Source organism: Ambystoma mexicanum, chromosome 7p, assembly GCF_040938575.1.
Source record: "Ambystoma mexicanum isolate Mex_15411 chromosome 7p, UKY_AmexF1_1, whole genome shotgun sequence".
Taxonomy (NCBI): domain Eukaryota; kingdom Metazoa; phylum Chordata; class Amphibia; order Caudata; family Ambystomatidae; genus Ambystoma; species Ambystoma mexicanum.
In genome coordinates, this window is record NC_090939.1 from 694,797,392 (window position 1) to 694,869,480 (window position 72,089).

General features: G+C 46.7%; 1 protein-coding gene across 1 annotated transcript; it reads right to left on the reverse strand.

Annotated features, from left to right (window-relative positions):
* Window positions 1-22,110: 22,110 nt before the first annotated feature.
* LOC138526262 (zinc finger protein 654-like) lies at window positions 22,111-40,636 on the reverse strand. Its single transcript, XM_069636775.1, has 3 exons — window positions 40,500-40,636; window positions 22,757-26,012; window positions 22,111-22,336 (listed from the first exon to the last, which is right to left on the reverse strand). The coding sequence occupies exons 1-3, from the start codon at window positions 40,518-40,520 to the stop codon at window positions 22,326-22,328; spliced, it is 3,288 nt and encodes a 1,095-aa protein (XP_069492876.1). The 5' UTR covers window positions 40,521-40,636; the 3' UTR covers window positions 22,111-22,325.
* Between the last annotated feature and the right edge of the window lie 31,453 nt (window positions 40,637-72,089).

Below are 72,089 nucleotides of genomic sequence, written 5' to 3' on the forward strand. Positions count from 1 at the left end.
CTGTCTTCAGCAGTGGTTCAGGAAACATTCGTCGAGAAGGGGACGATAATATAAATATGACCGTAGGTCGGGCAATATAACAATGTTGCAATTTGGTAAGAGCTCTGCATAAGGCGACCAGCTAGCTGGGCGGAAAAAAATAATCTGACGGACCTCGATGTGTGAGGGATTTTGGGTACACTACAGTCACATTAGGGATAGTGTTACAGGCACGCCCATGTCGACGTCCCCTTTCAGTACGCAAAAGACAAGATGCAATACTCCGCAGTTACCACTAGATGTCAGACTATATGCACAGCATGTGATTCTAAGCAGATTAACAAGCATCAGAAATGTTTTAATTCATTCCTTCAGAAAGGAATGAGTGACAGACTCTATGGAGGAATCAGCCACCATATTGATATTAAAACCAGGGAAAGACCCCCAGGACTGCGCCTCTTACAGGTCGATTGCGCTCATGAATATTGACGCAAGTATACATGCAAAAATATTGGCGAATAGGTTAGCAGAGGTGATACCACAATTGATCAAAGCCGTCCAAACAGGTTTCATTCAGGGGAGATCCACATTTGATAACATTAGACAACGGGCACTGGACTTTGTCGAGGTGGCCAACAACGTTGCACTCTAAAATGGCTCTTTTAGCGCTAGATGTCACTAAAGCGTTTGACAAGGTAGATTGGGCTTTTAGGCAATCCATGCACCAAGCATTTAATTTCGGGATGACGTTCCAACAAATTATTCTAGCAAATGATAAAACACCCAAGACAAGAGTATGGGGAACAGGGGGCACACTCAGCCAATATCACTAACATGTGGCATAAGGCAAAGGTGCCCCCTTTCTACACTAATCTTCGCATTAGTGATGGGGCCCTTTGCCAAGTGGATTAGAGACAATCCTCTCATTGGAGGAATCAGAGTGGTAAACAGGCAATATAAATGATCGCTTTACATGGATGAGGTCATGCTGACACTTACAAATCCTTAAACCTCATTACAGGAAACCTTTGTGGAACGTGAGTTATACCAGGGGACAGCAGGGTTTGTTATTCATTATTGTAAACCGGCAGCCTTGGGGGTGGCCTTAACAGAAATGCACCTTTGCTCACTACAAGCCATGTGTCCACTAAACTGGGACAGGGAAGCAGTGGATTACTTGGGAGTGCGGATTCTAGGATGCCCACAAGCAACCAACCCACCAAATTCCCCTTGTGTCCAAGTCGCTAGAGAGATTTAAAATGCTGGAACAAACAGATTTTGCTAATGGGCCGAATTAACGCGATCAAAATAAACCTACTCCTGCGATATCTTACTGTATGGCACTCCCGGTTATGATCCCACAACCAACGTTTGCACGCCTCCAACAGAGTGTGTTCCAGTTCATTTGGAAGGGCAAAAAAAAGCATCCCCTGGGTGGTGACGATAGGGGCTGCTTGTATGGGAGTTCCGGACTGACAGGGTTACAACAGTGCAGCACATAATAAAATAGAACATGATCCCCCTCCTGCCCCCAAAATGGGTAGTCCTGGAACAAACTGGGACATTGCCCCCATGTCTTGTAGCACACATAACATCTTCAGCCTGAAACCATGCACTAAAAACACACTACTATAAGGCACCGGATAGTCCAGCCTCAGGTGAAGCAAGCAGCAACCAGAGAACCAAATTCCCTGGAACTCACAATAAGGGCATGGGTAGCGAAAGGTAGTATTTCCAGGCTATACAAGATCTTATGGACGGAGACACAGATGCATAGGCCTACATACATATGCAAATGGGAGACAGATCTAGGTCAAGCAATCAATGACCGGACTTGGACTGATATTTGGATGAGAAAATATACCTCCTCCAGAGAAGGCACAGAGAATGCATGTATAAACTTACATACAGATGGTACTATCCCCCTAAAAGGCTACACAAAATCAAACATAACACAGATCCCCATTACTGGTGCAAATGTGGTCTGCAGGAATCTTATTTTCATATGTGGTGGGCTTGCCCGGTTATTAACACCTACTAGGCGGGGATCCTAGCTGTCAGAGACATAACAGGGATTACATTGCTGATGGATACATCCGTTATTCTACTAGGAACTCCTGTCGAAGACATAGATGGAAGATCGGGGGTAACTGGTGGCAGCGAGAATTACGACTGCCAGATTCTGGAAAACAGAAGAAGGCCTGCTCTTAGCAATGTGGTAGGCAAAAGCATGGGACATTTTGGTAGCAGAGAAAGTGACTGCTGCGATGGAGGGCCTGCTCCATAGGTTTACAGAGACCTGGTCCCCAATACTCAATTATGACCAAATCTGTCCAGCACAGACTCAAACCACGATTTATACAACACTTCTTACGCTCCTAAAAGACAAACAAGCTTAAATGATAAGGGGGAACAAATGCAAATAATATGGATCTTGGAGGGACTTCCTGTCCTGAGCTGGTATTGACGCTTTCTTTGTTGATTTACGCCCATGTATGTTTCAACTGCAGCCGACCTTGTATAAATAAAGTTGGTAAAACATTTTGTTCCCATGCTTTGACTACAAATACCAGTGACCCTTCTTCCAGCCTGTTGGTTTCAGGTAAGGCAGAGTTTCATCCGAACACAGTCATCAAGGAAGGAGGACACACCGTTTTCAAATGTGATGACTTATTTAAAAACAGTAAGAACTGTGACTGGTAAGAGACCTACGCAGAGCGCTACTCCAATGGAGGGAGGAGAATCATTGGTATGCACAGGCGAGCCTCTGTGGACATGTCCTGGAGGGGCAGAGCTACACGAAGCCAGCGGTGGCATAGCTGAAACAGACCCGCTAGCTGGAGGGTATGAGGCAAGTGGCTCCGGTCAGGCGGGAATGAAGACAGAAAGCAGTCTTCACTAGTGGCATGACCACTAAAGAACAGTGGTGGGCTTGGCGCCCAGCAACCGAGGCCAAGGGAAAGAAAGGAGCCTGAGTTTCCAAGCTCCACAAAGTGTCAGTACTGATGAAATAAGCAATAAAAAAAAAGCAAACGCTTCAAACGTGAAGGGCCCAGTGAGGGCTGAAGAAGTTGGGGGCATAGAGACTGCCAAAGCCATCCACGGTACCAGAGGCTGGGAAAAGGGCACAAGACCAAGGTAAAGCAGAGCGAGATACGAGTTCTGCATATCACAGCTGGAGAAGCCACCAACAGTATAAAAGTCTGAAAGAATGGAACGGATATGCGGCCCAAGTAAAACCAAGGGGACAGATACAAACACTGTATATCAAGGCTGGGGAAGCCGCCAACAGCATAAGAATCTAAGATAATCAAATGGGCACATATCCTGTGAAAAAGAGTGAAAGGGATACAGGTGTTTGTTACCAAGGCTGGGAAAGCTGACATAATATGTATTTATTTTATTTATATAGCGCGCCTGGCCCAAAGGCATCTGGTTCATAAGATACGAGATTCGTTGGACTGAGAACCAATGACTCCCACCAAAGAGCTATAGGACTTTGGGGTGTCCCAGTGTCACAAAGGTGGGATACAGAGAAGTATGTGCAACGCAATCCTGTAGGGATGTATCCAGTGTTAAAAAGCTGAAAGGGGGAGGTGAACATAGTATAGAAGAGATTTATCATTTTTACCGACAAACTCTATACTAAGACTAAACTGTGTAAAGACATTCTAAAGAAACTGACTGATAAATCTTTGATAATCTGGGCGTGGCAGAAGCCCATTACGAGGCTATTGTGCAAGCTTCCTTTTCTTTTAGTTAGATGGTAGGGGCCAGTTGGTAAGGAAAAAGTTACTTACCTGTAACTGTTGTTCTCCGGCATGGGTCTGGCATGGATTCACATGCTCATGAATATTCCCCGTCATCAGGCCGGGAATCCTCAGTAAAGAAAAAATCAGTATCAGTTTCGTTTCTGATCTGTCTTTCTCAGTAGTAACCAATCACTGGTCTCTGGGTCATACTGCCCCCAGCCAATGACTGTCCTCTCCCTAAGCTTCGCCTCTGGCAGCCATACTCAGATTTGGTAGCACGCAAAGTGGCAGTATGACCAAGTGAAGAGCCGCAGAGGGGTAGGAGGGAGGGTTCGCATGTGAATCCATGCCAGAACCATGCTGGAGAACATGGGTCTGGCATGGATGTTCCATGGGACCCCATGCTGTTCCTTCTCCAGCATGGGGTCTGGCATGGATTCATATGCTCATGAATATAAGAATACATAGCAGTACACACATGCACAACTAACGGGAGGTGGCAAAGGCTCAACATTAAGCATTACATGAACAACTCAACATTAAGCAATTCTTACCTCACCAGGCTCACCTTAGGCGAACAGGTTGCGGAGCACTGCTTGGCCGACCCTGGACTCCTCCCTGGAATCCCGCTCGACACAGTAGAATCTCGTGAAGGTGTGCGTCGACCTCCACGTAGCAGCCCTGCAGAAGTCCAGCAGGGGCACACCAGACAAGAACCCCGTGGTAGCAGCGATAGCTCTGGTCGAATGGGCTCTCGGACGGCCAGGCAACGGCCGGTTTGCCAACCAATGACAGTGCATGATGCAGCCAGGGAGCCACCTGGAAATGGAAGCCTTCGAGAGAGCCTTCCCTTGGGTCACAGGTCCAAAGTTCACAAATAGCTGTGTTTTCCGAAAACTCTTCGTGCGGTCCACGTAGAACTTCAGTGCTCTAGCCACATCCAGCGAGTGCAAAGTCCTCTCGGCCGGCGACAAAGGTGACGGGAAGAAAACAGGTAACACCAAGGGCACGTTGAGGTGGAAGTCCGACGGCACCTTGGGCATAAAGGAGGGGTGCGTCCTCAGCACTACCCTCGTGTCGTGAAAAGTCAAGTATGGAGGCTTGCAGGATAGGGCCTGGATCTCTCCCACTCGTGGTGCTGAGGTGATGGCCACAAGAAAAACAGTCTTCCATGACAGGAACTTCAACGGTGCCGAATGCAGGGGCTCGAATGGCACCCCCATGAGCCTGGTCAGCACCACGTTGAGCTCCCACGCCGGGGCAGGGGCCTTCACCGGTGGGAACGATCGGAACAGTCCCTTCATAAATTCCTTCACCAGGCGATGGGACCAGAAGGACGCCCGTCCTGTGGTTCTGGTGTATCGGGAGATCGCAGCCAGATGCATCTTGATGGAGGCGTGAGCCAGTCCAGCATTGGCCAGCGACAGTAGGTACGGCAGCACTTGAGGGGGCCTTAATCCATAGAGGGTTAATCTTCTGTGCACGACACCAGACAGAGAACCTCTTCCACTTATGTCCGTAGCACTTGAGAGTGGAAGACGCCCTGGCCTTTGCAAGAACCTCTCTGCACTCAGCCGGGATATCGTACCCGCCAAACTCTAATGCTGCCAGGCCTGCAAGTTCAGCAACTCCGGGCCGTGATGAAGTATGGCACCTCCTTCTCTGGAGAGAAGATCCGCGTGTGTCGGCAGCTTGACTAGTGTGGACGCTGACAAGAACCAGATCTGCCTCGGCCACGCCGGTGCGACGAGGATCATCCTGCACCGGGACCTCTGTAGCTGGTTGACGAGTCGGAGCAGCAACGGCAACGGAGGGAACGCATATAGGAACAGGCCATTCCAGGGGAACGAGAAAGCATTGTCCATGCTCCTCGGCTGGGGAAACCTGCTGGCGAACCTCTGGCACTTGGAGTTCATCGCCGACGCGAACAGGTCGATCTGCGGTTTCCCCCCCCCCCATCGTCGGAAGAGTCGATCCACTTGATCCTGACGTAGTTCCCACTTGTGGCACGAGCGCAGCTCCCTGCTGAGTGAGTCGGCGATGGTGTTCTTTAGCTCTGCCAGATGAAAGGGCACCAGAAACATCCCTTGGGCGACGGCCCAATGCCACAGATTCTGCGCTTCCTTGGAGAGGGCTGGAGATCTGGTTCCTCCCTGTTTCCGGATGTAGAACATTGTGGTGGTGGTGTTGGTGGTGGTGAAGATTCTCACCACCTTGCCCTTGAGGGACGGGAGAAAAGACCTGACGGCCCAGAACACTGCACGGAGCTCCAGGATATTGATGTGGAGCGGCTTCCCCTCCGGGAGCCAAAGGCCTCTTGCGTGAAGTTCTCCGGTGTGTGCTCCCCACCCTTCCAGGGAGGCATCTGTCACCACTCTCTGGTGAAATGGGGTCTGAAAGTCTGTGCCCGCTGTCAGATGAGCGTTGGTGCCCCACCACCGGATCGCTCGTCGGAAGTTCTCGTTGAGCGGGATCCTGTCCTCGAAGCTGCCCGTCGCTTGGATCCAGCGGGCGTCGAGGAACTCTTGCAGAGGGCGCATCCGAAGCCTGCACAGGCGCACGAGATATATGCAGGAGGACATCATCGCGAGGAGGGACTTGATGGACCACACCCTGGCCACGTCCGTGGCCAGCAGACGCTGCACCTTGCCCAGGATTGCCTTTCGTCCTTTCCTCCGACGGCGAGGCCAGACGCGCCACTGTGTCGAGCTTGGCTCCCAGAAACAGTGCGACTTGCGACGGGAACAGGTGGGATTTGGGAAAGTTGATGGAAATCCCAGGTCCGTGAGCAGCTGGACGGTCTTTGCTGTGTGATCTACAGCGAGCTCCCTTGTCCTTGCTCGGATGAGCCAGTCATCCAGGTACGGGCAGACGTGGATCTCCTGCAGGCGCAGCTGCGACACCACCGGTGCGAGGCACTTGGTGAACACCCTGAGTGCCGACTTCAATCCGAACGGGAGGGCCTTGAACTGGTAGTGCCGTCTTTGGACCATGAACCTGAGGAACTTTCGGTGTCCTTTTAGAATGGGGATGTGGAAGTACGCATCCTCCAAATCCAACGACGACAGGAAATCGCCCTCCTCCAGCTGTCCCAGCACGTGCTGGAGGGTGACAATCCGGAACTTCTGTGCCTTGATGTACTTGTTCAGTCGTCGCAGGTCCAGGATGGGGCGCAACCTCCTGTCTTCTTTTTCATGAGGAAGTACCTTGAGTATACTCCGGAGCCCCAGAGCCTTTTCGGGACGAGCTCGATGGCACCTTTTTTGAGCATCACCCTTACCTCCAATAGCAGTTTAGGGACGTGATTTTCCTTCCTGGCCACGGGTGGAATGCAGGGGCACTTTTTTAGAAATTCGAGGGCGTGCCCCTGGGCCAGGGCGTCCAGCACCCAACGGTCGGTGGAGATGGACTCCCACACGCTGATTAACTTCGCCAGCCGGCCTCCCACCGGGGTGCTCCGGTGGGGGCCCGACACTGCTGTCGGTTCAATCTTGCTTGGAGGATGCCTTGCAGCATGGGCCTCCCTGGCGACGATGGCGGGGTCCACCCGTCTTGCCTCGTCCTCTATAGGAGCAGGCCGCTTGGCGGTACATAGAGGAGCCAGCGCCGAATCCCTTGGAGGCACCCCGCTTGCCTCCAGTGCTCCGAAAGGACGGCCTTCGTTGCTGGAAAACGCCTAGGGCCTTAGCCATCTCTGTGTCCGCCTTGATGGCTTGGAGGGACTCATCCACTGTTTTCCCAAGCAGATTGTTCCCGTCGAACGGCATGTCCAAAACCTTGGCTTGTACGTCCTGGTGGAAATCCGTCGCCTTGAGCCACCCTCGTCGTCTAAGGCAAACGCTGTGGCCTAGCTGGCGGAAACCGGTGTCGGGAATGTCCGTTACCACCGTAATGGCGTGGTCCGATGCCACTTCGCCTTCTTACAAGATCTCCAGGGCCTCGGCCCTCTTGTCGTCCGGTAGGAAGTCCAACAGGGGGCGATCTTGTACCATAACTCCCTGTCGTAGCGGGCCACGATCGCGAGGGCGTTGGCTGTCTTAATCGTTGTTGCCGCCGACAAGATAACTCGTCGTCCCATTGCGTCCAGCTTCTTTCCTTTGCCGTCCGGCGGGGAAGTTGACGTTGAGGCTGATGCCCCCACCCCCCGCTTTCTTCTTGGGCGCCGCTGAGACGACCGAGTCAGGGGTCAGTTGCGCCCTAAAGCACAAAGGGGCCGCGTCGGGGACCCGGTCCTTCTTCTCGTACTGATCCTTCTTGGCAGGCGTCGTAGACTGGTTCTTGAGAAGGGCGAGACCCTTGCAGAGGCATGGCGAGGACCGTTTTCCTCTTGGCCTCGCGCCGTTGGTAAAGGAAACCTTCCTTCTTCTCTTCGGGGCAGAACTGAAAAAGCTCAGATGCCCTGGAAATCATTGCATGGAAAGATCCGATCTCGTCGGGTGGGGAGGCCCGGGCTGGGGGCGATGGGAGCTCCGTCCCGTCGTCACCGTCGTCGGTACCCATCGTGGCCATGGCCGTGTCCGTTCCCGTGCCATCCCCAGGGACGGGGAACGTGGGCAAATGTTGAGTCGGCCGTGAAGGCTGAAAAGGCGGCGCTGGATGGATCAGTCTTCTCTTGTTTAGGGGGCTTCCTGCCGGGCCTGGCTCTGGTTCCTCTGTCGAGCCTGGTTCCGGATCTTCCGTCGGTGGTAAGGGTAATCGCGTCCTTATCTCCGAACATAAGGATTGTATTGCCAACAAAATGGCCGCCGAGTTACCCTTCGGCTCGGGAAGCGACGGGTGACTAGGACCCTCGCTGGTGCCGCCGTCGCTCTCGTCGTCGGGATCCCTCCCGTGGGAACGGGCCTCTTCGACGCCCTTGTCGAGGCCCTCTAACACTTCTACCAGCTCCTCCTCGGATGCTGTGTCCGTGTCCACAATGGCCACTGCCCCCCCTCTTTTTCCGCCGGGGTCTTAACGGGGGTCTTTTCAACGGGTATGAAAAATGCTTCCCTCCGCGGAGGCAGGGAGACTCTGGGCCCTGAGGTCGCCTCCACTAGTGTAGCCTCCACAGGCTGCCCCAGGGCCGCCGCGACTTTGATAGAGGCCTTGGTCGGGTGAATCAAGGCCTTTACCACCTTGTGTGGGTCTGTGGCCTTCACTTGGGGGGAGGGTCACCGCCTCGCTCCCCCTCGGCCGGATCCTTCGAGCTCGACCGGGGGCTCTCCAGAAGCTTCACCGGGTTCTTGGCCTTCCTCTAACCTGAGTCAGAGCGTTGGCTCGTGGTTGATGGCGCTGGAGAGGGTGCGCACAGCCTGGCAGCCGAGGAGCCCGACTGTTCAGCGCTCCCGGTGCCTGCTGACTCCGGTGCTTTCCCTTCGGTTGGGCCCCCGTCGCCGGGGCACCCTCACAGGACTTAGAAGACTGCTCAGACTTCTTCTTCTTCTCACCTGACGTGCTATTTCCTTCCAGCCAGTTGGAGAAATGAAGGCGTCGGTCCCTGATGGTCCATTCAGACATGTTCCTGCAAAACGCACAGTCTTTCTCCACGTGCATTTTGTCCTCATGAAGGCAGTAGAGACATTTCGAGTGCTCGTCCTCCTTGAACACATTCTGCAGTTGGCATCCAGGGCAAACCCTGAACAGCTTTCCGGGCGTCGAGCTTCCTTTCTCATGGGCCATGTTCGGGTAGGCCACAGAAACTTCTGGACTCCTCCAAGAAGCATAACTCGACAAAATCTTCACCCTTTACGGGGCGTAGAAAAATCTGACACGGATCCCTGCTACTCGGATGTAGAGACGGTGGAGCTTGAGGCTCTTTTTGACTGAAAAATTAGAAATTCTCCTTGAAAAAGCGCGAAAACGCAGAAAAAGCTCGAGAGCTAAACACGAGGACTCCCAACACTTAAGCGTGTGGTAAAAATCTGAGGATGGCTGCCAGAGGCGGGGCTTAGGGAGAGGGCAGTCATTGGCTGGGGGCAGTATGATCCAGGGATCAGTGATTGGTTACTACTGAGAAAGACAGATCAGAAACGAAACTGATACTGATTTTTTCTTTACCAAGGATTCCCGGCCTCACGACGGAGAATATTCATGAGCATGTGAATCCATGCCAGACCCCATGTTGGAGAACTAGGAATTTGGACTCAGGACTACTTTGGGACTTTGACGAGCACCTTTCGTTTTTGGTTTAGAAGGTAGGGAATGTCCCTTACAGAGATAGGGCCAGATAGGCATTTCTCCTTTTATTTGAATAAACAAATCTGCTCCATGAGCCATTGTAGTCAGAGTTCATCTTCTGGTTCACCACAGCAGACAATAACCAACAGAATAGGGTAGCATAGCAGAAATATAGAACAGTGTAGCATACTAGACTAAGCATAAAAGCACTGAAAGAGTAGTTTGCCCAAAATACGATATTAGGGTGGGTGCTGGGAGGGGGGTGTCTAGGAGAGGAGGGCCTGAGACCCTGCACTCATAGGGCTACAAATATGTAGGAACCAGGAACAGTTTGTGGCACTTTCATCCCACATGCCAACACAGTAACCTCATCAATAAGACAGAGAGAAGGCTACAACCCCACCCACCAAATGAAAATGGGGACCTGGAGAAAAACAGGGCAGACCTAAATGGAACAAAATGCCACCCTTGACAGGACACTGCACTATGCACTGCCTAAAATCCAAAGTCTGGGAAGCAAGTGTGCATAGATCTAACCTGCTCCTTTGCACTTGCTTTTTAGTACTTCGGGTGTATGCTGCAAAGCACAGATGATACATTCAAAACAAGGTTTTGCAAAGTATAATGCATATGTGAGGCACACACACACACATTGTTTTGTTTCACCTAAAACAAACTGAGTTTGGCTGATCAACAGGATAATGCATATCCACTTGGTGCTAACCTGAATCTAGTCTTTAAATTGCAGATTTTATACTGAAAATAGGAGGCAATGAATGACCATTAACAGACATATAGAAGAGACTTGCTGTCTTTTACAGAGTTTGGCCAGGAATGTCCCCTTTCTAAAACGTGAAATGTTCTCGAAATATATGTATACATTTTTTGTGTTTTTGATTAATATGAGGGAGAAAATCCTCACCCTTGGCACCTCTTCCTTTGCACTTGTCCATGACCATCTTACCCATGCACCTCTTAATCATCCTCCACGCTGCTCACATGCACCAAACTTTACTGCTCCAGGCAGGAAGTGCGTTTCTTGTCATGTATTGTGTTTTTTAATTACATTTTAAAGACTGCTTATGTTAGTTTTCTTCATTTTTTGCTCACATTTTCAGTAGGTTAATTTAATCTTTGTTTTCAGTGTTCCTTTATTTTTGCAGTTATTTTTACTGTCACAAAATCTCCGTTGGAAAAAAAAAAAGAATCAAGCAACAAAATATTCTGAAAAACTGTTCTAACAATAGATAACATTTTTATTCAACATGTTTATATACAGTAGAAAATATTTTTTAACATTACTTTATGGTTGATTTATTGCAGTTCAGTGGCTCAGTTTTAATTTGTACTCTACGAAACCTGGAGTAAAATCGTTTGTCATTCAACAAGGAATCACTTTTTCTGATGAATTTAAAGCAATTTTAAAGCCTTTTAAATCCAGAAATTAATATACAGAAAATGAGTGCCACAATTCCAAATAAATAAAACATTAACAACCATCTCATTTTGTATTCATATCACCAGTGATATCAGAAATAAAAGCAACAAGTGCAAATGAACCTTTGGTGCAATTAAATTCAATGAAGTTCCAAAACTGAGGTTACAACGCAGTATGGTCAAGCACCAAATTGATTATGGGGCTTTTAGGCAAGAAAATGTGTAGGTTTGCTTTTCATAAATGTTTGCAGAAGAAATATATATACGACCTTTGACAATGTATTAATTAATAAGTAACTTGCAGAGCGATCACTTTTTTAAAGTGTATAATCAGTCTTCGAAATATGCAGTGAAATATACCTAGAACATAGAATCTTCAGGCAGGTCAATCAGACACCACAAAACTGTTAAACTAGTTGTGATTGCCGATTCTTGCAACACCTTTTAAAGATAAACAGCCAAACATAGTACAACATAATGAACAATTTTTTTTAACCGCATGTGCTAACAGGCATTTTGCATGCTCACGCTGTGGGACCGTTTCACAAGAGATTCAGAGGGCAAAAAGTCAGGGTTAAGTGCATTTAGAAAATAAAAGAAAGGGACTGCACACAAGATATTGGGGTGATGCTCGAGAGCCATATAGCCATGGCAAACCACTGGCATGTAAACATGGTCAAGGTAGTGACACATGCCTAGCACTGTTTACTGAGTGGTGGATTCCTTCCTTCAAAATAGTTATGGCAGCGTTTATCAAGAAAGAATACTCATAGAAGACAAATTAATAGTTCTGTATCTCATTAATGCAACAATTTCATTAAAGGTTCCTTTTTTCGCACATCCAACATAGGGAAAACGAATCCAAATACTGTAATTTACCGGTCTTCATTCGCCAGAGCCGGTCTTTCTCTGCGGGTGCGGTATATGGGCAAAACAACAAGACCAACAAAAGCCTGACATATGCAACAAGAATGTAAAACCTTCTTCAGCAAGACATTGAAGTTTATAGACATACTGTAGCACAACTACATTCTATGATTCGGAAAAACATTTCTGTCCACCCAACAAAATCCTAACAAACTTTTAAAAGAACAGGAAAGGCAATGGGCGCTTATGAACTTGGGATCTGCTTGGTTTGAAAAAGAATCTTCCATGGGACATAGGTTTTAAGCAATTATGGTCTAATATGCTTTGTTTATTTACTCCTAATTCAGCAAGCATTTATGTATAAAGGCCTTTGTTCGAGCACTTCTTTTATTTCTATTGGATTTGTTGGTATTTAAAGTCACCTGACAACGCATGTCCACAATCACCAGGAAATGTCTGGTGCCAAGGAACCCTCCAGTTCACCCCTGATAACTTATTCCTAAAGTCTTTCGACCACGCAGCAGTTGCTGGGTGCTTGTATTCTGTAGACACTGTTTCTTTTGTAGTCCTACTATAGGAAGGAATTCTTCCAGAAAAGTTAAAATATGGGGACGCATGGACACTGAATTTGCACAACAGCAATATTCCCGTGCAGCTGCAATTCAATTAAACATATAGGTAACTATTACATCATTGAGTGCTGTTTCGATAAAACACTGCTTAAACTATTTTTAAAGCATTAAGATGGAACCCAACCCTGAGAAGGCTCAGTGATTAGGGGACGTCATTACCATGACCTAATTTACAAGCCTGTGTAAAGTGTCTTTAGCATCTTCCAGCAAATTACTTCCTGATTCGCAGCACAGCCTTTCATGCAGGTGGTGGTCCCGAGGTGCTCACCCCAATCCAGAGGCAAATGCTAAGGGGCTAGTCAATGCAAAATGTATTTTCACGTTTCTTTTTGAGGCTTAGAAATACTGCCAAAGGTCTGTGCAAACCCATGCCATCATATACGCAAGTCAGGAAACGCCTTTGTGAACACGGCCCAATCTTGCAAACCAATCGAGACTGTGTTCAAGCGTAACTTAGTGAATGCTTTTTGAGGCCATAGTGCTTAAGGCTACATTTTTAAAGAACCACACCTTAAGTATATGTAGCCAGGACCATATTAAATGAAATAGGTACAAACATTATGTTTAGGACATACATTAATAAATAATTCAATGTTGCTTGCAAAACCTTAGACAATTTTTCAAATTGGACGTTTAATATATATATATATATATTTATTTGTAAGTGACATAGCCGATCACTGTATAAAACTGAATCCCAAAGCAAAATATAATGTCATACAGCACACGCCAACCAATGCAAAGAACATTTTTGTTGAAAATCACGTTAGCATCGGGGACTGCTGAAATTGCCAGAAATGCCATGCAAACATTTCGTTTTTCACCATTGGCAAAGATGCTAAATTTTGTGCATCACTGTGGCCACGTAGGGAAGTTATCATGTAAATAAATGTGCCAGTGAACAAAGACTAATAATAAGTACTGTATTTCTGTGATGGTCAAACTCACCAAAAGAAATAGAGTTAAGACAGGAGGCGAGCATTACTACATTCCCCTCCAAGAGTTGTCGTTTACAAAAGAAGTCACCTGATCAAGTCCGTCCAATCAGTGTCCCTCCCCCTCCTTTGTTACTGTTAAAACAGCAGAGTAGTACCTTTCCTAGTCGCCTTTATGGTATTGTACATTTTATCTGTATAGGAATGCTTTTTTTATTTGCTTGGCTCAAGACCCATGCTCCGGGGTCTTGCGTTAATTTCATAGTCCAGGGGGGAGGAGGGGACTCACAGTTAGTAACTGATATTGTCTACTCACAGGTGCAGCACAGCTCATCATTCACCTGTGCTAAGAGGCTGCTGCCAATTTCTAGGCCACACAGGCCTTTGAAGGCAATTTGCCAAACACCCACTACGTGGTGCGCTCGTATGAGTACTCTTCCTCACGCTTCCACTCCGGCATTAGGAGAAGTGCTCAAAGGTACTGGAACCTGGTGCAGCAGGAGGGTTTTAAAGGTAGACTGTCCGGGTCACAGATTCCACACACCAAGAGCATGGACTATTGAAGTGGAGTATGGCTTTCCAGTGATCTGTACTTAAAGCTTTGAAATTTTAATCAGAGCAGAAAGCACATAAAAGTGACTCAGCACTTACTGCCCAGCTTACTTATTGCCCAGCCCTTAACTCGGACTTATCCACTTTCAAGCTGCTGGGCTTTGATTAAAAAATTATGACACAGTAGCCAAATAATGGAGGGGCAGTGACACGTTGCAGCCCACATTCCATATCCTAAGAAGCACTGTTATCCAAAGAGGGTGATATCACATACTGCGTAGTCTGACCCCGAAGAAGAAGGTGGTAAGAAGAGGAACAGTCTGAGCAGGGCTTAAATCTGGCAGCTAGTTTCAAGAAATTTCTTCTATGTGGTCCACAATTAAGAAGGCTGTGGGAAAAAGTAGAATACCAATAAAACACCAGGTGTTAACATTGTGCCAACGGATAAAAGATATTTGGTGTTGGGCACTTTCAATCGGCTCAAATAAGCTTTTCTCCAAGATAAAGTCGATATCCCTAAATTCAGACCAAACCCTTTGCCCAGAAAAGGTTCAGTTAGGTCAAGGTGACTAATCTGTCTTGAGCCGGCTGCACAAAAGCAGAGTTGCTTGACCGACCACTGCAAAGGTCTGGCACACCACAAGAGAGCCTGCTCAGTCAATCAAATCAAGGGAGATGGAGGGAAAGACGAGTCATGTTCGACCAGGAGAGTCTCATTCACCCAAGGTCATTAGCCTGGAATCCATCGCCCAGAGTGGAGTAATCTCTTAAAAAGTGGCTAATAAAAGCTGTGAAAAAAGTGGTGTAGGGCCACCTCAGGGCAGAATGCTCTTGACCAGAAATGGGGGGCAATTTTACCTGAAGGCTAAACAGATTCCAAGATGCTCCTGTTCCCAGGTAAGAACATAAAGGACCCCAAAAAAGGGATCAGCTAGGTATTGGGCTCTTGCCAGGACAAATTACGAGAACTCTAGCAAATTTCCTAGAACCAGAGGAAAGGGTTGGACACTGGAATGTTCAAAGGATTGTATGCTTGGCATGGAACGCTAATTACGACATCACTTCAAAGAGGCCGAAAGGCTATTTGAGAAGGATCGATGACAAACCGAGCATGATGTTGACATGTCAGAGCAGGCTATTGGCAAAGAGACACCTACTTATGACCCATTTGCAAAAGAGATGGGTAAATTTGATGGCAATTACACTGTGCTAGAGAAAGTGCTGGCCTCAAGAGGGTGTTTCCCTACTGGTTTTCTGTGGGACCAGACGAGGCAGGGGCCACTGTTGCAGGTGATATCATCTGAACAGGAGGTCCCAAGAAGGAGGAGGAGCCTTCTAGTATTAACAGGAACAAATAGGACATTTTATTCCGGCAGGGGAGCGCTGCTGGGTACATCAAGTCAACCAGCTCAGTACTCGGGTGGACACCCTTAGTGCAGTTTCACCACCACCTGCAGGGTTAAAGGAGGACAAAGGTAATTTGGGAAAATTAGCTATCAGGCGATGTCTGGACAAAACAGGCAGCAAGGGGGGGGTTCATCTAGAATTCATTCCTACTTGCCTTCAGTCCATGGACCGCCCGTCTTCCTGTACTTTTTTTTCTGGAGCATCTGCGCATAATGGACAAAGAACTGATCAAACTGACCCAAATGGGGCGCAACACTCCTGCGATCCGTCATCCTGATTCATCAGCAATCTCGTCCTAGTGAGGAGAAGTTCAAAGTAAACTCAGCTATAAATCTCAAAATTGTTAACTGTGTTTTATCATTTAAAACTTGAAGGCATCCACAGGCTCCCAATTTTTGGTCTCCACCGTTTTCTCCAGTTTCAGTTGATAAACCTGTGGTAGCTGCTATCAGATTGTATGATAATCTGCCTGGATGACATGATCTCAATGTCTCAGAACAAGCATGTGAAGATGACGGTCAAGGTTCTTTGGAAATTGGACATCCTGTTAAATTGCAAAAAGAACCAAACCCCCCCCTCCCAAAACAGACCTATTCCCTGAAGACGGAGGCTGAAGAATGTCCAACCTTGCTGCAGCGTATGTTACAGTCAACCGATAAGCCTGTCAGAACTAGCAAGAGTGGAACTGTAATGATGGCTAGAACACATGACTATCTGCGATGACACAGTCTTGCTTATCAGCGCCAGATCTGGTGATAAAGTTGATGCGTGCAGAGAAGGCTGTGCAGCTTGTGTGCTTCGACCACAGCAGACAAATTGTGTTCAGGACTCATAGAAAAGCATAAACTGCTTGGTGGGGTTACAGGTCATTTGATCGAAAATAAATGGTCGACAGGACAAATGGTCAACGCAATTTGGTCGAAAGGCAAATGGTCGAATATTTTTTTTTGTATTTTCACATTTTGCTAAAAAACCCTTTTTTTCCTAAACGAAAACATGAAAAATATATATATAAATAAAATAAAAATTCGTCCATTGGTCTTTCGACCAAATTGCGTCGACCATTTGTCTGTCGACCAAATGACTGGACAGCGCTTGGTGGTATTATCAGCCTTTTTTCACAGTGTGTTCCCCTGCCAAGCAAATGCTGCATACTGCCAAAGAGGGACAACAGACCCCATTACAAGCCTGGCAGTCCAGGAATAAGGGTGCCAGTCGCAGGGTACCGGCACACTTTCCAGACCACTAGAAAACAAGTATGCGTGTATGGCCGTTGCTCCCGGAAGTTCTGACATGCCAAGGGCACCAGCCCCTGCAGGCATGGTTTTCACGGAAGCACTGGCACCGTTTGTAACAGTGCCAGTGCTTCTGTGTCCCCATTCCCATGGAGTACTTGGAGACTCCACGGGAATAAGGATTTACACTTTCGGCCACCTGATATCCCAGTCCACCAGAACTTGTAATGTCCCGGTGGCACCAGGATATCAGGGGGAGGAACGGTGTTGAGAGTTCAGCAGCAACCTACTGGTAACATCGGCAGGTAACCGCCAAACTCATAATGAGGCACAAGGTGTCCAAAGAATGCAACAACAATAAGCTGGATGGCAAACATATAAGCTTTTGCCGAACTAGCAAACTACTTCTGGCATTACTGCCAGGACAATTAAATCTTGGTCTTGATGGAATATCTTTCAGGACACTACAACCTTTCAGTAGATTGGAACAGGTGTTACCTCAGGGATAACTACTGGAAGCTAGTTGAGAGCCTCTTTGAGGCTGTGTATCGTTGCTCGGTCTGGTTCAAACGGATCAGTTTGCCTCATCTCAGTACATAACTGGTATACTTCTTTAGCTTGAAGTGCCACCCACTGGTAGGTTTGTATACCTTTCTGCAGTCTTGGCCTGAATGGACTAATTGTGCTTTTCCTTGATCATCTGTATCCTAGAAGAGACGTGAAGTAAAAAGCAAAGCTGGTCATAGTCTACGTTTTGGGCAACATAAGCATGGTTTCCAGTTTTTCTTGAACTATCTTTGGATTTTCCAATCTGATTTCAGTACAATCCTCATCTTCTGAAATAGTGGAGACCCACATCCTTTGGTAGTAGACAAGTCATTGCCACTGACAGCCTGGGAGATTACAGACCAGTACTTGCTTGACAGTCCCAGGTCTTTCGGGGCAAAGCTGCAAGGCTCATCCAGTCACTTGGACAGTCTGGCATCGCTGATGTGTGGAAAAAGACATGCGTCCCGTTATAGCTCCTTCGGCATTGGTACAGATTTTTCTTGACTGCCTTATGGAGGCCAGGCGGGCTTATAGGACAGTGAACAAATCGCTCGACCATTGCAATAGGCCAGTAAACAGTGGATGGCATCCTCCTGGGGAAAAATAGCCTGTAGTCTACTGTATGCTTAAGCGCATCTGCATTGCTACCCCTCAACTGGCTTGCTACTCAGTGCTATGTATTTTATCATCTTTTTGACTTTGCTCCAGTCTTGGCCCGATAATGAGGACCTTACCAGAATGGCATAGTCCTGTAAACTGATGACTGTCATCCACTGTTATGCCGTAGGGTAACAGACACAATAATGATCGATTTAGGGGCCTAGGATACTCCGGATGTGTTCATCTTCCACATATTGATGCACACGAAATGTAACTCTAGAGTGGCTTCATATAGGAGTTTCCCGTGTATGGTTTGCTGGATGAAGGCTTGTATGAAATCAAGACACAATGTACCTGCTCAGCAGCTGTAAAGGCCTAGCCAAAAGGAAACTTTATAATGCAGCTAATTTCCCAAATTTTGCATTTTGGGTGCACTGAGCTCTAGCACAAGCGGGTATCACTACATCTCATTTTAGCACTCATTCTGCAGGAGGAGTCATGGCATCCAAAGTCTTTCAAATAGGAGTGTGGCTAGAAGATATGAAGACGGACGATTGGTCCGGTAAATAGAGACGGGAAAGATATTCCAGAATAACTTATAAGAAAGTCTTGATTCTATTAAATATTCTAAAGTGAGCATTACTTTTCCAAAGTAAAACGACTGATGTTCTATATGTTAAGTATTGCATATTTGGTCAATAGGGCTATGGTTGCCTTAAAAGCATATCAATGAACACTGGGTAGTAGGTGATGATGCACTCAATTGCAATGTGGTTGACCATTTACGGTCCAACATCCTAGTTGTATGTGCATGTTGTTGCCCCTTGAAGGGAAGGAAGCCAATAGAATGATGGGAAGATTAGTAGTTCTTAACTAGTGCAACAATTACATTAAAGGACGAGGACAAATATGCGATGGAAGTCCAGGGAGAGAAGAGTGTGTTTGGACAGACTTGATCAGATTTGTTTTGCTTCTAAACTCCAGTTCCCCCAGGAAAAAGTACTTTCCTTGTGGCGTTAAGTCCATGTTTTAAGGGCTGGAACAGGGTGTCAAGGCCCGGCAGCCTAAGTTAGCGGCCAGAGCAAAGCACTTGGAACAGGGGTTTAAGGTAATTAGCACCCCAGATTACCAGAGCAGTGACCTAGAGTGCTCAAAAAAGTATTTTCAGTCATTGAAAGTGACGCCTCGCGTGTCCCCTTCAATGACTGACAATACTGTCTTAAGATGGCTGCTATGGAAAGGGATGGTGGGGCTCCGTATGGCGCCATTCTACCTTTTCCATAGCTGCCATAGAATCTGGGAATATACAGCGGCGGCCTGTGCCGCTGCGACACGCGGGTAAGTGGGGTTGGGAAATGGCTTAGAACACAGGCTGAGATTGCAGGTTACAGCCTGTGTTCCTAGCCACCCGATTGGCTGGCTCGCCTCGCCAGGGTGCTAATGATAATTTGTTAGTCAACTGACTCTTAGGCGCTGCTTGAGCTTCTGAATATAAAAGAAGTCAAGCATAATGCTCATCTGAATCATTAATAGAATCAAGACTTTTGGATAAGTTATTTTCGAAATATTCATTGTTAACTCCATCAGGTTCCAAAATTCCTAGGCCTTGGGAACAAGAAAATTGAGTAAGGAAACATGCACCAATTCAAGTATAATATATTTAACCATTTGACTGAGAAGACCAATTCTCTACTATGGAAATTATGACTATATATTCACAGGTCCCTAACGACAGTCAAGAGTTGCCATCTATATTTTGATATCTGCAAAATATTTTTCCAATGTTAAATAAAAACATAGCATTAAAAAGTACCATCATTTGAAGACTAAAAGTACATGTGGAATAAATGATCATGAAGGTGGCAAATGTGGTTTGCTATAAATAAATCTCTTTGGATAAAAATACTGTCTGGCCTTATGTGAACACAGCTATTTGCAACAAATGAATGTTTTAAGGATCAAAAGCCAAACAATGGCTTTTTATTAGGAACAGAACCTATGATGCCCGGGTGATTAGATGGCCTATTTAGTTGATCTCTTTTTTCTTGCTTCTTCTAAAGTTTTGTATGTAATATTAAGTAGAATTTCGGGGTTTGAAGTAAATGAAATGTTAGATTTGTGATGTGACCTGTTTATATAAGCTTTGTTTCAATATGGATTTCGAATCATCTAAAATGCCAAAGTAACAGATTAAAATTGTTCTTTTTACCACATACTGTTTGAAAACCTTTTGCACTTTAGTTAAATACCATCGGGAAATGAAAACTGCCCATCATAAATCAAATTGGTTAATGAACCCAACCAATAACCCCCTTTCCACAGAATGTCATTAGTGCATTAACTAGGAAAAAGAAGCAAAAGCCTAAACGTTCTTTGGTCATGTTACTGCAATTGTAGTTCATATTTAGATGTGCATAAAACACAAATGTTGACACATCTGTGACCATTTCTCAATGCTAACATATTGTAACAAAATAAGCTGCTTTATTAATTTCGAATTAGCAAATTTAAAAATCAAAATCACCATTAGTGTGGAAGGAAGATCTTAAAGAGCAGAGTGCAGTAGCAATGTTACTGAAGTATTTAAAGTCTCAAATATTTTTGTTAGCAACATTTTATCTTTCCCCAATAGGATGTTTCTAATTGTTCAAACCACTAAGAAACCATATGATACAGGACTTAGGACAGCTACACTGAGTAACATTTCAGTTAGTAAATACAGTTGGGGTGCAAAGTAAATGCTGTATTTCTGCGTATGTGTATGGTTCAGAGTCAGCGTGTTCACAAACCTTTTAAGGGTTTTTTGATCTTTCCAACATTTGCCACAGTTCTAAAACTGATCAAACTAACAGCTCACGTACACCTTCTGCATCTGCAAATGTATACAAGTGTCTACTGATATAAAACTGTACTTGGCCTAATGTATTTTCAATTTTGTCTACAAAACAAAACTGCATGTGTGCTTGATCAAGGAAGCTTGCATCATTTGACCTTCAAGAATGTACATGTGCATTTAGTTTCTTCATGTTCATCTTGGGGTAAACAGTTTAAGGCAAGCACATACTTTTTTTTTACTGAATTTAAGCCAGTTATTGTCTATACTTCCTGCAGCTTCCCTTTTCAACAACTGGCAATTAGTTTTGCCATGATCCACTTTTTTGCTTTGTGTAATTTGCATGTTGTATATAGATTTCTAGCCAAAAAGGATAGCAAGATTGGCATATGTATCATATTTTCTACGTTCAAGTACGATTGGAGATTTTTTTTTCTTTAACCTTTTGAATCTGTTACAACATACAATACCAAACCACGCAAACATTAAATATGTGAAATGCATGCTGTAGGCAAAAGTGGTTTTCATGTCGTGCAGTGCCGCACAGTCACCACTTTTGCTAGCAGCAGGACAATATTGCATCTGATGGGATATAGTGTACCTCTTTCTGACTTTAGGCAGGGAAAATGCTTCTAAACGCACATCTTTGAGAGATCCACGTGAACATGAGCTTTAATATATGTTACAGTTTGGCAGGAAACTGGCATCAGCCCTTATTACTTATTTGACCATTTTAATTCTATTAAGGATACCGGGAAGCGGAAGACTAAAGGTGAAACTGTTTTCCCTTGAAATCCTATGTCAATTTACAGTAAGGACGGGTATCCTTTAAGCATGCACCTAACGAGAGTAGTTGACCTTCAACCCAATTTAGGAGATTAAAAAAATAATATTGTACACTTGGTTTAGTCAGGCCTGGTGAGCCTTTCCTTACTGGGTACTTTCTGGAACCCTTGTTTCTTGCACTATCTGTTCAATGAGCAAAAACTTGAATACTTATTTTTCTCTTTTCGGCAGTGTGAGCGTGTACACTGTAAATATTGGGGACATTGGCAGATTTCATTTAAGTGAGCAATATGTTCTGGCTTCAATTTATTTGAGAAGAAAATGCATCTTCCATAAGAACCTTGAGTTTACTCCACGCACTGGACAAAGGAACAGGCTTACTCAACTGTATATATAAGGCTGTGTTATCTTTATGGACTTAAAACACTTCACATTTACCATGTTGCTAAAGGTCTTTCTTCAAAAAGCTTTAAGTTTTTGTGTGGGCACATCATTTTCGTACAACAGTTTTGCAATTAAGGCCAACTTTGAACAAGCAACATAATGAATCTTCCTGTAGTGCTGGAGTAGACAAGAACATGATACATAGACCCTCTTGCAAGCTTCTACCAGGCACCTGTAGGAGACAGAAAGCAAGTCACATTTGTTAGTTGTCATTTGGCCCCCAAGGCAATGCATTTCATCAATATACATAGACTTAACAATGAGAAATTATACTAGTGTGACTTTCCCCGATTTTCTGTTCTGAAAACCACTCCAGTTTAGCTCTTGGTTGACCTTCTATGAGAATGTCACTGGCCATCAATGTTTCAACAGGTTCCACTCACAGCGTTACTTCTTGCTTGCGCGTTTTGACACAATCTTTCCTGGCCTTCCAGGTTACTGGAATAATTTTCGGTGATTGACGATAGGTTGAACTGTTTTATTACTACTCTACGGTATGTAAACATTCAGTAGCTCATTCCCCTTCTGTACCCAATACACACTTTCTTACCTTTGCAACCATACCCTACCCCATATGCATTGTGCAACTTACTTTCTTCATCTGAATCGAATCCAAATAGCGACTGGCACTTCTGTGCAAGATGCTCTTGAAGTGCATCAGCGTTGCAGTAGGTGGCTAGGCAATTTCTGCATCTTAATCTTTCTGACACTTCTTTAATAACAGGATCTATGACAGATGGAGTGTTGGAATTGCCACTCAAAACCTTCCTGCGTTTTGGCATGGAGAGGTGTATTTCATCCAGATATGCAGAAGCTAATGGTCGAATATATGATGGGCCTACAGTGGAACAATATGGAGTGCTGTGCTGCAGTTTTTGTTTGACCGGTGCTGCAGCCAGTGGAGAGATGTTGTCCTTTCCCTCAGTGTCGGTTTGTAGCACTAATCCTCTTTCTGGACTTGGGGCCACAGTTTCATTTACTGGAGACGCATCTAAGGGAATTAAGACCGTCTTCTCTGGTTCCACATGACCATTATAAAGATGCTCTCTACTAACGCTACAACTTTCCGAAAGCGGCTGTAGAACAGTGGTCATTTGCTCCACCAAGCTTGCAACTGATGCACTGGCATTTTCACTTCTATTCTGGACAACCATGATGGGCTTCTTCTCAAAAGTCTGGGTATATGTTTTTGGTTCCGAAGAATCTTTTGTTTTCCACGCTGGAGGGGGTAGATCTACTCTGTCATTTTGTTGCATGAGAAACGTTTGATCCTGTGACAGACAAAGGGATGCAGAGTTATTGGTGTTCAAATGCACAGAAGGAGGTGGCACATTGTGATGCAACTGTGGCTCCAAGACTATTGAAGATGGTTTTGAAAAAGACTTCAAAGGTGCTCCACCACTTACGTCGGCACAAGTTTCCGGAGGATTAGTGGGGTAATGTTGAGCCTCATGGTGGTACAGTCTAGAACGCTCGTCAAATAGCTGACAGCACCCAGGGTAACTGCACATGGCTTGAAAAGTGGAATGGCATGATGAATGCTCCAGGAGTTCACTGGCAAACTTGAATTTTTGATCACAGTTAACATGCAGACAGAAATGAAAATGGGGGTACACATGTTTCTTTAGATGGTCAAAAAAATGCTGCACATTCAAAAACTTTCTATGACAGAAACGGCACTTTCCTTTATTAAATGCCATGATATGCTGCTTTACCTTAAAGTCTTCAGGGTGTGCAATCCTTGCATGTTTGTTTAGCGAGCTCATCGTATTAAATGCTCGAATACACCCGTGCCCAGGACAGCTGAAGTTGCAGGGTTTGTCCACGGTTTCATTCTCATTTATGGAGGGCAACAGTAGCTGAGGATCCAAGTTGGAGTGGGCATTTTTTGTGTGCTTGTGTAGACATACTATGCTCTTAAATAGTCGAACGCATCCCTCAATAGGACAACGGAAGGAGCCAGGATTATATATCACACTGCTTTTGCTTAGGGACTCCATTTGTTGCTGTAAATCCAAGTTGTTGGGGTGAGCATTCTGTGCATGCTTATATAGAGATGCTCTCCTTCTGAAGACACGGTTACATCCCTGACTAGGACACTGGAAGGAGGCAAGCTTAGTGTCAGTACCACTCTCGCTTGGTGGCATGTCTTGCTGCTGTAGATCAAACTTATCAGAGTGAACTTTTTCTGTATGTTTATTCAGAGATAGTGTACTCTTGAAGACACGCATGCATCCCTGGCTTAGACACCGGATGTTGACAGGTTTATCCTCGACAGCATCACCATTAATTGGCGAGAAGAGTTGCTGTTGCAGATCCAGTTCATTGGGATGAGCATTGATCATATGCTTATAGAAAGAACCTATCCTCTTAAAGACACGTGCACATCCCTGGCCAGGACACTTTAAAGCCAGTGGCTTATCCATAGCGTCCTCCCCTTTAGGGAAGCAAATGTTCTGCTGTATGGCAAGGTCTTCAGGGTGAGCGATCATGGCATGCCTATTTAATGAGCCCAGCCATTTAAAGACACGAATACAGCCCGAGCCAGGACACTTGAACTTAGCATGCTTAGACAGAGCATAGGTCTCTTTTAGGGACCCCAGGCGTTGCTGCGCACTGAGGTCAGCAGGATGAGAGATACTAATATGCTCACTAAGGGAGCCTAATGCTTTAAAAAAAAGACCACATCCCTCAGCAGGACACCTTAATTTCTTGAGTCTCTCAATAGGTCCCAACTTTATGGGTGAACACAAAGAACCATTTATTTTGTGAGGGATTGGGATATCAGTATTCAGGTTTTCCTTGCATTCGGGCAAACAATTGACAACAAGAGGCTCAGGCTCAGTGAGCCGATTTAAACAGGGACTGAGATTGCCATTTTCAATAAATGTACTACGTTCGGATACGTGATTTAAGGCCACAGTACCTGAAGCTGTGTTGGTTTCCTCCATTAGGTTAACAACGGATAGCAAAGTTAGATCAGTTTCAATTTCCTTCATAGTGCTACAGTCCTTAGCGACATCAATACTTCCATTTTCGACAGAGTTTGAAGTGTCAAACACGTCAAGTTCTTTTGTGTCTGTTTTAACATGCTCAGCAACAGCGAGTTTCAGTCGTTTCAGTTTCTTGATATGATTCTTTAAATGTTTCACCATAATTACTCGTTTTCTAAATTTCCTGCCGCATATAACACAGGTAAAACAACCCGTTTTCTGATGGGAATGTGCATGTCTCATAATATGGCCTCCAAGAAACTCTTTGTTGCACACCAGACAACGATGTCTTTGCAGGCTTTGGTCTCCTTTATAAGTTCCAAGCACTACACGTTTTTTCTTGGCAAGTGCTTCTCTTCTGGTCCTGGACAATGAGACATATCTGTGTTCTCTTTCCCCATTACTTCCGTCAGCAAAAGAAACTTTATCGCCACTCAATGGTTGCTGTTGCTTTGGACAAGTAACTACAGAATGTGATTCTATAGAGTTGTCTTCTAAAAGTGCAGCACAATTTTGCTTGATCATGGAAACATTCCAAAATTCTGGATCAAACATCAGTCCCCTTTTCAAGATGGGAAGCAACTCAAAGCGCACACGACTCTCGACAGAACTAGCATGCTCATTGTAGTCTTCATCTGGGCACTCGTACAGACGTTCTACGGCGCAGTAAGTCGTCATTGAACGCTCAAGGAAGAATACAGAAAGCACACAGATGCGGCAAATCTCCAGGTCGGTAGGCATGAGATGAGCAATAGTTTTGTAAATCAAAGCTTTAGTATATTGGTCATCTCGGAGGTCCAGTTGTAAAGCACAGCCACAAATCTCAACAGCAAGTTGAATGCCAGCTTCACCCACCTGTAAACAAAAACAAAAAATGAGTGGATATTTCTCCAAACACCACACGTCCGTAAATCTCAACGCACTATTATTTCACGTTGAGTGGTACAACATGGTTTGCAGGCTCCATTAATGACTAGGGTCAATTAAGCAATAACTGTACTCCAACACCAAATTTTATGTGTATAACAACATAGTTCAGAAAAAATGACTGAAACGGACCCGAGAAAGGTGCAGGCGGTAAGTAGGTATTGCTTAATCACTGAAAATGTAAACAGGTTAAGTGGAAAGAAAACGATCACGCGAGAAGAGGATTTGATTCCGTATACTCTATTTGGGAGATGGAAACAGAAAGTACCTGTACTTGGGATCTAAGGATTGGAGCGTGGTTGGGATTTAGAACGATAATCACTGGAGGGGGTATGTGGGAAACTATGGCTGCATACAATGACTTTAAAAACTCAATATATTTAAAAACTCGCTTTTAATAAAAGGCCTGTCTGTTATGTATATTCAATATATAGAAATATTAATGGATGTGGTGTTCCAGTCTAGGTATATGTCTATATCACTCTTCAACAAAGGTAGCAGGCACCCCTCTCTCAGAAGAACAAGGCATGATAACCTGTTCAGCGCCTGCTACCTTTGTTGAATTCTTTGAAGGAACTTGGGGTTGGTCACCCTAGGTTACCTGGGGGCAACCAGACGTGGACTCCCTGCTCACTGTGCTTATTGAGGCTCTGCTTCACCTCACTGATGATGCCCAACAAGGCTGAAACACGTGTATAGGGTTGCTGGTGGTACTCTTGTTTAGAGAGGAATTGCCATAGCATTTCGGTGCTGGACTGCCCATTTGGGCGGGACAAAGACTGATATGCAAATGGATATTTCCCATCTGTGAAAGGTACAGTGAGCAAAAAGCAGATGGCTGCGAACTCTCAATGTGGTTAACAGCCACTGAACAGGTTATCATGCCTTGTTCTTCCGAGAGAGGGCGCCTGCTACCTTTGTTGAAGCCTATATCACTCTTACATGCTCCAGTCGGAAATACACTGCACATCATGTTTAGATTTGTTTGGACACATGGTGTAAAATATAACTTAACAGAATATTCTGCAGCATATATTTTCATCTCTCTCCTCCAGACAGCAAGGTCGCTCTGTGGCGTTTTGCATTTTCAAAGGGTATGTACATTCAGAGTTCCTCAAAAATCTTTGCTTATTTCAGGTCATTCCAGAGTTAGGCCACGCTTTGTTTCTCTTGCCACTGTGAAAGTAAAGGAAAAGCCACTCCGACTTCGCCCATTGCTAACATTCCAGATAAACAAATTAGGCTGTGGGACCCAAGGTAGCACAAATAGGCTTTGTCCAAAATAACCCTGAACTTGCTGGATATAATCTGAACAGCTGTCACATTTGCTTTTTTTTTTACAATTTCACTTTTAAAGTATTCAACTCGTCCGTCTACATCACCCACAACACTTGGATTCCTGACCTCAGGCTTTTCAAATCTGAACGTTCACCAATCCCCACTCGTACAACAGGTGTCAGGCAAGCACTGATGTAGTAACCATGTGGAAGACTGCACAACCCTTGTCCTCTTCGTATTGGGTAACCCACCTATTGGTATAGGCCTGTACTACACAAGTTGGTAGTGTGACTGAGCAGACAGGGTTATCTCAAGAAGGGTAAATGTAAGCGGTAGCAATAAAATCCACCAATACAAGTAGCCAAGTAACACTTACACGCAAGGTTTTTAGTTAAAATAATTATTTAACAGTCATTTTTAAATAAGCATTCTTTAAAAGGGGCAATCTACGCAACAATCAAATACACTACAAAATACTTTCTCCGAATCTCCACAAAGTATGTAGGTACTCTTTAGAGATGTTTCATACACACTTCCTACACCCAGAGGTGACTTAACTAGGACAGTAATTGCATTTTTATATCACTTGTACATTTTTAGATTCTGAGATTTTGTAGAAAGGAAAGGTTAGTGGAAGGAAAAAAGGTTAAACAATTCTCAGAGCATGTGAGCACTTTAAATCTTCCAATGAAGTCTAGATAACCTTTCCCAGCAATATTAATTGATCTGGGTTTCCATCACTCCTTCAAGTCCTGCACTCTGGTGAGATGGCTTGAGTTGGGGTCGTCCTGCTTTTGGAGGGTCCTGGGGAGACTCCTGGAGCTTCTGGCAGGATTACAGACGTTGCACTACACTATGGATTTTCTCAACCCCTGGCACTCTGTTCCTGCAGCAGCAAAGAAGTATAGCCAGTCGGGGAAGGTCTTCCAGTAAAGTTAGTCTCAGGGTTAGTTGATCCCACTAACCCAAGGGAAGAAGTCGTCCCTTTCGGAGCTTCTCATGTTGATTAGAAAAAGGAGTTTCAGCAGAGCAGCAGGGCTTCACCGGGCAGTTCAACGGTCCAGGAGGACGATGCAAGCTTCATTCACAGTTTCTTGGTCGGATTGTTCTTCCCAGTGGTCGACTGTCTCAAGTCCCAACACCCTCGCCTTTTAAGCAGGTTTCTCCCATTCATGCACATCCTAGCTGTCAATAAAACAGCAGGGTGGCTGTCCTGCAAGGACAACCAGCCAGCCAATCAGGACTGGGTGCATTCAGGTTTCCCTGTAGACAAAGGAAAGGGGAGTTTTAGGCACCTCACTCACTTCCTGCCCTTGCAGACACACTGGAGCCAGAGGCAGGTTTCAGTACTGAAGCCCGCCATAGGCAAAACGAACAAAGGGCTAATACCTTAACCCCAAGAAAGACATCAAACAAGAAATGGCAAAAAAAAGAAGATCTGGACATTTTGACATAATGGTCACCCCATGGGTGATAAACCGCACCGGAGGATTCAGCCTGCGGTAGAAAAAAACAATGGTAGGAAAATTAAACCACTGCCACCAGCCATTTAAAGTAGTGAGGGTAACAAAAAATGTTACATGAGTAGGTAGGAAAAAGGGCTACTAAGTAACACCACCCCCCCCCCAGCACTCCACATAAAATGGGGTGTGCTGGACCTACAAAGAGAAAAAGGTAAGTAAAGTCAATTTCACTTTACTATTCTTGGAAACAGTAGTTCTCACAAGAGAAGTTATTTAAACCTTAAGAAAATATCTAAAAAGGACTCCAAAAACAAAGGAAACAATCCAAATCAGGTCAAAACACAAGAGTGAGAAAAAGGGCTCACTCACTCCAGGGTTAAAATTTTAAAAAGTCCTAAAGTCCAGCAAAAAAGAGTTGGGGGTCTCGAAGGTTCAAGGGAATTAGCACAGAAATGAGACTTCTCACTAACGGGCGCAATAAGTAAAAAAAGATAGTTCTCTGACCTTTCTGTTCTTCTCTTCATTTCCTATCTGAATGTAGGATTACATTTAAGCCACACTCCCTTTACAATTTACTGTGCAAAAAAAGGTGCTCATTAATGCAACAATTCCAACTGCGCTTGTTGCAACCCAATTTTGCAACGCTACCACCCATCATTACTTCATAAACATTCTAAAATCTCAGTCTGGGCAACGCCCTCTCAATACCAATGCCATTACACCCAACTCTTTCACCATGACATTTTTCACTTAACTTGCACATAGGGAGAAAACCTTGGGCAATAGATTTTTTTTTAATTACATCACAAGTCCATCTGTGCAAGTCCTTTACTTATGTTTGAGCTGAAGACTGCCTCCTTCCTCCTCTCCTATCAATTCACTTTCTGATATTGTGGAACTTTGCAACTTGAGTACTGGGTACTGTCCTTGCAACTTCTATACACGTGCAACTAATAGCGATTTTCTAATCAAAATCACCAACTGGCAGAAATTGCATAGTGGTAGACACAACCATAATTTGCATTGAAACTCAGTGGTCAGATAAGAGGAACCGGGAAAGGACAACAGAAAATTGAGGGATTAAGCAAAAGCAAGCACAATGGCCCTTGCTGAGGGCAAGGAAGGGGATGAAACGGAGGCAAGGGGTGGAGGGCACAGTTAGTGTGTTTGTTAAAGCACTACCCATATGCTTCTCTCACTAAAACCCATGGGAAGAGGGTAAAGGGCATTGGGAGATGTGGCACAGAGGTTGATTCGTGTTTTTTTATCTAATCCAGCTAAAAATCTCTATTTTTCATATTTTAAACAAACATGCATGTATTTAATATTGAATTCAATAACAATGCATTGCAATATTTATTTTATTTCCACAACCAATTTCAGATTTAGGTTTCGTTGGTCACCCTATTCAACAAACAGACCACTGTAACCACATTTCTTTTATTTTTTGATCATGTTGAACAGGTTACACTGGTGATCCGTTTTTGTTTACCAATTGGAAATCCATGCATATAATTTGGGGGTTCGGTAGAGTACACGATAAACTGCAGCATCACAGTTTAAGCAATGTACACTGTATTCCTGGACCACATGAGTGACACAGTGGCCAGGCTTTCCACAGAGACAGATGGATAGTAAATATTAGGCTACTGCAGATTTGATGGTGGCTAGGGGGCTGCAGTAAGGCAAGATAGATCACTGGATAAATGGCAGCACACATTACATCCGAGTAATTATCTCTTGTTTGGTAACTTTGCAATCCTTGCATTAAAGTGACCCCTCCCACCCCCACTGGAGTCCCATGTGACCAGTCTTGACCATGACTGAAGATTTCTCAAGGCAGGTTGAAGATGCTCCTAATGATGGATTTGGAGGCGGGGGGGAATGACTGAAGAACTTTCTCTCCAAGGTTGTTTCTTCTCTCGGAGGTCTTCGGTTTCCTTCGCTGGTTACTTGGAAATTGATTGGTTTATGCTCCTGGAATCCACAAAATCCTGGAGCGGGAACAATCTTTGTGAAAAAGGGGATTTCTAAGGTGTTGGTTTAGCCAGGACTGACAGGGATATAGCTAGTCTTTCTTTTACTCAATTCATCTTCTGTTCAGTGATGGATAGGGCCTTACCCACCAAACAGAAGGTTGAGAATCTTTTCCTGTATCTTTTGCAAACAGTGTGCCATGAAGCCATGCCTCAAGACAGGTATATATGGCCACTGCTACACCTCTAGCTGAGGTATGTACATGGTGTGCTGGCGATTCAAAAAGATGCTGAGCAACAACTCTCTCATCCACAAGACCCACTTTAAAATGTTTAATTTTATCTAGAGGCATGTGTTGCTCAAAGTCTGAAAGCTCTTTCCAGAGCTTAAGATGCACAGCTGCCAATGTTGGTTCAGTCTTTGCTTGCCTGAGCTGAAATGCCAAATTTGATAAACCTTTTGCTGTGTAATTGCGCTGTCGAAGATGGTCTTGCAAATCAAGATGGAGGAGGCCAAGTAGTGAGGGGCACATCTTCAGAGGCTATTAGACAGTACCTTGTGTCAATTGTTCTTCTGGAACACACATTAACCGTACAAGTTACTCTCTTACCTGGTAACGTTCTTTCGATGGGATTGTCCGACGACGTATTCCATATCTATGACAGTAATCACCACAGTTGTGCTGCTTTGGAAAATCTTTCGGCGTCTGCGTCCTGCGTTGATGACGTCGATACGCCGCCCTCGAGGACCTCCTCCGACGGCTGACTTCACTGGATGTTATAAGTAGGACGCACGATGCCCGTAGCCTCAGTTGTGGTTTTTTCCCAGAACGTGTGGCACCAGTCTTCTGCCAGTCTGACCACACAAAGCCTTGCGGAAACATAAGCTGCAATCGCATAAGAAATTCTGTAGCGGGGAAGGCAGGGAGGGAGCGATATGGAATACGTCGTTGGACCATACCATCGAAAGAACGTTACCAGGTAAGAGAGTAACTTGTTCTTCGAGGGGGATTGGGTCCTCCGACGTATTCCATATCCATGACAGACTCCCAAAGCAGTACCAATGCAAGGAGGTGGGAAAGAATTTAGAAAACAGAAATTTAGAATGCCCAATCAAATTGCAGAGTAAATGACCGCCTTGCCAAAGGCCAGACCCTGCCCCCGGATGGAATCGAGGGAGTACTGACGTACAAAAGTATGTACCGAAGCCCAGGTGGCTGCATCACAGATGTTACGAATAGGAACGCCCCTCTGTAGGGCAGTAGAGGCAGCCATACCCCTGGTAGAATGGGCCTGTAAGCCGACCGGCGGGTCCTTACCAGCCAAGTGGTAACACTCCGAGATAGCCAAAATAATCCAGCAAGACAAAGTCTGTTTCCTCACAGCTTGTCCCAAACGCTTTCACTGTAACCAATGAAGAGTTGATCGCCCACTCTGACCCAGGACATGTGGGAAATATAAAAGCTTAAAGCTCTCCTAGGATCAAGCCTATGGAGCCTCTCCTCTTCCTAACCAGGATGTGGAGGAGGATAGAACGCCGGAAGAGCAACCTTCTGGCCTAAATTAAATTCCGACACCACCTTCGGAAGAAAGGAAGGACGAACTCTAAGGACAACCCTGTCCTTATGAAACACAGTGAAGGGTGGCTTAACTGAAAGTGCCTGTAACTCACTCACTCTGCGAGCGGAAGTGACCGCAACCAAGAGTTAACAGTCTCAAAGGGCATTAAAGCAAAGGCTCAAACGGAGCACCCATCAGAAACTTGAGAACAAGGTTTAAATCCCAACCAGGCACCTGGAAAGGTGACGAGGGAACACATTAGTGAGCCCTTTCAGAAACTGAGAAATTAAAGGAATTTTAAAATAGGAACACTCTTCAGACGAGCGCTTAAATATGGACAGCGCCGCCAGGTAACCTTTAATGGTACCCACTTGAAGGCCCCTGTGGGCCAAAGAAAGCAAAAAAGACAGAACCATGGGAATGTCACATGCAAAAGGATCCACATTCTTAAAGGAATGGTTCGCCCAAAAAATGTTATTGCCCAAAAAGATGGGCAATAATAAAACAAATATACACGCACTTTTTTTTTTTAAGTTCCTATGTAAAATTTTGATCAATTCAAGCTCAAAAATTGAAAAAGCAAGCAAAGGGCGCATCCATTTTGTGAAATGGATACCCGCCTGTGCTGGTTTTTGCGGCACTAATGAAGGAAAAGCCAGCCAGCTGTAGTAAACAAAAGCTACCACTGGGTGGCTTTTCCTTCATTGGTGCCGGGACTAGGAGGACGCGGACCGGAGACTACAGGCAGAAAAGCTGCAGCTGCATCTCGGTAAGTGCTATTTATTTATTTTTTAAAATAAGCACTAGCTGCGGTTTTTTTTCTAAGTTTTCTGGGCTGGAGAGATGGTGCTCTGCCTGCTCAGAGAGTCCGCTTTGTCGTTTTCATCTCCGGCCAGATGAACTGCTGAGATCGAAACTTCCTGCTGGATTGCCCAGAACCAGAGCTGCATCGCCTCCCTGCACAGAGGAAGTGACCTTGCCCCCCCCCCACCTTTTTGTTGAGGTAGTGCATGGTCACTGTGTTGTCCGTCAGGATCAGGACATTCTTCCCTCGCACAGTCGGCAGAAAAGCCTTCAGGGCTAGCCTGATGGCCCTCAGCTCCAACAGATTGATATGGAGTCTGGGCTCCGACGGAGACCAACGACCGCTGTCAACTTGTTGGCATGAGCTCCCCATCCCGTGAGGGATGCGTCCGTCACGATCGTCACCTCCGGCCAGGGTAGCCAAAATGGAGCCCCCTTCATCAGATTGTCTTCGATGGCCCACCACAGAAGGCCCTGGGTGACCAAGGACGGCACCTGAACAGGGTCCGACATCCTGCCGGAGGACTGAGACCACTGGAGCTTGAGTGCCCATTGCAAAGATCTCATCCGCAACCTGGCCTCTGGCACCAGAAGAATGCAGGATGCCATGAGGCTGAGCAGTCTCAACAACTCGACCGCTGGGAGACTCTGGGCAAGTTGAAACTTGTGCACCATCTGCTGAATGTGATGAGCCCTCACCTGGGGAGGGGAAAACTGCCCCAGGGACGTGTTGAGCACTGCTCCGATGTACTGGAGCCTCCGAGTTGGTGTCAAATGGGACTTTGAAGTTGAGAGAGAAGCCCAGCTTGTGGAGGGAGTGGCAGGTGATGGACAGATGATCCCGGACTTGCTCGGGAGAGCGCACCCTGATCAACCAATCGTCCAGGTAGGGGTAGACGTGAATCCCCACTTTCCTGAGGTGCGCTGCCACCACTACCATGAGCTTGGTGAAAACCCTTGGGGCGGAGGTGAATCCGAATGGCAGGACCCGGAACTGAAAGTGCGAGTCGCCAACCGCGAACCTCAGGTACTTCTTGTGCTTTGGATGTATCGGCACATGAAAATAAGCGTCCTTTGGCACCATCTTGAAGTTGTCCTTACTGAGGAGTTTGTTCAAACCGAGCAAGTCCATGATGGGTCTCAATCCCCCGTCTTTTTTGGAAATCAAAAAAAAAGGGGAATACCATCCCTTGTTCCTCTCCGCTACAGGCACCAGTTCTATGGTGCCTTTCTCCAGCAGGGATTGAATTTCCTGCGCAAGGAGTGGATCCAGACTCTTCAAAGAGAAATTCCCCGGTGGATTGTATTGAGGCCTGCGACAGTAGCCGTGGGTTATGATCTCCAGAACCCACACATCTGAAGTAATGGCACGCCACTCTGCAAGATGCTGCGCCAGCCTTCCCCCAACCGGCGAACAATGGGACATGGCTTCATGACTGAGCTGAAGCGGCTGAGGCGTTGCCTGAGGGCAAAGAGGCAACAGCCCGAGCGGCCTTGGCACCTCGAGTACCTTGCTTTCCACCTCTGGCACTCCTACGGTGGCCTCTTTGACTGGCAGCTCCTCTCGCATTACCAAAGGATGAGTAATAACAAAAGGAACCTCCATTGCTGTCCCCTAGGACGAAAAGGCAGAGGTTGTCGAACTGCAGCGCCCAACGACTTCGCTGCAGCTTTTGAGGTTTGCAACTTCTCAAGGCTCTCGTCAGCCTTGCTACCAAAAAGATGTTCCCTGTCAAAGGGCATGTTGAGGAGCCGGAACTGCACATCAGGAGCAAACCCCGACTTCCGCAACCACGCAAACCTGCGTATCACGGTGCTCGCCGACATGGACCGGCTGACGTAATCTGCCATGTCCAAACCGACTGAACGGCCTCACACATGGCATCCTTGTCATCCTGAACCATGGCAAGGAAACCATCCCGTTCATCCCCTTCGGGAATATGTTCAGCCGCTAAGGAAACAGTTCCACAGAGTGTGCGTGAAACGTGACAAGGCACATACGGAGTTGGCCGCCTGAAGCGCCATACCCCCTGAAGAAAACACTTTCTTCGCCCTGCCGTCAAAACGCTTGTCGTCCCTATCAAGAGGGATGGTAGGATACGACGCCTGCTTTGCCAGGGCCATAGCCGCCTGCACCACCAAACTCTCCGGAGTGGGGTGCTTGGACAAGTAGCAGGGGTCGCTACTGGCTGGGCGGTATTTTCACGGCAAAGACTTGCCCACTGCCGGGACACTATCCGGAGCAGTCCAAGCCGCTGCCACCCTCTGTAGAGCCATATGAAACGGCAGTACCGGGTCAGTTGGTGGACCAAGGTCGAGGATATCCGTAAGGTCATCCTGAAGAAACTCCCCTGGGGGAGCAGACCATCCCAAGTACTCGGTGACCCTAGACATAAGACGCCAGTACGATGAGTCGGCATGAGTGCCAGGCTCAGGCCTACAAAACTCCACCTCCGGAGAGGTGTCCCGCCCACTAGCTTCATGCAGGGACTGCCTCAGATCCTCAAATTGGCTATGGCCCGAGAGAATCTCGTCAGGCACCGTATTAGGAACCATGTCATCATCAGAGCCTTCATCCACCTCTCAAATAAACTCAAGATGGTGGTAAGAAGGAACAGAATGTGAACCAAAGCCATGCTTGACCTTGGCCAGAGCCTTTCTAGGGGGTTCCACTGAGCCTCGGGGTAGCCCCGTCGACACAGCCTCGAAAGGCGTCGAGTGAATTGGCGTCGACGCCGAATGCGGCGCCGACAGCATCGATGGCGTCGACACAGGCCTCGAGGCCGCAGCCCCGAGCATGTCCTTTGACAGCCGGGGCGCCGATGACTTCTTTGGAGGCGGGGCCTCGAAAGAGTCCGTCGACAACCTCTGCGCCACCGGCGTCGACGTCTTCCTCGAAGACATTACAGGTTCACACGGTATCAAGCGCGTCGAGGACCAGGACCTGGACCGGGCATGACGAGAACGATTCCCCTTGTCTGAGCGAGACCTCTCCCGCGAATCGGGTCGACCACCCGAGCCCGAAGGGGTGCGAGCAGTGTCTCTCGACCGATCACGGCCGACCCCACTCGGAGGCGCAGACGGACCGGTGCCCTGCAATTCGAGAATCGCTAACATTTTCTTCCCGAAGGAAGCCCATTCCTCCGGCGTCGCCTGCTTGCTAGGGTAAGCTACTCGCCGACAAGCGGGGTCCTCGGAAGAGGACGGGGAAGGCGACCGATTTATGGCGCTTCAGGGAGTGCCTCGAAGAGGCAGGAGTGGCGGACCGACTCCGGGACCGAGACCCACTGGCCTTCAGATGACGACGCGGAGAGTCGCCTTTCGAATCATCCGTCGAAAGACCCGCAGACCTCGACTTCCGTGGCTTAGACACCTTACCTACTGATAACTTCTTGCACTCCCGCAATGCTTTAGACGTGAGCGACTGGCAGTCGACACAGTCATCCGTGTAATGGGCCTCCCCGAGGCACCAGAGGCAGGCGTCGTGCGAGTCCGTAACCGACATCTTGGACCCACAGTCCCCGCACTTCTTAAAGCCCGGAAACGGTGTGGAAGACGAGGTAGACATCTTCACGAAGAAAGACTTCACAAAACAAAACCGGTTCAAAGAACCGAGAAAGAACTCCAAAGAGTCGAGGCGTGCCGAGATCTCCGAAGCGAACACGTTCGCGGAAAAAAACAGAACTGAGTCTACGGGTGTCGTGCATCCTACTTATAACATCCAGTGACGTTGGCCGTTGGAGGAGGTCCTCGAGGGCGGCGTATCGACGTCATCGACGCAGGACACAGACGCCGAAAGATTTTCCGAAGCAGCACAGCTGTGGTGATTACTGTCATAGATATGGAATACGTCGGAGGACCCAATCCCCTCGAATGTGGCTTTTGACAAAGTCTTCTGGCTTCTGATCAAGTAGCCTTTTGACGCCTGAGACTCAAGCACTCAGATGCCGTTAAAGATAGGAGGCCCTGATAATACACCCGTTTCTCTAGGTAGAGTTTCTGGAAGGGGAAAACCTAGCTTGCCCATGTTATCCAGGACTCTGTCTTTGAAAGCATGCACAGAAGATGGGCCGGGGTGGGGGGTGGGGAGGGGGTGATCCTCTTCCTCCTGTGTTTCCATCAACTTTAGACAAAGGGATGTCAGGTGGATCTGTAGGTGAGAATTGATTACATCAATACACCATGGGTTATGGAGGAGGCGATAATGGGAGAGTCTCAGGAGGTCTAGAGTGATCCTGGGGCCGAGGGATTATCTCCCTGAAAAGATCCTTGAATAAAGCTTTCATCGAATCCGAATGCATCAGTGTTGGGGAGAATTATCATAAATGTGCTAATTCCCTTCACCTTAGAGACCCCCAGTAATTTTGCTGGATTTTTTAGGACTATTTTTTCCCTGGAAAGAGTGAGCCTTTTTTCCCCACTCTTTCATGTATTTTGATGTGTGTTTTAATTGCGTTCTTTGATTGTGGAGTTTTAAGATAACTGCATAGGCATATTTTCATGTGTGTTACACAGCACCCTCAGTGCAGTGACACAGGGATGACTGTTTAGACTTCCCAAAGGTTTAAATACCTTCTCTGTGATAAACTACTGTTTCCCAGAGAATGTAAGGTTAAATTAACTTTAGTTTTTTTATTTCTTAGACCCAGCACACCCTATCTTCCTATAGAGTGCTGGAGGGGTTACCTACTATCCTGTGTCTAGAAACTCATGTAGCAGTCAAATGCTATCCTTTTCTATCGAAATGGCTGGTGGCAGTGGTTTTACAATGAACTACCATGATTTTTCCCCCACCGCTAACACCGGTAGCTAAAAATCGTGGGAGCCATGTTTTTCAAAATGGCACCCTAAGCCCCTTTGTTTAAACGAGTCCCTGACTTTTTCCGCCATTTCTTTTTGGAAAGGTCCTTCTAGAGTTTGTCTCTGCACGCCAAACTAGGTTTGGTCCCTTTGTTTCTATGCCTTTGGGGGCTTCAGGACTGAAGACCGCCTCTGGCGCCAGAGTGTCTGGGTTGGGCAGGAAGTGAGGGAGGTGCCCGAAACTTGTGCTTTGTCTCCTAGAAGGCCCAAATGCACTCTGGCGTGATTGGCTGGCTGACTGTCCGGCAAGGACAGCCACCCTGCTGGGTGAGTGGCAGCTAGGCTGGAATGGATGGTAGAAAACGGTTTAAAAGAGTCTCTTGGACTGGAAAGCAGAGTCGGCCACTGGAACGAAAGAACTGAAGACTAGCTGGAAGAGGACAGCTGCTGGAACTCCTGGACCGTTGGTTTGCCCGGTGAAGCCCTGGTTAAGTTAATCTCGACAGAGAAGCCCCTTCAAGGACGACTTCTTCCTTTGGGTTGGTGGGACCAATCAACTCGTAAGCCACCGGGATACCATTCTCGGAGCTGGTTAGATTCAATAACCAGGGGGAAGGACAACTTGTGTGCTTGATGACAGCTACTCAAACTGAAGTGATTCAATTTTGTCCGTGTTTTCCGACGATCCCGTGCATTGCAAGAGTCGTACACCCCCCACCCCCCTGACGTCTTCCATCTTGTCCCCACGACTGAGGCTCAGGAACAGTGAGATCTGCAGGAACTACCAGGAACCAACACCTTCAGCTGCATCCTTTGCTTCATATTAAGGTACTGTGCCAACCCGATTGAGAGAACGCATCTCTCTCTCGCGGTGAAAGTTTGTGGAACTTTCCCAACTTGCAGGCCTAATCAGCTTGTGACCCAACATATGATTCTTTTTCGTACAAACTACTTCTGAGAACATTGGCAAAGACTTTACCTTTTACTACAAGAACTGCTCATTCCTAACCAAGACACTAGTCCATTGACTTTGGCCTAGGCCTATTGAACGGAACTGTAGTGAACTGAAAGTATGTGCACTGCCTAAGAAAGTATTTGTGATCTATTCTATCAACTTGTGCCTTTTTACTCCCATTGAAAGTAACTGAAATGCCATTTTGCTCCTATTTCAGGGGAGCCTAATTTACTCAGAAACGTGTTGGTTTGGTATTGAAGTATATTGGTGTATAATATTAAGTTGCCTCCTAGTGAATGTAAATGATGGTTTAATAAATTAGTAAGTGTTTTACAAAGAAACCTTGAGTGCAAGTGTCTATTTGAACCACTGTGATTGAAAGACCTCTGTGTAACATCCTTGTACTGCTCACCTTCCCGCTTGAGATAAGCCTGGCTGCTCAGCTCGCTACCACAAACTGTGTAATACAGATTTATACCAAAGGTTGGTTTTTGCTTACTCCTGTAGTCCTAATTGTATGTGGTGGTCCCAGACGGTACTGCACGCAATTCTGCCTAACAATCAGCAATTGAAATTTCACAAAGAAAAGATCCTCTGATGATTGACATGGCTGTATTTGAGGAATAGGTGTCAGTCTAGAAACCAGTGTTTGTCTCCAGGAATCCAGTGGGCTGCCATGATGATCTTCCTAGCCAAGGATCAGCAAAATAAATAAATAGGCAGGAAAAATGTACCCGCAGGTGCTACTGCATGTTCAATCCCGACTTTGCAGATAAAGGACTGATCGGTGATGCTTGGGCAGGGCTTAGTAAGGTGGGTCCATTGCTTAAAAATAAAAGCGCTGCATTTTTGGGTGTTACAAAAAAGTACTCTAGTCCTGTGCCGAAGGACAAAATGGCCCCAAAAGTATAGAGCAAACGGGGCAGGATGTGGGAGTATATATTTTGTCTTAATATACTGTGTGGAATATTTGATGTGGGCTACTGTTGAACTAACTGTACCTTAGTACCAGCACTCATCCCTCCTAAGGGTGCAGCCAAATGCTGTCTCGTTGCTATTCAGAGTGTTTGGGTAAACGTGTTGGTTGCCCTGTGCACAGACTAAAGGTTTTGTCTTGGACCAGTCACCAGAAGGTGTGAGAAAATTATCCCAATATTATGTTGCTCAGGTTTTACACAGGGTCATTCACCAGCATAGCGGGCTAACAGTACCAAAGCCTGTATGAAGTGTGATGTATTGTGCTCCAGGCAAAGGCAACCCTACAATACCTGTCCAGTCAATGTAATTTTTCCTAGTCAGTGGCTGACTTGCCTGCATAAAAAGTATTGCTTCTTCCAAATGTTCTTTAGTAGGCCTTAAGAGTAAAAACTGTGTTGGGCAACTGCAAAAGAGGACTGCAAAAGATGCCTAGTGAAATACCAACTAGCTTGCAACCAACATCTGCTTTGAAATAGAGCAAAATCAAATAAGAGAATCTTCTAAGCAGGCTTTAGTTAATATTCCAGGCACACTGTTTTTACACACTAGACAGATTTTTCATTTAATACAGATCATAACAAGATGCTGAAAGTAAACTTACTTCATTAATGATAGTTTTCATGAAGGGAAAAATTACTCTGATATTTGTTGCTGTCCTAAGCAACTGATAACACCGATGGACAAATACTTCTTTTGACGAGTTGGATTTGATCTGCAGCTTACTCCATATGAAGATCAAGTCCCTGGAAAGGTTTATATCATTATAATTGCAATACAATTGTCTGAATTAATAAAGGCACAGCATGCAACATTTATACTGTGTATATGAAAATAAAACTATAATTTACTTATCTCAGTGACGAACAACCATATACAGATGGGATTGGATTCAAGTTCATGATTGTCACAGCAGTCAAAACAATGGAAAAGTGTATGTATTACTTGTAAATTGCACGCAGGCCCAAGGAAAGAACTACCAGGAAATTAAAGTATGTTCGGACTACCTCAAAATATGGAATATGACCTCCCCCCCCCCCAAACATTCCTTCCCACCCATCTCAATTGCCAGGGCGAGGGCGGGGGTGGGGAGGAGCCAAGAATGGACATCTGCTTATCAAGCAGGCCAGACCAAGCCTCGGATCCAAAAGGAAAGGCTGTCCTAATGAGAACGTTGTCAGATCGTCCACAACGTTATGTGGGTGGGCCTTCGTTAAGGCCCAAAGGACATGACGTGCCGGATGGGACGTCACGGGGTAGGGGTGGGACGGGAGGAGGGTCCGGCAGTTCCCGCCGGCGTGTGAATAAAGCAGGTTGCAGTTAACCCGGCTCCCGCGTATCATTGGCTGCGAGAGTGTGCAAGCGTGCGTGGGTTTGAGTGAGCCCGCAGCAACACTGGCGACGGGCGGACACGAGCCCCCGCTGTCTCCGTGACGAGGTCTGCTGTCGGGCAGTCAAGCGCGTCGGCGCACCTCAGTCACGGAAAGCTGCACAAGTGCGGCCCCGCCTCCCTCGTGACAACAGATGCGGCAACGACAACGGGACTGGGGGAACTGGGCCACACCTCTACGCCAGAAGGGACACCAGCAGCCACGCACGGCACAAGGTCAGGGCCGTTTGCAGGGCCGAAGACACAGCGCCTGTCCCCGCACGGCGTGGGCGGCGCTGCACATGAAGGAAACAGCGTTCGCTCCCGCACGTAGTGGCACGACGCGGGCCTCCAGGATCAAAGGCTGGGCCACAGGCGAGCTGGAGTGGGTGAAGAAGCTGCACCCCATCCAGTATATGGAAAGCAGAGCCAGCCTACACCATGGGTGATCGAGTAGGAATATACACCCAGAGCAACATGCACACGCTGCGCAAACATCACAGGGACACGCCACCACACAGGCCCACGACATCGACAAACATGTCGGAGACGGCGAGTACCACGGCCTCATCTTCGGGAGGGGCGGCACCAGCGGCAGTAGGAGACATGGATGCAACCCGTGACAGCAATCAAACTGCGGGAGGTGCATCCCAAGTCATGCACATGCCAAATCATTTGAAATTCGTGACACCTCAAACATTGGACCCAGATGGGCAATATGGCTCCGGGACTTTAAGTTTTACACGGGTGCCATAGGGCTAACTGATGACACGAGACTGAAAAACACACTGTTCATGGCAGTGGGGCCAGCAGTGAGAGACATTGCAGGGGAACTACTAAATGTGGACACAATCACATTCGGAGAACTACATGCCAAACTCTCAGAATACTTCGCACCTCATACAAACGTCGACTACGAACGCCACATGTTCCACACAACCAGGCAAGAAAAGGGTGAGTCAATAGACAACTTTGTGATGCGCCTCCGCATCAAGCTGAAGCATTGTGAATTTCACAAATACTCTAATGAAGAGGCACTCAGATCACAATTAATTGCAGGGTGCCTCTCACAACCATTCCGCAAGCAACTTCTACAGAAACAAAGATCCCTTGAAGAAATCCTAGCTCTAGCTCGCATGGAGGCAGCAGTTGACTCACAACTAGACAGCCTGGGGAAGGTATCCATACAACAACCCCATGAAACCACCGAATCGGCCAACAAATTACACTCGCACCCACTTCAAGGAAACAAATCACTAGAGGCCACGTGCTACAAATGCGGATACGAATACCCGCAATCAGGGGAATGCCCGGCCATAGGGCAAAAATGCGCCGCATGTGGAGGAATGGATCATTACAGGGCCATGTGCAAGAACGCACCAGCACACACGACAAACAAACATCGACACCAAGACAGGCGTCGCTACGCTCGTCAGAGCCCACCCAGACCCATGGGTGACAGCGAAAGGAGACACTACAGAAAAGAGGACAGTGACCGCAAAAGCAGATACACTCGTGAAGACAAGCGCTCATCGGAAGACACAAGACGCTCGCACAGAAGAAGATTCGTAAGATACGTTGAAACCCGCTCCCCCTCCAGCAGTGACACCCCATCATCTGAGGATGATCAAAGAAGGAAAGGATACGTTTGGGCGCTGAAAGACAACACGGCCGCCACCCAACATAGCCCCATACTGACACTCCAGGTAAACGATACCCCACAGAAATTCCTGATAGACACTGGAGCAACGGTCAACATCATCAGCGAAAGAGCATATCAATCACTGGTTCCTCAACCAAAAATCAAGAAAGCCACAGTAGACATATACCCCTACGGGTCCACGACCACCCTGCCGTGCAAAGGAATGATCAAAGCTTGGTGCACACACAAAGAACACACCGCGAAGATTACACTATACATACTGAAAACTGAAGCAAACAGCGGATACATCCTAAGTTTCCGAACCGCAGTAGATATGGGACTCATACACATCCTATATCAACTGATGGCACACAAGTACTTTGCCAAACCGGACACTATCGAACAATCATTCCCCAAAATCTTCGCCGGCCTCGACAAACTGCGAGACAGGAAGGTACACCTGCACATAAACCCTCAGGTAAAGCCGGTAGCCCAACACTACCGGGGGATACCATTCAACATTCAAAGGCAGGTGGAAGAAGAACAGGACAAACTTATTAACCTAAATGTCATAGAACCAGCAACAGGGCCCACACCTTGGGTCTCCCCCATCGTCCCCGTCCCCAAGAAGTCACCTGAGGGATCCATACGCCTGTGTGTAGACATGCGCAGGGCCAACACGCCATAGAAAGAGAGGCATCAGGCGCCCCGAATCACCGACATGATTCACTTGCTCCATGGCGCAAGGGTCTTTTCAAAACTCGACCTCACGAAAGGCTACCACCAAATCAAAATCGCGCCTGAATCCCGGTACATTACTACATTTGTCACCCATCTCGGTTTGTTCGAGTACAAAAGACTCAGTTTTGGCATTTCCTCCGCCGCCGAAATATTCCAGGAGGAAATCCACAAAGTAATCAGGCACGTCCCTAACTGTCTAAATTACTCGGATGACGTTCTAGTCTACGGCAAATCGCAGGAAGAACATGATATAGCGCTTTACAGAGTCTGCCAAGCACTGACGGAGGCAGGATTAACATTGAATAAAACGAAGTGCGAATTCTCGAAAGGTTCGTTACGATTCTTCGGACACGTCTTCTCGGACAAGGGCATGAGACCTGATCCAGAGAAAGTGGAAGCCCTCAGCTCGGCCACGCCCCCTCTTAACACCACGGACCTGGGATCGTTTCTCGGCCTCGCCAGCTACTGTTCCAGATATCTGAAAGACTATGCCACCGTCAGCAACCCGTTACGCTTGCTCACTCGCAAGGACACGCCGTTTATATGGTCGAAGGAGTGCCAAGACGCATTTGAAGCCATAAGGAAAGCCATATCGCAAGCAGAGGACATGGCATACTTTGATGCCAACCGCACCACCGAACTGATCGTAGACGCCAGCCCCGTGGGACTCGGCGCCATTCTCACACAAAGAGACCCTGGAGAACCGCACGTCACCCACGTGGTGGCATACGCCAGCCGGAGCCTGACCAGGACAGAGCAGGCATACTCACAAGCAGAAAAAGAAAGCCTGGCGGTAGTTGGGCGTGTGAGTACTTTCATCTCTTTCTGTTTGGCAAGGAGTTCACCATCATCACCGACCATCAGGCGCTACTCACCATATATGGGAGCCCAAAGGCTAGGATGCCACCAAGGATCACCAGATGGGGCCTGCGGCTGCAGGATTACAGATTCCAAATAATTCACCGCCCGGGGAAAGAGGAAAACCCCGCAGACTATCTCTCTAGGCACCCTCTGCCCTCCACCGCGTCCCGACCATCCATAGCGGACGCTTACATAAATTACATAATTCACCACCTGCAACCGCTGCCCGTGGGATGGACTGAACTGTCGGCACAGTCGGAGATTGACCCAGCACTTAGAATTGCGAGACACTGCCTGGTGACAGACAAGTCAACCCTCATGAGACAACAGGCAAGAGGAGAATCAGAGACGACACGCGAGGACGTCAAGTCTTTGGACCAGGTAAAGGAGGAATTAACGGTAGTAGAAGACAATGTGATCCTGAAGGGCTGCAAGGTAGTCATTCCGAGAACTCTCCAAGAAAGGATAGTGCACCTAGCCCATGAAGGACATAGAGGAGTAATCGCCACGAAGCGCCTCCTTCGCCAGAAAGCCTGGTTCCCACACCTTGACCATCTGGTTGATACCATCGTAGGGAACTGCCACATCTGTGCACAAGTGGCGCCACCACCTCACCCCAACCCCTTACAGTCGTCACCGCTACCGAACAAAGTATGGGAGGAGCTAGCGGTAGACCTATTTGGTCCACTGAGCAACAGAACTCACATGGTCGTACTCATAGATGAACATTCAAGATATCCGGACGCGCAGATAGTGGAAAGCAGCGCCACATCGAGCGTCATCCCGGCACTTGACAGAATGCTCTCTGCATATGGGATCCCCAATGTCATAAAGTCAGACAACGGCCCCACATTCATAAGCCAGGACTTCCAGAGATTTGCAAAGTACATGGGATTTCAACACCGACAAATAACACCCAGATGGCCCCAGGCTAATGGCATGGTCGAAAGATTCATGGCCAACATAAAAAGAACCCTACAAATCGCCCATGTTCAAAATAAGCCGTTCGAGCAGGCCCTTAACCAGCTACTCCGGGAGTACAGGCACACACCTCACAGCACGACAGGAGTGTGCCCAGCTGATCTGATGTTCCGGAGGCCGATCACCACGAGACTGCCGGAGGACCCCAGACCACAAGAACTGACGCCGCTTGAACAAGAAGCGAAAGCAAATGATACCGCGAGGAAAGCAAAAACAAAAGAAATCACGGACAGGAAGAGAAGAGCTCGGGAGAGTGTGATGCAGCCAGGAGACGAAGTATGGCTAAGGCAACCCAAAAACCGCAAGGAGGAAGCCACCTTTGCGCCCACCCCCCTCGTCATAACACACAAGCGGGGCACCATGGTCACCGCACAGAGGGACGACTGCTCCGTGGTGACCAGGAACAGCTCACACTTCAAGCGTGTCAGACCGACGCAGGGAAGGCAATGGACAGAGACAGTGATGAAGACAGACCACAAGAAGAAGAGTACCAAGGAGATGGAGAAGATTCAGGAGGCGAGACACACCTCACAACTCCCGACAGGGAACGACCAACCCCTAGCCGGGCACCACGACCCCAGAGGAGCCGCATGAAGCCAATGCGACTCATCGAGGAAATGGGGTAAGAGGAAAAGCCGCGCGGCTCGTTTGTTAAAAAAGGGGGAGATGTCAGATCGTCCACAACGTTATGTGGGCGGGCCTTCGTTAAGGCCCAAAGGACATGACGTGCCGGATGGGACGTCACGGGGTAGGGGTGGGACGGGAGGAGGGTTCGGCAGTTCCCGCCGGCATGTGAATAAAGCAGGTTGCAGTTAACCCGGCTCCCGCGTATCATTGGCTGCGAGAGTGTGCAAGCGTGCGTGGGTTTGAGTGAGCCCCCAGCAACAAACGTGCGTTTCATGGTTTGCAGACATTTTACTGTTGGTGTGGATTTTTACTTTTCACAAAACTCACCCTAAGCCCGGTTCTGAACGTGATCAAATCGGCTTTACCTTAAATCACAATCACAGACATTTCTCAAATATACAAATCTGTGGTCATTCTTGTGTTTCCAAGATACTCTTTGATTTTATGTAAAGCAGCCAAGTGCTAATTGTCACCCTCCCCTTTCTCATAGGCGATTGGTTTACAGAATGAGCGGAATTTACTAACTGGGACTCAATAGAAAAGTTGCAGTGCAGTAAATTAAATGTAAAACAAGGAGTTTAAGGCTAACACAAGTTTTAACACTAGTTTTATTGCTCTGCAGCGTTTTAAACATTATTTTGGAGGCAGGGAGAGAAACAGGAGGGGAAATAAGTTCACTCCTCATTCCTGCTCTCCCTGTAAACCCATTTAGTTCTACGACTGCATGATATTTTCTGGAATCCATTGTAAATGGCATCTGCAAAGCTTAATTTGCAGAAACCCTTCATATTTGCCACAAAACTGAGAGTTAATGTGATTTCTCTTGTATGTACTCATAGGATAGAGACCCTTTGTAGATGTTGAGGGTCGGTCGGGGGCCCCCATGCGGTTCCCGTCAGACCCCCACACTCGACAGACGCGCGCACGCGCACACACACACACACACACACACACACACACACACACACACACACATCTTGCCACTTCGGGCTTCCTGGTCGCTCTCCCGCGGCCGGGAACGCCCAGTTTATTTATGCAGCACACGGCGGCATGCAACGTCACGGCGCCACGTGCGAGTTACATCACGGGGCAGCGCCACACTCCTCCTTTTTCCGGGAGAACACAAAACTACTTTGAACAAACACTGCAAACCACACAAACTGCTTCACTTAATAACACAACTTGCCCAAAACCCCTTTATTGTCAACCACCCGGATCCCCTTAACCAACAGTCCCAAAATATAATCGCTGAGGTAAGCGGGTTTCCATCGCCCAGCCCTCTGGGGGTACCTCCCGCTCACCTCTGGCACGTGAAGTCTTTCAGCAGGCGTCTCCCTGGCAGGGGACGCAGGGGTGCCGGAGGGACCTCCTCCGTCCTCCGGTATCTCCCCCACATCCGGTTTCAGTGGCCGTTCAGTTCTTGAGTCACCCAGTTTCTAGAAGAAGCTGACATTCCGGGTGACAGCAGACCTTCCGTTGGATGCCGTTACCATGGATCCCTTTACGGCCACCAGATCCAACGCCTCCGGCTCGTAGGGGAGCGACAGCTTTCCGTGGGGGTGTCGATTATGGATGAGGACTTCGTCCCCCGGTTCCAGCCGCTGGGGGCGGAGCCCTCTTCGCAGGTTTTCCTGCTCAGTCCTCACCCGCCGGTCTGCCTCGACCTGTTGACTGTCAATCACCCCGGGTTCCTTCTCTGACCTCGGGTAGTAATCCCCGGGGGCACCACTTGAACAGGGCCTCTGCCGGAGCGACTCCCGTGGATGCATGGGGGGTGTTGCGGTACACCCTAAGAAACTGATACAGGGCTCGCTGTAGTGACTGTCCTTGTCCCTGGGCAATCCTGAAAGTCTTGTTGAGCGTCCGCATCAGTCTCTCAGCATCTCCGTTTGCCCTGGGCCACAATGGGGCTACCTTCCGGTGCTGGACCCCGCAGCTCTCCATGAGTTCCGCAAAACGCTCACTCTGGAACAGCGATCCGTTGTCCGAGCACAAGGCGTGGGGAAACCCATGAGCTGCGAACACCTTCTCCACAGCCACGACCACATGCTCGAAGGCCACTGACTCGACAAACTCCACCTCCGGATATCGTGAATATTCGTCCACGATTGCCAGAAAGTGGGTGCCCACAGATGTCGACCCAAAGTCTGCATGGATGACCTCCCACGGCCGCGTGCCTCGGGGCATTGCTTCAATTGCAGGCTCTCGCTGTAAGGGAGACGCCGCTTGGCACCATATGCAGGCCGCCACAAAGTCGTCGACCTTGCGCTCCAGTTCAGGAAACCAGACCTTCAGACGCAGCGTGGCCTTAGTCTTGGCAGCGCCCTGGTGCCCATGGTGAGCCAGAGCGATCACGTCTTGTACCTTGGACTGGGGGACCACGATCCGGTCACCTCGCAGCAGCAGGCCAGACGCCGAGAATGAGAGTTCTTCCTTAAACTTCCACAGCTGCTCGAGAGCTGTCTTGGCCTCCTGGGTACGCCCCACCAGGGATTCTAGGACAGACTTCCAGGAGCCGTGCTGCATGGAGTGCTGGAGGATCTTGAAGCACTCGTCCTCGGCAGCTGCCGCTTCCAGCTCTGAGAGAGGCATTGCGTTCAGCGTGGCTGCCTCCACCACCATCGAGACGTGATTGTTGGCTTCCTCCTCGCAGGTGTCATACTCCTCTCCCCCATGCACTCCCGGATGTCGTGAGAGATAGTCCGCTGCGTTGTTGGCCCCTGGCCGGTACACCAGTCTCACTCCGTATTCGAGAAGGGTGAGCATCCACCTCTCGATTCTGGCCGGTGGCTTGGAGGATTACCCTGCCAGAATGGGCAGCAGGGGCTTGTGGTCCGTCACCACCGTCACTGGACGCCCCAAGACGTAGAGGCTAAAGTGTCTGCAGCCCCAGAGGACCGCCAGAGCCTCACGCTCATTCTGCGAGTATCTTTGTTCAGTTTCAGAGAGCGCTTTGCTGGCGTAGGCCACTGGCCGGATGCTCCCGTCCCGGTCCACCTGAGTTAAGACGGCCCCTAAACCAAATGGATTGGCGTCCACAACGATCTCCGATGTTAGCGCCAGATCGAAAAACGCCATGTGTCCTCCGCTGTCAGGGCGCTTTTGATGTCTTCAAAGGCCGCCTGCTCAAGCGGGCCCCAGTGCCAGGCTGACTCTTTTTTCGTCAGAGCCCTGAGCGGTTCTGACCTTGAGGCAAGGTTCTGGATGAAGCGCCCACAGTATGTCACCATGCCAAGGAAACTCCTAATGTCTGACGCTGACTCTGGCGGCTGCGCCTTCTTAATGTCCTGGACCTTCCTCGGGTCTGGTGACACACCCCCTTCTTTAAAAACAAATCCGAAGAATTCGATGGAAGGGCGCAGGAACTCACACTTGTCCCTGTGAAGGGTGAGACCTAGCGATTGCAGTCTCTCAAAGGTCTTCCCCAGCTTTCTCAGATGGTCCACCTCGGTCTTTGCGAACACCAGAATATCATCGCTGATGTTTAAGACGCCCTCCAGATCTGCTAGGGCACCTCGAATAATATTCTGAAAAACCTCTGCAGCCGATGATACTCCGAAGCTGAGTCTCTTGTATCGGTAGAGCCCCCGGTGAGTGGTGAAGGTGGTGATATACCGAGACTCAGGATGGAGAACGACCTGGTGATATCCCGCTCGGAGATCTAATTTGGAGAAGAACCGAGCCCCTTGCACTTCCACAATAATGTCATCGATGGTGGGGGTGAGATGCCGCTCCCTCTTAATGGCCTTGTTGGGGAGCCTCATATCGACACAAATGCGGACAGAGTCAGGTTGCTTGGGCTTCCTAGCCACATCAAATCGGGGATACCCAAGGAGTGGGGCCCTCCACCTTTTCAATAATGTCCAAATTCACCAGGTTGTCCAGCTCCTTATCTACCTGCTCCCTGAGATGGAACGGTACCCTCCGGTGTTTCAGGGCAACGGGCTGCACAGACTCGTCGATGTGTAACCGCACCGGTTCACCAGTCATCCTTCCAATGCCCTTGAAGAGGGCTGCATATTTATCGAGTAAGTCATTGATGTCTTCGAGATACACCGAGTACGCGAAGCTGACAATTCCGAGGGCCTCCGCAGCCGCACAGCTTAGCAGAGTGTTGTTGCGCACGGGCGTCACGTAGAACCGGGCTTTGATCTGCAAGCCCTCATGCTCCACCTTTGTAACGAAGGCACCGTCCAGTGGTATCGGTTCCAGTCCTCCAAACGCAAATATGCGGGCCCTCGGTGTGAGCAGCTTTGGGGGGGATTCAAGGGTATCATAGTGCCCCCTGGCCATCACATTGACCGAGGCTCCCGTGTCCACCAGCACCGGGACAGGCAAATGATTGATCTCAACCACACACCTCGGCTGCCTTCTGTTCTTTCCTTTTAGGACCTCCACACTGGAGACAAAGAAAATGTTCTCTTCATCCTCCTCTGCCTCCTCCTCCTGGGCATCCTCCCTGCCCTGGTCCACCTGGGCCACATTCGGTGCGCGGTTCTGGCGCGGGACCCAAACTCGAGCCTGTCCTCTCGGTACCAACACGGGCAGAGCAGCCCTGCATACTCTAAAAAAATGGTCAGGCAGGCCACACCTACCACATGTCTTTCCAGCTGCCGGACACTGTCGGGTGAGGGAGGCCGTATCCGCACTTCTGGCACGATTCCCCCGGTCTCCCTGCTCTGTCCCAGGGTCCCACCCCAGGTCTTCTCACTCTTCTTCCACCACGACACATAGCACACCTCCTCAGACTTTACTGAGCGGGATCCCGCCTCCATCTTAGTTGCTCGAGCTTCTGCCACCTTATAGCAGCGGCCCAGTTCCAGGATGCAGGGCAGAGTGATACCCGGCTCTCTCAGGACCTGCCTCCCGAGTTTGCCCGAGGAGCACACCTGAATTAGCATTGTGCGAATCATGTCCTCCGCGTCTCCCCACGCACAGCCCTGGGAGAGGCGACGCAGGCGTCCATAAAAAGTGTCCAATGTTTCATCGTCCTTTTGCTTGGCCGACAGCATGACAAACCTCTCATAGTCCACGTTGGCAAGGGGCAGGAAATGGGCCAGGAGTGCCGCTGTGGCTGCGTCACACCTGCCATCCCCCGCAGGAAGCGACTCGAAGATTTCCTGGACCGACGGCCCAGCAGAGTACAGCATCGTGGCCACCCTCCTGTCGTCATCCGTCACTTGGGTGGCCCGGAAGTACATGTCGAGACGACCGACCCACCTCCTCCACCTAGGCCCCATGCTGGACGTCGGGCCCGACGCATCAAATTCTGGGATGGGCTGCAGGGCTGCATGGGCTCGCGCTTGAGCCAGGATGGGAGGTCCTGGCTGGGCAACTGGCTGCACGACCGGTGGCCCCTGAAGCGCAGGAGCTTGACCGCCTACTTGGGGTTTAGGGGGTAGCTGTGGAGCGGCCACTGGCTGTAGACCTGGAATCACTGGAGCCTGAGGAGCTTGTTGTTGACCTCCCGCTTGGCCACCGTCTTGGGGAGGTGGTGCGGCTGCAAGGTGTCCACCGTCTTGCCCACCAGCGCCACTCATGGGCCTGAGCGCACAGGCACCCCCACACTAGGACCTGGGCGCCACAACTCAATCACCCACCACCACCACGCACCTGGATGCCCCTTCCACAGGCACAGTGACAGTCCAACCTGGGGAAGGTATGGTGGAATCTTGCCTTCGGCTTTGATGAATTAGAAAAGATGACTGCCCACTTGAGGATCCGCCACTGCAGTACTCCGCCCTGATGATGAAGAGGACGAAGAAGAAGCCACAGCAGCCTGATGATGAAGATGATGAAGAGGATGAAGAAGTACAGTGCCCCTCCACTGCAGAAACACCAGTGGTGTAAATGTTCCAAAAATTGGCTGAAGGACAGAAGAAAAACTGGGCTAGGCAGGCCCTACCATTTTAGCCCTTCTCCTTGCTCTCACTCGACGTAGGAGGTCCAAATGTGAAGTAAAAATCAAAAATTGGGCATGTATATGCAGGTTAGACTGCCTGCAAGCAGTTTGTCCAAAAATTAGACCTGGATCACCTTCCCCATCCAAACCATAGCTTGGAGAAGTTCCACGATCGTGTTGACAAAATGGCCGCCAGCCGCGTGTGCGATCCGCAGCCACGGCGTGAAACGAAATGTCATCCGTTCCGTTTTGTGTAGAAAAAATTGTGACATTGATCACCGCCGGGCCCGGGCATCCGCATCCACTCATCGCCACTGTTGGGGTTGGTCGGGGCCCCCATGTGGTCCCGTAAGCCCCCACACTCGACAGACGCGCACACTCCCGCGGCCGGGAACGCCCCGTTTATTTATGCAGCACACAGCGGCGTGCAACGTCACGCCGCTGCGTGCGAGTTACATCACAGGGCAGCGTCACAGTAGGATAGAGACCATAGGAGTCCAGATAGCTGGTTCAAAGCTCTTTATTAGGGCCCTTGAAAAATCTAATCAGGAATGCATAGGTCTGGTTACTTCACCAGGGTTGCTCCTTCTGTTAACACCCCTATAAGGTTAAGGGTGCAATCTTCCTCTCTGGATGCTTCCTCTAGGGATCCTTGGGAAAGTCCACTCCAGTGGGAAGTCCTCTCAGGAACGATCCTCCATCTGCAAGAGATGGAGCATGAATCACCCAGTGTAGCCTCGACCGTTTTTATACTCTGCCTTCCCCAAGCACCAATCCCTCCCAGGGACATCCTGACCATTTCTGGGTGTTTGTTTTGTCATGACCCCGTCCCTACTACACCCCTTTCAGGGTCGGGGATGCCATCCCTGCTGTTGCTAATTTTTCATAAAGACAGGCCCTGTTCCTTTTTCCCTTGTTGATGAGACGTCTCGTCATGGCCGCCGCCATGCACTGTACAGCCCTCACCCCTCCTGTCGTCTGCAACACTGACTGGGCGATGCCTACATTCCTCGCCTGCTCCATCTAGGTTATTCCTGCGGCACTCTGCCTTCCATCCGCCACTCCCAGTACCCTACTCGTAGCCACGTCCATGGAGGCTTTTCCCACCTTCCCTCTTGGACGACCGCATCTTGTCTCCTACTCCAGCTTGGCCTGCAGGGTCTGACAGCCATGACACCTAGTACCCCTCATTCGCTCTCCCTCCTGAAGACAAGCAAGTCCCCCTAAAACTCCATTCTCACAGTACTCTTTCCTTGTGCGCTCAGTTATTGAATAGTATTTTGTTAACGCCCTTGTTGACCGTAGTCGATGTGGTTAGAGATTCTAGGGGATTAGCTTAGATGCATGTGTTCATGTTTGCCATTCTAAGACTTGGGTGGCTGGCAATGCTCGACTAAGCAGCCCAGTAGCAGTCTGACACGTGGGTGGGTGCTCCTGAGGTTAGAGATAGATAGCTGTTGGGAGAGTATGTGAAAGTAGAATGTTGCATGCAGGGGATCTAATAACGCGCTAAGTGCCAACAGTGGCATTCCCCTGCATGCAATCACAACTTAACATTAATCTGTCTGTTTGAATTGTTTATATACTGAACAATAAAGCAGAGCCACAGAGATGCATTTGCTGTATGCAGACGTAATGCAAACAAGACCACCTGTGACCATACCATCAGTAATCAGACTATTTTAGATGATGGAAAAACAAAAGGCGATTTATTAGTTTGCTTGCGAGACAAACTGCTAGAACAGTTTTTCTGAAGTCCAACTAAGGACTTCATAAAACCATACATCTGAGGCAGTACATAAGCTCCCCTCTTAGTAGAAAGCTATACCACTTGAGAATGTGGTAGCATGGACAAAGCAGCCAGGCTCATTTTAGGAGGGAGCGAGGGCTACAGCTTGGTACAAAGAATTGTAGCATACATATGGTCCAAAGAAACACTGAAACACTATGGGCAACATCGCAAGTTTGGCCTTAACCTTTAAATGAGGCGGTAACGCTATTAACACAGCATTTAAGGGTTGTTCCCATTATGAGTTGGGCATTAAATGGGAGTTTTACCACCAGCTTTCTGCTGGAAGTAAAAATCTCCATATAATGCCGGTTTTGGGTACCATTATCGTGGCGCTAATTGCGCCGGCACAAATAGCACCATGAAACTCCCATTGGGTCCAATGGACACAATGGGGAATGGGGCTTGCTCAACTGCTACTCGTGATCCACCACTAATAGCGTAGGACCAAGTAGCGGTAACACTAATAACGTTGGGCGGTATCCAGGGGCAATTAGCACTGGTATACCGCCCAACTAAAGGGTTTATTTAAATACAGGTAGACCAAGATAACCAAGAATTATGTACTACAACATCATATAAACACAATCATAAAAAAACAACTCAATACCTATGGTATGCAAATCAAGGTATAACCTTATATAGAGGCCCAAGTAGCAAGTCAAGGTGAGTCAAACTAAAGGTTATATATACATCCAGGATAGTAATCTACTATTCTTGGGGAATACAATCTGGTTAGATATACTTGTATAATACCATTGGCATTTCAAGAGTAGTTGACCGTGTCAGTAATGCAGTGACACTTGGTTATGAAATCATATAATAAACCAACCATTGCAACATTACTTTTTAGAACTCCGTTCAGAGACAGTAAAACCACTCATACTTTCTGGGGGTGCCTTAAGCTATTCTATGGTAAGTATTAACACTCAATAACTGTTTTAGAATGCACTAAGCAAATCAGAGAAAGCAAACCCCAATTACACTTTAAGACACAATGTATTTCAAGGTAAGTAATTGACCTATTGGCACATAACTATCTTTTATCCAATAGCTAGTTATACCCAGTATACTTCAGAGAAGTGTATAATACATTTTCTAAGGTAAGTAAGAACTTTGGGAAACTATTTTAGAATAGCAAACACCAAAGCAATTCAGGGAAACAACTGAGGTTTACAAGTTCAGAAGAGCAGTAGCTAATCAACGTAAGACCTATACACTTTTTAAAGGAGCCTCCAGCTACTTAAAGGTAGGTAAAAAACTAAGACTGAGATCTTCTTAAACAAGTAAGTATTAACTTTCAGAGTTCGTTAAAGTGTTCAGGGACTTCACAGAAGGCTCACTATATGTGTTGTAGCATTAGGCCTGGGCAAGTGGTGAGGGAAAACTCCCAACCATACGAATCACCCACTCAGCCTCACAGGACGCACACCAGACTTAAGGTAAGTAATACCCAAGCCCACAGAGTACCTTAGAAGAAAAGAGCTTCTGAGTGGATGCCTTCAGAAAGCAGCAGCACAAGACCCGGTTCCTGGATTCTTGGTATGGAGACAAAAGAGCTGAGACACCGGATGGGAACTTTGAGCAGCAGTTGTCTGAGGAAGTTTCCAGCAAATGTCTCTTCACAGATTCTTGTGGATTTGGGGCCTTTTTACAGTAGCTAGGTAAACTAATATCGCTGGTCTGATTCTCTTCACTCTTTCGGTCCTGCACTCTGGTGAGGGGACTTTAGGGATTCAAATTGTGTCTCTGGAGATCCAGCAGGAGTCCACTAAAGTTTCGGACGGATTCAGACTTCAGAAGACCATGCACCACACGGCGGCTCGAGGTCCCAGTGTATAAGGGTATTGCTGCCCAGCAAGCACGAGCACGTTGCAGCATGGCTCATAATGCAGCTATCCTTGAGACTAGTGGATCTCACCAGCCTCTGGGTAGGATTTGTTGCGTTTGGGAACCCCCAGGTCAATTGCAAGGAAGGGTCACATCAGGCTCCGGTTACACAGCAGGCCCTCGGGTCGCAGGAAATTGCTACATACGTCTTTTCTTCATCGTCCTCTTTAGTTTCAGCTCCAGTGGTCAACTTGTCAGCAGCTTCCAGATTAAGAGTACTTATCAGGAACTATAGCACAACTTCTGCAATCTCTCCCTGCAGTTCACAGAAAGGGGCGGTCTGGCTGTCCAATCATGACAGGTAGCCCCCCATTGAGACTGGGTTCCTTTCAGGCATGGTGAAAGACAAAGACCTACAGAGTTTGACTCCTCCTTCGCTTCCTGCCTTCTAAGACACTCTGGAGCGTGGGTGTGGAACAATACTTCCACTGAGGTCGTTCCCGCCTAGAATTGTAGGGGAAGACATCAGAAACAACAAGCAAACAAGAAATGGTGAAAACAGAAGGAGCCCACAATTTTAGCAAGACAGTGTTTCTTTTGTGCATTAGACTAAAAAGTCACCAAGGTAAAACCCCTGGCACCAGCCATTCAAGTAAACTTGCAATTGTAACAAAAATGTTACCAGGGAAGTAAGAAAGGAGATACATTGCATCTCCCCAGCACTCCACATAAGGTGGGGTGTGCCGACTATTTATATAAAATGTAAAGGGGATGAAAATCCCCCTTGGGAACAGTAGTTCATCCAAGTACATTAAAGGGGCAATCCAGCCTAAACCCATACGAGACTAACTCCAACCATACACTATGGAGACACATAAAAAGGTCACCCATAAAAAGAGTGAAAGACTGGGTGAGAGGGGGGAAAAAGATTACCACTCACCTAAGGACGAGGATAAATAATCCCCAAATTCAAGCAAAATGTTCTTGGGTTGACACATGTCAGGAAGATTTATCAGAAGTATGAACATCTTACCCAACTGTGAGAAACCAAAGGGTGCCTCATTATCTAGACCCCGGGATCTCTTGCTTAGGTGGCCAGGGCATGGCCATAGCATTTGGATCCATACCCTGGGGGTGGACAAGTGCGGGAGGATCACTTGGGTGAGGGGTTCTCTGGGAGTGGGGGTGAGACATCAGATGGCAAGATGCAGTATCCCCCTCTTCACAATACAACCCTATCCAACCCAACACTTCCTGCACCTTTATAGGTTGTTGTAAGTCTTGTTCCGTTGCCCCCTCCCCAATTCCAACAGGTACCCATAATCAAAGTGAGGCATAGGAGAACAAACACCCTATATCTTAAAAAAACAAAATCGTTCCCCCTCCTTCGGACGATATTTTACCACCTCTTGAAAAAACTACAACTCCCAGAATTCCTACCTCCAGTCTCGAAAGGTGCAGTAAAGATAAATCATTCCCAACAGTGGGGAGGAGAGCTGACTCGGCCATCTTTATCCTTTATGTTATAACACTTATTTTCCTTTACATTCACCTTTTCCATGCACCCATTTATTGTAAGGGCAGGCCATAGGTTTATTTATTATAGGCCACTTTATTTTGACGGACATGACTAGGACTGTGTTTATTATTTGATGGCAGAGTGGGCTCTCATCTTTAGATATAGGGCCAGATAGAAGTTTTTCCAACCCTTTCTGTTCAATAAACACCTTTGAACCTTGCATCACTTGTGATACCATGCCCCCCTTACACAACACAAATTGACAGCATCCCGCCCATTAACCCGTTGCCTCTCGTCTAACCTGACACACCCGTCAGACCACAGGTCGAGGTGGTTTGGAGGTGGTTTGGATCAGGCATGCTATTTCCACCGCCTGCCTTGTCCAGAGGGAGCCCTCATAAAAACGTTAGTCCTACTTCATTACTAGATGGGAAAAATGATGTATGGCAATAACAATTCTGGTTCAACATGGCTGCCTCAGGAGGACTTCTGATCTGACCTCAGGCGAAAGGCTTAGGGCTATCCACCCCCATGACCATTTCTGCCCATTCTTGAAAAACGCCATCTGCAGTTTCACTGGCTTCTCTCCATAACTGGCCCGAACACATTAAATTGATGTGTCCCAGTTTGTAATACAAATATTGCAACAGCTGGGGTTAGACACAGATTCTATACACGGCCTTCTGCCTAGAAAAACTTCTAATGCAATACCTGCAGCTCAACCATCGCAACATATTCTATTTCTCACTAATACTACCTACCCTATTTACTGATCTATTTCAACCGGGTTGGTTGGAAGGGCCATCATTTCCAACTGGAACCAATAACTAACCACAAGTCAGAAGTCCCTGCAGCTCTGGTTAAATTAAGAGCCTGACTTCAGAGAGGTCACACCTCCCACACGTCTCCATGCATCCCCCAGTGGCATCAAGCCCACAGGTTTGGCACGATTGTGCTGGTAGGAGCCCATATTCCTTTCAACAACCCCATTGCTTTAAATATCCACAGCGCCACCCACTGTATTGGCAGGAGTCTCTTCATGGCAACTGCTCTTCTGGTATACTTAAATCATTTCCTAGGCGTCTTTGCCAGCTGTTGTGCAGGATATCTTCACGATGCTGAGGAGCTCGGAGTGCAGGTAATCTTTTACTTCTTTCATGCAACGTTGCCCAATGAAGTCTACATCCAGAGACCACTCCTTTATCAGCTGTATTAAGACATCTCGCCAATATTGATATCTGTGTGGGTGAATTGTGCCCCAGAGAGAATTCCTGTTGCTCTTTCTAGACGGCCCAAATGACCATCTAAATATTACCCCTGATATATACCCCAAGCTGCAAGAGCAGTATTGGCACCCCAAATCTGATCTGCCGCTTCCATTTTTGTTTTCTTTATCCTCTTGAGGAAATTCCCCTTCAGTTGTTCCAACTTCATGGCCGCACCGAGTTGCTGTCTAATCTGATTTCTGCACCTTTTGTGCAGTTGGGAAACTGCACTGTGAGCTGAAATGCAGATAAAGGGAGGGTACAAATCAATGTGGTACGGGAAGCAATTAATCTGACATACTGAAGGCCTGAGCTATCTGCCTCTCTCATGGTATCATACCACAATGACTACCGGATACCTGCGAGCAATTGTGAAACCAGGCAACTGTGAAGGTTTGAGAAGCCATAGTCTAACTTGCATGTTTATTCTTTTGCTGGGTGTTATACTGACATACAGCATTAGTTACATTCTGGCATACCTTAGCACCTCAGTTTCGTTCCTGTAAGTCAACGCAGGTACCAAAAAATAAAATTCAGTTGAAGCATTAGAATCCTTTCCTAGAACCACACTTTGATCGTCTGTGCAAAACGTGCCTGGTATAACCACGCTATGAAAGCCCATCTGTAAATCTACTGCAGCAACACGGTCACTCATTTGAGCTCAGTGACTTCACTTTCACCACAGCCGTTAGAAGGTGAATCATATTGATGCCATATAATGGTCTTCAATATCTGTCCTTTCCCTCTCCTAGTGTACAAAACAGAATAACAACAGCATGCTAAATCAGAAAACATGGTAAGGTTCAGGGTATACTTCAGGAGGCTCAAGCATTGCCCTACAGAACATTTGGACTGGGTTTATGGTTCTGGGGCCTATGGTCTTCCACCAGTGCACAAACATAATACTCACACATATAGCTCGAGAGAGCTTTTCAATGGTAAGGGACTTGACCTGGTGCACACTCAACTGGTTTCAGAAGAAATCCAATATTTCTAACTAGTACTCTATACTGCCTCCAAACTGCCCATAAACCCACAGTTACCCCCTTACCAGCTCAAAATAAACCTCTTTCCGATACCAGCGCCAACTCTGTATCACATGTAACCCGGTGGTGGTAGCAGTAGCAAAATGTATTTGTTGAACCTTTTACCGGGAAACCAGTATTAAGGCGCTCACCAGGCACGGATCCTCGAGCAGGGTCGGAGCAGGTTGTTCCCACCAATCCAGGAGTCAAAGCACTGACAAGTACCTTATATAGAGATGAGGAGAGCTCATCGGTACTTGGCTAGAGGCAATCCTGGTCAGCTGCAATGGTTGTCCTCGGGTCTTAAGCAGGCTGCACTTCTTCATAGGGGTCTTGGCTCCAAAGATTTGAATGGCTGCACGAGTCCTACTTTTATCTAGGAATTGGACTGGAGTCTACACCAGCTCCACCAATGGTAAGGATCTGCACCATTCAAACTGGCAGAGACTCTGCAATTATGGACAGCTTCTGGCCAACACATCTGCCCAGCAACAGACTCACTCTGGCTCGAATATGGACTGGGCCCAGACGGATCCAGCCCACCACATCTGACCACAAACCCAGACCACCACTTTGCCCGAGAAAGCGGGAGCGTGTCCCAGGAGAGGACTTTCCATACATGGCAATTCCGGACCATAGAGGGCGAAAGAAGGCCAAGGCACAAGATGACTAAAGGCTAATCACGAACTTGTGGCATGGCCATTTTAGATTATATGGCACTCTAAATGGCGTTTTGGGGATAATTGCAAAAGTGAACGAGCAAAAAGTCAAAAACACGGAAGAAAAATATCCGCTGCCGCCAGCCAACCTGGGGCCATTTTACTTATAAACAAAGTTACAAAAGAAAAAGTTATGAGGATACACAATATCCTAACCACGCTTCACTTTAAGGTGCCTCCCGCTACTGCTAGTCTTATTGGCGGATCATTTTTATCATAAAAGTGGGCAGAACTCATGGGAAGTAAAGCGGAGGGCTTTACTTACCTCAAAATGTCTGGTCAAGAAGCAGATAATAGCTAAAATATAGGGTGTCCCATACAAGTCTATGGACAGTGCAGCAAAATTATAATCTTTCCTAACATATGCCAATTCTGATTTAAAAAATGACATACAATAACACCTTTTATGTAACAAAAAAAAAAACACATTTACAGATGGCAGAGGTATTCCCCGGATGGGTGCCAGTAAATAGCACAAGTAGTGAGCCATTTTGTGAAGGTGTGAACAAATTGGGCCAAAGACAAGGAACAAAGCTAAACAATATAGGAAACATGTGACTTACAAAGATAACGTTAACCTAGACGGGCAAGTGCTTCAACTAAATAGGAGTAATGTACAAGTATGCAAATACATGATGCGGTTCTGGAGGGAATAGTGGGGTCTTGTAGGGATGATGGGGGGTGTGGTGGGGGAAGAGGGCAGAGGTAGTTCGCTCTTTGGCAGGTGGAGTTTAAGCCAAGCTTTGAAGAGATCCACAATCAGGCTGGGTTTGATTGTGATAGGAAGAAGTTACCAATGGAGCGGGCATGTAGGAAAAAAGTGTTGAAGCGAGTGTAAGGAGGGAGTTATGGGAAAGTGAGGTTGACTACAGAGGAGATGCAGAGGGAATGCGATGGCGAGAAGACTGATACAACAAGATAGGTACTGATGAGCAACAATAACTGTTGACTAGGAGAAGGAGCTTGAAAAGTGGTTGTGTAAGGAGAGCCAAAAAGCAAGGTGTATGAAGGTAGAAGTGGGGGTGTTTAGGTTGTAGAGAGTGCAGGTAGCAAAGTTAGGGACTTTGTCTAGATTGAGGAAAGATTAGAGGAAGGCCAAAGATTAGGCAAGAGCAGTAGTCTAGTTTGCTGAGCACAAGGGTGGAGATTAGAGTGTTCATAGGTCATGAGTAAGAAATGGAATTTCTCACATCAAAGGCTTGCCTCTGCGTAGAATTCCTTCTCCTCCATTCAAGGTTCCTTGACTATTTCCACCGCTGTAGTTGAAAGGATCGTCTTTCCTCTGACTGTTGACTTCAATGGGAATCCAGCATTACCTGAAGCCAAAGAGGTTGAAGCAATGTCACTATGTAGACAGTGTATTCATGATAGAGAATTCCTTATAGGAATTTGAGTCCTTGTCCCCCGAGGTCCCACTTTCCCAGAACCTTATGGAGGGTCTTGCAGCACAGGCTCACCTCCCTAGCCTTAAAGGCGGTGGCTCCCCTCTGGGGAGCAGGGACACAGTTCTGAATCGTCACAATGCCCAGTAGATAAACAGCATGAGGAACATCTCATGGGCTAGAATCCATTTCCACGTGGCCTGGACTTCTGAAGACAGAATGGCAGAAAGGGTCCCGCCTTTCTGGTGGATATAAAACATGGTGATTGTGTTGTCGAACACCCAAACTACGTGGCCCTGAAGCTGTAGGTGAATAGATTTCAGAGCCCACAACACTGCTCGCAACTCCAGGACGTTGATGTGCAGCACGTTTTCTATCAGTGACCAGAGACCTCTGGCATGGAATTGTCCTGTGTGGTCTCCCCAGCCTTCCCGCAGTCACTTGCTAGGAAACTCTCCCTTATTAAAATGATTGTTATCCAAACTGCTTTACGTCTTCAGCAACGTACCAATCTGGCCTGGGAAACATTACTTCAGGAAATTACACAAGACATGTGCACAGTTCTTATGGCATTCCGGTGCTGTTCATAAGAAATGGCTAGACATGGTGCTCCCGTACGAGAGAGGAGGATTCACAGCACCGGACCTGATGCTATATTGGACAGCTGCACAGGCCCAATATACTACGTACTGGTACCAGAGCCCTCTGATTCGCCCACACGTCAAATTGGAGACTCTAGCTGCTGATAAGACCAACCTCATGACTGATATTCCATCGTGACTATGCGCCTGACTCTCGGCTCGACCCAGTGGCGGCCACCCTACTTTCCTGGAGCCAATTCCTGTACAGGACAAGCACATCAAATCCCTACTATAAATGGATCCCCATCTGGGACTTTCCCAGGTTGGAACCCACACACGACAGCATTGGCTCGACACTGGGGAACTCTGGGCTATCAAGCACTTACTGACTTCTTTCCCGCTGGGAGGTTCATTGACCCGCAGTCTTGGAAACGCGGTCACTCCGGGTCTGCTCTCGAGATGCTACAGTACTATAGGCTCTGTGCTGCCTTCTGTGTCAGGTGGCCTACCTTTCCTGATGAACCCCCCCCCTCCGATAACCCCGGGGTCGCCTACATAGCCAACGCAAGTGGCAACCGTGGTGTCGTCTCCTCTCTGTATAAAGTACTACTAGCGGAGACCCCGACCCTCCACAGTATAACATATATAAGAATATATATATAAGAAATGTATAACAAGGAGTACAGTAGAGAGTCCAAATGGTACTCCGCACTTATTACGTGAATCTCCACAAACCACTGTCCAAAGTAACTCAAAACAAAAACAACAAGAAATCGCAACTTGTGATTTTTCAAAAAAGCTAGAAAGGCATCTTCAAAGGAGTTTCAAATGACTAGTGTTTACAACATTCACACTAGAACATTTTTTGATATATCATCAAAGTCCATTAAGACCATTCCAAACAGCACCATTGAGTTCAATTAATTGCCAAAGTGTTTCGGATTACTAAAGAATCCATCCTCAGGGCTATGGTGACTATTCGTTCCAATTCTTCAAAATATTTCAAAATTCGAATCTCTAGAAAATAACAGAACACAATCACTAAGAGTTTGGATTTTATACCATAACCAAATCACTGGAAGTATGGGGAGGATCACAAACCTTGTAGTCCATCAACAATAATTGTTGTCAGGTAGTAGGATCAGACTCGCAGGACCACAGTGCACCACTGGGTCCGGTTGCAGATAGGTGCTGAACTCTTGGAAATCCGATACCCTGTGGGGAGGGAAAGAAGGTATGTGTACATTAAAAACAGAGGAACCTCACTATCGGGTAACATGAGGCCACTAGGGCCTCACAGTCAGTCTCATGTGCACTAGGCACACCACTAAACACTCAGAGCTGCTCAGAGCCCAACATCAATTAACCCTTGGGGGAAGATTAGGAGCATACTGTGTACCTTGATCCAACATTTAGAGGGGCTCCTAACCCAGAGGGTCAGGCTCCCTAAACAAGCGGTCAAAGCCACATTACCAACTAAAGCATTGTGGCATTATGCTATTGACATTAACGTGAAGTAACATGACTCCACATTACAACGTTCGGCACAAACGCTTCTAAATAACACGAGCGTCCCAAAACGTTCAAACATATACATGAGTACCGAACTCATCAAACACCTTCACAGAGAAAGAAATCATTTGTGTGAGCACTCACCTCGCCATGTATCAGAGAAACCAGCCATCCGACGCATAAGCGCAGGGCTGTCTGAACCTTGTGTATATGGGTTGCCGTGGCGATATCACGCATGCGCGCAAGCGCCACCGGCTGCCATCTTGGAGTGGGCTATTGCGAGCCCCATTCTAGGGAGTATACGTACCAGGCAATGCGGCAGATGTCATAAAGACACCTGGATCGCAGGAGCCTCAAGATGCTACACTGCTAACAAGGTGATGGAATACTCTTAAATGTCAAATGCATGCCAAGGTGGCGCTAATGCATAAAATGTTATAGGAACAGAAACTAATAAATCGAACCCAAGGTTATGTAAGCTACACATAGGTTACAATACCTAGAGGTGGGCATAGGGGGATGCAGAACAAGGTCTGCTTGGGCCCCCATGGCCACCTAGTTCACTAGTACCAATGTGTAACAATTCCCTCGGGGTAGGCATGGGGGAATTGCAGATCAAGGACTGCCGGTGCCCCCATGGCCACAAGTTCATCATCACAATTGTATTCAAAAGTAATGTCACACTCAGATGTCTTCTGTGGTCTATTGAGATAATCAGGAGATGGAACATAGCTAGATCCACGTAACTCACAATTCAGGCATTTGCATCAACGATCGACCTAGGTAAAAGTGACAAACATCAAGAGACAGACACCTGTCTCTACAATCTGCCGCACTAGGAACACCCATACTGGGTGCCCAAGCTGTTCACATTCTGAAAGTCATTTCACATCATATTCCTGTACAGAATAGGTAAAATGTACCCCATTTGTTAGTGGTCTGTCACTTTCATCAACAATCGAATAAAGTGTTGCAGTTAATGGATGAAGACCAGAAATTTTGGGTCCATTTGTAGCATTGCCCAATGTTTCTGTATAATCCTCTTGATTCTCTTACTTTGCGTAGAGTGTGTTGTAACATATACAAGAGTCTCGCTGGTCTTCTGAACTTTAGGTGTAAGCAAGGTGTCTCTTTGAACTTTGCTAACTCGATCTTTCACTGTCTCAATGAGTGTATATGTTCATAACCCCTTTCCTCAAATTTCTTTTCCAACATAGCAGATTGCCGTATGTACGCCGTGGGTTCTGAGAGGTTACATCTATACCATAGGAATTGGCTCAGGGGGACACTGTCCAATGTTCTCTCTGGGTGAAAACTGGTAGCGAGTAGCAGGCTATGCCTGTCTGTGGCTTTAGTGAAAATACGGGTCTCCAATTTCTGTGCTTGAACATAGACCTCAACGTCCAAGAAGTGAATATTGGACTTGTTCGTAAGAGTTGTGAATTGGATTCTCGGGTGCATCTGGTTCATCATATCGAAAAAGTCTCGAAGTTCATCTTTCGGTCCACTCCAGATCCCAAAGATGTCGTCAATGTAACGGGTGTACATGGTCAGATGTCTCGACCATCTTGGCAACGAAATCACGTGTTCATGTTCAAGAAAATACATATATGTATTTGCATAGCAAGGAGCCATGGCTGTCCCATGCTTGTGCCTGAAATTTGCAAAAAATCTCTCATCGAACTTAAAGAAGTTGTTCATCAGAACAAGCTTCAATAAGGTCAGAACAAACACACGGTCACCTTGGAAATTCTCTGAATTTAATAGCAGCCATTCCACTGCCTCAAGTCCTAACTCCTGGACTATATTTGTGTACAGCGACGTCACATCCATTGTGAACATTGTGTCCCGTCCTTCAACAAACTACTCCTTGAAGTTTTTTCAAAAAGACCATAGTATCCCTCAGATACCTGGGCATGTTCTGTATCGGGAGTTGTAAAATCCTGTCCAGGTACTGTGCAAGTGGCTCCAAAAGGCTCTCCGTTACAGCAATTATTGGACGTCCTGGAGGCTTCAAAAGCCTTTTGTGAATTTTGGGGAGTATATACAGAACCGGTATTATGGGATGTTTGTTCTCCAAAAACCTCTGTTTTCTCAGATATGACCTCTCTCCTCTCAGCTTCATCCAGTGTCTCCTCTATCAGGGTCATAACTCGTGTTGTTGGGTTAAATGAAATTTCTTGGTATGTTTCCTTGTCAGACAGTTGCCGCTCTATTTCCTCCAGATAATCTTGTTTATCCATTAGCACGAGGCTAAATTTCTAAACATAAGTTGCATGGTAGCTACGAGATGTATACTTCAGTGCTGGAAGAGTTCTACCCCCTACTTATCAGAAATGGCTCAATGCCTTCACTTGGTCTCGGACCTGTGAAGAAGAATACCCGCCAATTCTCCCAGTACACTCCTGCCCCAGGAATATTTGGTCCGACTTCAACAGTTACCTCATTAATCTAAATGATAATGCATCTGACAGTGACTCACCAATGGTGTTGTAGGGGTGAATCTGAATGTTAAGTTGTCCTACAGTTCTCGGTCTCTTCCTCGGGTTGCCGCATCACACTCTTTTTTTCTTCTTTTCTTCTTTCTCTCCACTCGAACTGTATACTGGAAGTGTATCCACTGTATAATGTGCTCTGACATGTGTACTTTGTTGTAACCTCTGCTTATAAATAAAAAAAATCCTACTGGCAGACCTATAGTGGCAGCGACAGAAAGCATCCTACAACCACTGGGTACCTACATTGTTTATTTTTTGTAACCAATTATTCAACGAACTTCTACATAGGTGAAAAACAGGACACATTTTTTTACAAATCTTGAATCAAATTGGACAGAGCATGACGTTCTTTTTACCATCAATGTCAACAGCTTGTATACTAGTATTCCACATAATTTAGGCCCAGAAGCAGTAAAATGGCTGTTACTGCAAGAATGATCAATAGGAGCAGCTAAAGAATTCTTGATGATACGCCAACTTTATTTCACTGAATTGCTGTTTTCAATATGATCAGTCGTTTTACCTTCAAACATCAGGCACAGCAATGGGAGCCACTATAGTGCGATCATATGCCAACACCTTTATGTACCGATTTGAATCCATTCACAGTTGAGCATCAAAAGTGAAAGCAGATTAAGAAATAGGTTCGATATATCAATGATATTTTTGAAGTATGGTGTGGGAGCACAGACGAACTGAAAACATTCTTAATATATCTGAACAGCATAGATACCCGAATACAGTTCACAATGGAAACTGGAAATCCAGACTCATTATTTGGATGTTCAAACAAAAATAAAATATTCTAAAATCACCACAACCCTCTAACACTAAGTCGACAGATAGGAACAACCTTACTCACGGATTAAGTTTTGACCCCACCCAATATGCTCAAGAATTTACCATATGGCCAAATGTTGAGGATCAAAAGAATCAGGAGTGATCCTGAAGAATGCGAAGAACAACTAGCTACATTACAAGAGAAGCTTCGGCACCGGGGATGCCCAGTAGAAGACCTACAAAAAACATTATCCAAAATTAAAATTAAGAGTCAAGATATCCTTTTGTTGAAAATGCCCAAACAGGATAGTCCCGAACTAGTATTTGTTTCAAAATACTCAATACAAAGTAGACAAATTAGACAAACTATATCCAAACATTGGAACATTTTGACTAGCGATGAAAGAACAAAGGAATAATTTCCACAACTGCCTGTGTTCACTTATCAGAAAAGCAACAGCCTCTGCAATATGTTGGTAGACACCAAAGGCACAGCAAGAAACAAGAAACAAGACAAGAATCCTAGAACTCATCCATGTCTCAACTGCAGTAGTTGCAACAGTGTGATCAAAAGACCAACAGTTTCACATCCAAGAACTGGCGAAAAAAATCCAATTGAAACAACTTGTCACCTGTTCAACAGAAAACACAATTTGCAGCATCAAATGCTCATGTGGCATTTATGAACATGGGCGAAACAGCTAGAAAAATTGGACTGCGGATGAATCAATACAAATCCTGCACCAGGAATAACAATAAAAAATCAGCAGTGGCACAACACTTTGCGGAAAAAGGACACACAGTGTCTCAATTAAGATTTCAAGTATTAGAAATTGTACAGATAAAAGGCCAACATGTGAACTCTAAGAAAAAAGAGCCCAAAGAGGTCTTCTGGATTGAAAGACTGGATTCCCTCACCCCTGGTGGCATGAATGAGGAATGGGATCTGAACTGCTTCCTGTGAGGATATTCACAGGTCACAGATATCTATTGGAAGGAACAAATATGGATTGTTTACTACATTTACCATCCATAACTGTTCATTATATTTCATTTTTTGCATTGACAATTAAGTGTCATGCGAGTTTGATACTCATTACTTGAATTTGTTCCCCTTTTTTACTTGCATCACTTTGTACCTGTTTCCACAAACTGGTTATTTGTCTTGTGAATTATGAGAATTCGTTAAATGCTTCCTAGTGGGATGGGAAATTTAAATTTGTACATTGACATTTGAACACATCGGAAAGAGTTCCCCCTCACTCAATTCCATCTCTTACCCTCCCTTTTAAGCATTTCTGCTGACGTGTAGCCCGATGTAGTCCTGCACAAGAGCTCATGTACATAACCTGTATTTATTGTTATAATCAACATTGGAATAGTACATTAACAGTGTGTACACTATGGCACTTCTGTAGTTACATTAGCCAACATTTACATGCAAAACCTTTGGGCCACAGTTTACCATGCAATAGAATACTACATGTTCTCCCACCTAAGACGTTCTATTATCATAGTCATCTTATTTAGTATTACTTAGCAACACGAGACACAAGCCGTTCACTCACTCAGTTGTGTACTTGAGTCAGCAAATCTAGTTTCACATGTAATCGCTTTCGTATAGTAAAGCAAATTAAATCAGTCAATTTATTCCACATGGCCGACCTCTACAGTGAATTTTGCAGCTCTAGCATTGCCATGACAATGCCCGTTGTCATTACTGCCCTTCCAACTTGCCACGCATCTTGCGACTTCCACGCACGATTGTATATATACAGAATTAAAGAGTGAGGTTAAGCAGTTCAATCGAGTTACACTCCTGAGCGATTTTATGGTTTTGATATATAGCAGCTCAAGTATTTATTTCGTGATATTGGGAATCTAACAGGTCCATTGTCCCATCAGCAGGAGATGGATGTGTGTGAATCAGATATTCTGAGTAAGCCCATACGTTCCCATGACCACGCCCAACGGCATTACAGTACTCCCAACTCGCCACGTGTCTTGCTAACGAATGAACACAGAAAATTAGATTGAGGTAAACTGTGCAACCAAGTTACACCACAGAGAGTCAATTGTTCTGTTACATAGTTGTACATTAATTCACTTAACGATATAGGGAATTAACACATCTATTTTCCTATCAGCGGGAGACTGACAAGCATGAATAGACTATTTCACATTGCAGAGGATCCAGCACAGATAGCTGTGACTCATGAGCAGTCTTCTTAATTTACTGAGTCCCGAATGTGAATGGTAAGACCTTGAACTATATACATTTTGAACTACTAGCATCATATCTCACACATTCATATTTTGATGATGGTATTACTTTCATATTTACAGATATCCCGACATTTTTATCACTATCAGGTCAGCAAGTTTTTATTCAAATTATGTATTACATGCATGGAAACCTATTGAAGCTCCTTCACCAACACATATTCCTTTATTTTGTCCTTGAACATCTTTTGGATACCTTATCCTTTGTGCTCAACAAACCGTATGTATTATACAACATTGTATGCACATGCTGCGTATTATACTTCATATGGAATTATGTGATGTACTATGATAATGCAATGATGTCACAACCTTCATTATGTTTTTTTGGTTCCCAACTATTATTGAATTCCAATTTGACACATGTATTGACTGGATGACATGGTACCACAATTCAATGTGATTTTCCATGCATTTAATAATTGTCTGACATGGCACATGATTATAAAACCTAATTAGAAGATCTTATAGGCCCTGAAGGACAGAATCGTCCAAAACGCATAAGCCAAATCGAGCATCTGCTTTGTAACTACGAAGAAGTGATTTGCTAAGAAGATATATATTGGTGAATAAAAACACTGATGCATTTTTGCCTTTTTTTATCTTTAATTTACATTTTGCAACATTAGAAACCACGAAGTGGACATTTGAAGTGCAGCCCACACCACTGGTTGATTAGCCAAGGTTTTCTTTCTTGTTCTACTTTCGAGTGCCAGCCACGGAGGCACCCAAGACTGGGTTTGCACCCCACTCAAAGATTTAAATATTGAAAACCGAAGGAATAAATAATATTACTGCACACACTCACCTCTTCCTAGTCCATTTTATACCACATTTCCCTGTCATGACAGGACTGGATACACATGGAATTGGCCACCTTGATAGTAGTTGTGGCAGTGGCAATGATGCGTTTCCCAAAATAATCTAGTTGTTTTGCTTCCTTGTAGGGGGGCACTGTGCAAGGACAGGATGGGTTGGTGGAGCGTTTATGGGCCACAGCCGAAACCATTGAATCCAGGCTAGGCTGCATGCAGAGACATTTAGAGGCAGAATCCGTGGCCCTCTACTTCTCAAACCTGTTTTTCTAGTGAGGAACGTGAATGGTTTTCATGGTCAAGAGAGCATCCTCCCAAATGTGATTGAGGAAAGGTAGAAGACCACAAACTTTCTAGTGTGCTTCCTCCAGTGATATAGAAAGCCATTCTTGTTTTGTTCTTCCGACAGTAAATCGAAAGTTTTCAGCCCTAGCCAAGAGGGCGTGAAAGGAACCAATCGTGTCAGGGGTGGAATCTCAGATTGGTGGGTCATCAGGTTCACCATCCCCTGGGAATAGAACATCAAATTCATCAATATCAGTGTGATTAGACGCAGCACCCTGTGAGGCGTCATCCTCTGATTCATTGTCAGTACAATTGGTAGGTGGCAGGAGAGCCAGCATAGGGACGCATGAGGGGAATCCAGTTGGAGGCAGAGGCACTGGCACCAGCCTGCATGAAGATCCTGATGTGGAGTAAGAGAGTGGGCAGTCTATATTGCAGTTCAGAGACTATATTCTGTAAAGTAGACAATATGTTAATTAACAGGTCATAAGGGCTGTGAGTGACCAGAAGCTGGTTTTGAGGGTGCAGGAGGTGCAGGTAGGGGCGACAGGATGAGAATAAGCCAGAGGTGATGGAGGAACCTCCTCATATTGCCCCTTCGAGAACACACCTTCAGGACATTCAAAGTCTGTCAATGACCTGCTCCAGAATTTCTTCTGGATGAATCATGGAAGAACCTGGGACAGCAGGAGGTAGATACAATGCCGGTGTAAAGACTGGATGTGTACGAGTAGGCACCACCAGAGCTGAAGGTGTAGCTGATGACCTAAGCCCGGGAAACTAATTTAGGGGCCAAGGAGGTCATAGACGAGGCATGTACCTTGGTCATAGACAAGTTGTAGTAGCAACAGATCGAGGTCTCTGCATTGTGAGCAAGATGCACAAACATCACACCAGGAAATTACAGTCCGATGACCTGGGTTTCCATGAAAAACAACGGCCAGATTGGGTATATGGGAAAGTGACCACTCCTCCTTTTTTAAACGTATGGCCAGACCCAGTCACATTTCAAGAGAGACAGGAAAATGACAACCCTTTACCCATCCTTTACCTGCCATCATGAAAATGTTGTATATCCAAACTATCAAATTATCTGCATCGCTCATTCTTCAGTTCCTTTAACACAACATAACATCCCACCAACTCCTTACTACAAGGCTTAACAAGAAGCATTTTTTGCGCTAACAAACTTCCTTGAGCCAAATCAGACAACCTATATTAAAGAAACAAACTAAAACTTTCTCATGATGTAAAGGCGTCACATATGTGAAATGAAACTTTTAATCAATATATAAAAAGTATTTTACATCTAGTATATATATATATATATATATATATATAATAAGAATTAATTGGGAGCCAGCTTGGATATCAATCCCACAAATTTTATTCTGTATGTAAATGGGAAGCTAAAAGGTTTACAGATGTGCAGCATTGGTGTAGAAACATTTACCACACTAAGCATGGCAGCTAACATGATGACACAAAGGCGTCATATCACGTGAGAAACACTGAATCGTTCGCAAATAGTATTTAAAGCGTTTTGAAAGTCACGACCACGTCTTAAACAGAACGTGGTATGCCAACGGCATTTGGGTCAGGATTCTGGTAAGTTGAAATGTGGCAGCTATATATTTTCAAATAATGTGGTCACCTAATGAGACTGCAGATAAACTCATTCAAAATTTATTTTTGATTTTAATTCTTGACAAGATATCAAGTTAATGCTAAAAAGTATCACAATTTTTAGCAAAGAAGAATGAATAAAGCTAACAATTGTTTGGTTGA

Excerpts from the sequence above, each read along its gene's own strand:
- LOC138526262 (XM_069636775.1), bottom strand. The coding sequence starts at position 40,520 with ATGAAAACTATCATTAATGAA. Across the intron at positions 26,013-40,499 it reads TGAAAACTATCATTAATGAA|GTGGGTGAAGCTGGCATTCA; the intron begins GTAAGTTTACTT and ends TTTTGTTTACAG.